The sequence below is a fragment of the Hyposmocoma kahamanoa genome, unplaced genomic scaffold (assembly GCF_003589595.1).
Source record: "Hyposmocoma kahamanoa isolate Upper Pololo Valley unplaced genomic scaffold, ASM358959v1 87, whole genome shotgun sequence".
Lineage (NCBI taxonomy): Eukaryota > Metazoa > Arthropoda > Insecta > Lepidoptera > Cosmopterigidae > Hyposmocoma > Hyposmocoma kahamanoa.
In genome coordinates, this window is record NW_020654422.1 from 1,419,797 (window position 1) to 1,491,885 (window position 72,089).

At 35.8% G+C, this 72,089-nt stretch overlaps 3 protein-coding genes across 3 annotated transcripts in view; 2 read left to right on the forward strand and 1 right to left on the reverse strand.

Annotated features, from left to right (window-relative positions):
* LOC113235414 (mucin-3A-like) overlaps window positions 1–13,782 on the reverse strand; it is a 241,241-nt gene extending 227,459 nt beyond the window's left edge. The window contains exons 1-2 of the mRNA XM_026471095.1: window positions 13,661–13,782; window positions 13,322–13,437 (exon numbers count right to left, since the gene is read on the reverse strand). The gene's annotated coding sequence lies outside the window, so the exon portion shown is untranslated. The remainder of the gene's footprint in view (window positions 1–13,321; window positions 13,438–13,660) is intronic.
* Window positions 13,783–19,541: 5,759 nt separating this feature from the next.
* Window positions 19,542–57,542, forward strand: LOC113235186 (phospholipase D2). The gene is made up of 20 exons (XM_026470799.1): window positions 19,542–19,641; window positions 23,526–23,735; window positions 30,552–30,705; window positions 31,717–31,983; window positions 32,686–32,806; window positions 34,526–34,677; window positions 35,504–35,635; window positions 41,511–41,659; window positions 42,283–42,518; window positions 43,620–43,724; window positions 45,889–46,028; window positions 46,740–46,904; window positions 47,421–47,950; window positions 49,345–49,477; window positions 49,555–49,663; window positions 50,010–50,180; window positions 52,077–52,243; window positions 54,007–54,247; window positions 54,996–55,211; window positions 56,700–57,542. Exons 2-20 carry the CDS (start codon window positions 23,558–23,560, stop codon window positions 56,928–56,930), a joined length of 3,597 nt encoding a protein of 1,198 aa, XP_026326584.1. The 5' UTR covers window positions 19,542–19,641; window positions 23,526–23,557; the 3' UTR covers window positions 56,931–57,542.
* A 3,600-nt stretch (window positions 57,543–61,142) lies between these two features.
* Window positions 61,143–72,089, forward strand: part of LOC113235319 (zinc finger protein jing homolog) — a 218,057-nt gene continuing 207,110 nt past the window's right edge. Inside the window, exon 1 of the mRNA XM_026470980.1 lies at window positions 61,143–61,454. Coding sequence (XP_026326765.1) covers window positions 61,177–61,454 — 278 coding nt within the window. The 5' untranslated portion in view covers window positions 61,143–61,176. The remainder of the gene's footprint in view (window positions 61,455–72,089) is intronic.

Consider the following 72,089-nt stretch of genomic DNA (forward strand, 5'->3'; position numbering starts at 1 on the left):
GTTTGAGCACTAGCTTGTAGATCGAATAATAATATTATATTTATCTAATTTGACTTACCTATGGTCTATGTAATCACTGTATTCTGCCAAATATACGTATAGTTTTACATAAAACTTTTAAAATCTTAAGTTCAAAAAGCTATTTACGTAATATCATTGTTAAGAATAAATGACATTACTATCTTAATTGCATAAACAAAATTCAGAGAGATATGTCATTGTCTGTCTGCTGTTTAAAAAAAATTAAAAGCATAGAAGATTAATTTTAATTACTTTTAACAACTATACTCATGGACTTATTTAGAGAAAGGCTAAAAAAGGTTGAATTATGGCAACAACGTCAAGAACCACTAACCGCATATATACCAACCTTAACAACACATTCAATCGAAATCAAAACACCGATTGGAGTCATTCTTTTTTCAAATTAAACGGTCTGGTATTCGTGCCCATTGGTTATTGGACAATTCAACTCTTACCGGCAAGTTTCGTATTAATTCATAACTACATTGAAGGAGCTAATTGATGTACATTGTTGTCAAGAGTGACGTGCATTGTTATGGATGTATAATTTTACGACGCAAGTCGGTATTTGTTTTTCGGAATTCGACATTTTTAAAAATGAAATCTAATACTATCGTCACTTGTAGGATCGCTGTTCAGCACAACTTCTATCTCCAGGAAACTCGCGTCAAAGTTCAATGCAAAACAAAGCAGCTTCGAATTGACGATATATTAAGTAAACATTTTTATTTTCGTTTTATTAAAACTTTTTAATGAGCTACCCCTTGTAATACTAGTTATAAATCTAAAAACTTATAAATGCGACTCTCATTTAATTATATTTTTTTCGATAATGAATTGAAATTTGACCTCACTATTGTAATCTGTTAAAACGGCCATCATAGCGTGCCGGTACTGTTATGCCTATAGTGTTGTCTACAATGAACTACAATAAATTTTAAAGTTACAATTATATAATTATATGTAACGATAAGCTTCTAAAATTCATAAAAAATACTTTAATATCATCTTGCCTAGTCACACTCACGATGTCGTATATATTGAGAAATAAGTAGGAAAGTTCTGACATAACAAAACAAAGATTTACCGCATTCTTATAAATTGCAAAATGAACCATTCAAATACGCCACGTCTATGCTATCATGTTATGTAACTTTCACCAATAAATACATCTTTAAAAAATGCAAATGGATTCAAACGCTCCCCTATCGATAAATCAGCTGTAATCGAGTAGATACCTAAAGAAAGCGGTGAAACCGGTGTGTCCTTGACTTGGATATTTGCTTTGGTAGCATTTTGCTTCGGTGTTTTGTTTGAGATTTGTTTCTGATAAAAAAATATTAGATATCAATGTACTTTATATCGATCGAACTTTATTATGTATATAAAGGTTGATAAGTTACACACTTGCTTAGCTGACGCAGTAGATAGTTTATATGCACAGCTCTGAGGTGTTCCGGTACCTCAAAAGTATGACGTACATATCTTACTATTTTTGCTTTTCCAAATAAATCTTTTTTTATATATATAATATCAAGTGACGAGACGAACAAGTCGTGCACCTGATGGTAAGGCTACACGCCTGTCTATAACAGTTGCTGTGCCGCTCGGAGCTTTAAATCGCGAAAACTTAAGGACCACTGCGCCTGTTACCCTGAGACATAAATTGACAAGTCCCATGTGCCTGTTATGTTACCAGTACCCTTATCCTTCGAAACCAGAACACAGTAATGCTGACATTACTGCTCAGCGGCAGAAACAAGTACTTCCCTGGAGGAACTCTTTCGCGAGCTCTACTGCTACTAATTAACTAATTAACGCAATGTCACATCAAAAAAAGTTGCATAAAATCATTGACTTACAATTATATGGACGTCAGATCCGCGCTAAAAAGTGTCCGAACTTATAGGGCGTTAAAATCGTATACAGAGCGTCATTCACGCTTTAGTCTTCGTTTGTTCGACTGACAGCGAAGCAAGCAAAATTAGACAGTACTGCGATGACATTACAATTTAAATTCAACGTTTTAGCTTTTTCATATTCCTTTACATGTCACTACGCTTAAATAGGTTGACTTGGGACATTTTTTTCGTGGTTTTTGTATTAGACCCGTCGTCCATTTATTTGTAAGTCAATGCATAAAATGAATGAAATTATTTTAATTTCATAAAGAAGAAGAACAAAGAATTGTAGCAACTGTAATTAAATCAGGAGCAGTAGATGTCCTTGTGAAAGAGTTCGTCTATGGAAGTACTGCCACATTACCTCTTTCTGCCTCTAATAGGTAATATGAGCATTACTGAGTTACGGTTTTGAACGGAAGAGGTGCTGGTAAAATTACAGGTGCATGGGACTTATCAACATATGTCTCGGGGTGACGGGTGGAGTAGCAGTGCCCTTCAGATCTTTACTATTTCAAGCTTTGAGTGCATGGTACTGCAAAAGCTGTGGACAGGCGTATCGCTATCATAAATAAAAAGAAAAAACTTTTTGCGGTAGCAATGAAGTGATAAGGAAATTAAGTAACCGTTATTTTACTACACCCTAAAATATATATTTTTCAATCAAGTGTTTATATTTTCGCGATCTCCATCCTTGGGAAATTGAACTATTTTATTCAAATTATTATTATTATTATGTAAATTTATAATCGGTTAATTTTTGTAACTACTGTTGAGAATAGTGTGGTTTGCATTAATATTAGACGTAACTGGTTAATGACTATTACCCAAGCCCGAGCCCAAAACGTTGGTTTTTTTTGAGAAAATATACATACATATACCTAAACGAAATTTAGATCCGAAAAATAGTTTCTGTATCAATCAATCAAATTATTTATTGTGTACGCACGCCTAACGTCTTGAACAACATGGTTTGTATAAGCCTTGCTAATTTTATGGCCTATAAATTAATATATTAATCGGAGTTATGTTATAGGTAGAAAATTTAAAAAATTACATAATGTGAAGTAAAGTTACAAATTACGTGTGACCAGACTAAGACTGCAAGATTTGGAATTGTGAAGTTTGGGTGTTATTGATATATAAATATTATTCCGCGTAACCTTTTACACCTTTTACATAACATAACTATGGGGAATTATATTTATAGAATGATTACGTAACCTATAGCATTAAACCCAAAAATGCCTCTATCTGACAACGCAGTTTGACATTTCCTGTGAGGTCGGCATAAACTTCTATGTTTTCTAATTTTTATTCTCAATCTTTATTAATTCTTTCGATATTCACGTTATTTAAGTTATCGCTGACTTTGTAATACGATTTTCTACTCAATAAATTAAATAAACAAATCTTAAAACTGGCCTTAATGTCAATACTAAGCTATCATTCTCAAAAGTAACATGTAAACATGGTGGAATTACACGATTTAATTCCAACTTCCCTTTTCCCTCACCTGGGTACTAGACGTAGGCTTGGATTCTTGGATTATGTTGTGAAATTTCTATAGATTTGCACAAGCGTTACGTTTCCACATTTATATATAGCGAACGGCTGTGGAGTGGAATTCCCTGCCTGCAGACTTGTTCCCTGAACGTTATAACTTGGACCTTTTCAATGCGAGAGTGAATAGGCATTATTTCGATCTTACAGCTGTCATCTACCGTTGTCCAGTCAACCTGTGACCATGGAGCGTGCAACCGTTCCGAAATATTGGGAAAATAAAAAAGGTCATACCGTGGTAAGAAGCCTGAAATTAATGATAATCATTTAGTGAATAACTACGCAACCCTTAAAATCTATATAGGTTTATCATGCATGGTTTACCGTTGACCTCATCGTCACTTTCCAATAGATGAGATGGAGGCCATATGCGCACTTACATTATTATTTTCAAAAAATCAGCCTATGACATACCATTGCTATGCTATAGGTCCTCTCGCAAATTCACGAAAAAGGCAACTTTCAAAAAGTATTCAATCTGTAATCTAATATATAACAAGCTAGTGACTATGGCGGGAACTATTAAAAATACGAAAACAAACAATATAACAATGAATCTACAATGGAATCATTTAATCTAAAGTGCAGCTTAGAGGCAGTATATTAATGATATTAAACAGCCCTTATCTGGCTGTAGAATGAAATCATGTTTTATTGCAATTTTAAATTATATAGTTTTTAAATGTAATCTAACCATAGAGGAAATAAAATACTAGCTATGTATAGAGTCGCAATATCAAACCGGTCGCCCAATAACGAAACTGTTAATTGTGATTTATCACTAATAAATGACAAGTATTATGCTCGATATTCGGTTCAGGAAATTCTGAATTTGGTATTTTTTAAAGTTATGTCATTTGAATCCGCCACAAGTGATCTCAGAGTATAGTAATATTTTGACAGGATTATTTTCAGAATAATCATGGCTTTTTTATTATAATAAAATAAACCAACTTGAAACGTTTGTGAAATTACATCGCCAAGTTTTATTGGAAACGGTTAACGGAAAGTCGTTGATATCCAATAACCTGATTTATTCCCTAATGTGCTATCCTTAGTGGTGGAAATTTTTCTTCAAATTGAAACGGGACCAATACTGAGATACAAAAAATAAATCATCAAAATCTGTTCACAAGTAATCGCGTAACTTACACACAAAATAAAATGCAGTCGAATTGAGAGAACCTCCTTCTTTTTTGAAGTCATTTGATAAATAAATAACATTTCTACTACACAATATTGAATTCGCCACCTATCTAACTTTATAACATAATACGACTACTATTTGACGCAAGAAGTAAAAGGAACCGGAGTTCGTTGATATCTTTTATATGACTAACGCAGTCAACTCTCGAGTTCACAGTTACGAATGACGCCAACTGGTGACTGTTAGACCATTTTTACGTAACAATACAAGAAAATTGAACTTTATGTAGTTTATTTAAATTAAATAACAAAAAGGTTGGACTTTATTTAAACCAACAATTGTACTTTTGATAACCATCCACTTTAAAAAAATACAATTTTTTTTCTTACGGAACGAACAAGACGTGCTCGTGATGGTAAGCGACACGCCTGTCCGCATTTTAGTGTCACTCAAAACTTTAAACATCTGAGGGGCACTGCTACTGCGCCTGTCACTCTGAGACATAAGTCTCAATGTGCCTATAATTTCACCAACACTATAAAATTTTAAAAAAATGTCACTAATTTACAAAAAATTTTTGTACCACGCATTTGTGACTTCCTTTTAAAGTTTTTAACCGATTTCAAAAAAAAAGGGGGATGTTCTTAGTTCAACTGTATTTTTTGTATGTATATTACGCGATTACGATTTGTAAATCGATTTCAATGATTTTTTTTTGTTGGAACAAGGGTACTTCAGCATTGGTCCCATTTAAATTTGAAAAAAATATTCCACCTCTAAGAGTGGCAAACTAGGGAATGAACCTTGTTTCGCGCACTTTCCGATATTAGATTTTATTTAAAACTTGACACATAAATGTAATTCCACCAAATTTTGAGGTCTGTAAAAAAATCACTACAATATATACGATAAATATACAAATTCATGACTCGTGTCTAATCGAGTATTTTGATTAAACACCATTCACCCGTATCGAAAACTCAACTGCATGTAGCTGACATAACCAAATTAGACTTGGACAACACAGAAGGCGCACAATATACAATAATACGTTTTTATAATTGTGGGCAATGCGGTCTTAAGGACTTTCACTCGAACATTAAAAAAATTCTTTCACCTTTATTTCGACCATTTCAAATGTAGCAAGACAAGAATGTTTTGTTAATACATTTATTGAGCTTTTGAAATATTATGCACAGATTTCTTTGTCATGGTAAGCGACCACATCATGCTAATTAGTTTTCGTATAACTATAGTTTAACTTGAATGACATTTAGAAGAGATATTGTTATAGAATTTTCGTGTAAACTTTTTCTTTCTTTGGAACGATCGGCTCAAAAAGGTAAAGCAAACAGAATCGTAAAAACTATTAAAAATAAATTAGAAACAGTTCTCATAAAAACCAAATCTTCAATAGGCTAGGTTAGTTAAAGTTAGATAAACAGGAAATAGAGCAAGCCGAGACGAAGAAGTATGTGTCGGTATGTACATAAGGATATATTTTTCTTGCACGTCATAGATAATAACGAAGCCATAGAACAGTTTTTATCCGACTTCAAAAAGGAGGAGGTTCTCAATTCGACTGTATTTTTATGCATGTTATGCGATTTATGTTCCGATTTTGATGATTATTTTTTTATTGTAAAGAGGGTAGGTACCTCAGTATTGGTCCCATTTAAATTTGAAGAAAATATACCACCTCTAAGGGTGGCAAACCAGGAGATAAATCCTATTTCGCGCACTTTCCTGTACCCGATCTCAATAAAACTTGGCAAATAAATGTAATTCCACGAACTTTTCAGGTCGGTTTTTTTAGTACCCTGTACTGAGATTGTTATTTAGAATTTATTAATATACAATAAGCGGCCTTATTTCTAATGGACTAACCTGCCACCTCTCAACCAAAGGCCGAACGAAATTTGATTTGACATTTATCTTGAACTTTTCGGTGAAGAAAAACCTCGTGATGAAACCTGCACGTCGAAGAAGGTCCACAACCCTTGGAAAACGTATGAAATCACCCACATTGGGCCAGTGTGGCGGACTATGGCCTAAACTCTCACCTGAGAGGAAACCCGTACCCGGCAATGGGACGCATAAATTGGTTGATAATCAATTTCTCATCTAAACAATCTTGCAGGTAATTTATTAAAAGAATTTAATAAGTACTTGGAATTTTACATCAGAGAGCAATTTTGACGGTCTCGGTAACCCTATTATATGCATTGTGGGCGCAGGATGAGGGTTCCCGATAGGATAACGAACTTTTCTTAATTGTTTCTATTATATTACAAGGAATTTGGGATCCATTGGTAAAGTTGTGTTGGCTTATTATTATTAATAATCATCATTTGTTCTACTCAGTTATCGATTTTATGAAATATGAAGACTAATTGATCGATGCATACATTTCTTAACAATTTCTTTGCAATTATTTATTTATCTAATCTAATTAAATTATGACATCCACCATTATGATTTATACAGTATTAATTAATTTAATTTGGTAATGCATTGTTTATTATTATTTTGCATGATTTTGTTTAATGCTGAATAGGATTAAGTTCTAAATAAATTTTACCATCCACATTTACCCTATTCAAAGCGAATAAATAAATTTTAATTTGAATAATAACAAAAAAACACGCTGGAAATAATTATCTACATATGTCATTTTACATCCTATTAGACAAAAAAACAACAAAAGTCATCTTCTTAGCTAAAACGGAAATTCCTTTTATGAAAGTATAATTTTGACGTGTTTGGCTAAATAAAAAAAGTTGACATTCGTATCGTGTTTATCGAATGAGATCGAAAGTGTTTTAAACCGCGGCGCCGCCGCCGCCAGCTACTGACTCCGGCGCATGCCATTTCACTGGCCACGCGAATAACTTACCGTGTTCTAATAGCGTAAAAATAGCTCAAATAATGTAATAGCTAACACGCAATTCAGTTTTGTATTAGTGTCAGAATTTTGTAATTTTATTTAGGTTTAACAATTTCGAATGATTTAATAATGATAATAATAATTAACTCCTTCAACAGTTTTTGTATTTTTTTTGTATATTTTTGTAATAAAATTTAATATAACTTTCAAAGCAGTAACTAAACGCTCGTTATGGGCACATTACGTAGGTCGGGGGAACCCCCGATCTATTGTGAACTAATCAACTAACACCCCATAAATGTTATTTCATCCCTACCACAATTTAACGAACTTTTTGTACAAACTAACAAAGGTAAAAAAGGACGTTCACGTTTGAATTTTACTTCTATAAAAAAATACCACTGTTTGGCGATTAATGGATACTCCTGTAAACCAGTAACCTAATGTCAATATATTACAGTCAACTTAAATCGTCTTTTATTTAACGAGCTCGTCGAGATCCTCGTACATCTTCAACGTTGGGTCTGGCGGCTACAGTATCAAATTTCCATTGGAATCAATTTATGTAATAAATTGAAACCTCTTGTTACCTGTTATTTGTTTCTCTATTTCCTGTGCTATACATAGGGTTGCCAGATACTGACTTATTATTTCCGGGACTATTGTACTAGGGTAAAAATGTGTAAAAGGCAAACGCGCCTTCGTAAAACGCGCGGCTGCATCGATACAAACAATCGCCTATAAACCTCGAGTGTAGCGTGGCAATCGAGAGTTTGTATCGATACAGTCGCTTGCATAGCTGCTTAAAATCGCGCGTGTGTAAAGGTAGACGATTAGCGACTGCATCGCTATTGCACTGCGTTTGCATCTCGTTTGCATCGCTTCTAAAAATCGCCATGTGTAACCGCTCTAAGGGAGACGGCCCATCTACTAGATCTAATTTATCAGACGGCCGTCTATCTAATTTGATGTATCTAACATGACCGTAATATTATTTTCTACCATCTTTTAGGAGTTTTTAATGCTGATAGAGTACAAAATTTTACGTCAATCGCAATCAATATTTCGACATTCCTTCACACGACTACAGCGCTGCGTATGGGGGACTTCTTTTATGAAAAGGACTCTAGTAAGTTTGTAAAAACAACTTCTAAGTGTTTGGAATCCGGAACAATGAAGTCTAATTACCGGACGCAGAACAAGACGAAATATTTCGGGACAATCTCGGATTTCCCTGCCATCTGGCAAGCCTGGTTATACATATATTTAGTAGCCGTATAGCTCCTTATAAAAGAGTTCGTCCAGGGGAGTACTGCTACCTTACCTATTTCTGCCGCCAAGCAGCAATGTGAAATTATAGGCCCATGGGCCTTGTCAACTTATGTCTCACGGTAACTGGCGCAGTGTCACTGTACCTCAGATCTTTGCGATTTACAGCTCTGAGTGGCATTACAACTGCTCTGTCAGTCACCACTGGACGCACGACTTATTGGTACCGTCACTTGGTGCTATAAAAAAATATATCTGTAGTAGAGAGGCAAAGGACCTTAATATTTTAGTATTTAAAAGTTTCTACAAAAATTGCTTTTTAATGCTAAAAATCACGCAATAGTAAAAGACGTTAAGCCCTGTCGTCGTTTGTTTTTTATTTAACATAATACATTTGCCCTTGATTTTTAAATACCTAATTACGAGCCCCATTCTCTTTAAAACGATCTGTAGTAAAAATTACTATTTGGGACTTAAGGTTATTTACCTCTCTTCTACAGATATAATAATCAATTTTAAGCACGTACCAAAACTTATTTATTAAATATTAACTTACTTATTAACTTGGAATCAGAATAATAAGAAAGATAAAGACGTTGCGAGTTTCTTTTACACTCAGACCGGGGACTCAAAACATACTTCACCTTTTTCGCTTCTATTACGTTGAGTAATAAAGTTTTTTCTGGCCAGCTTGACGAGTGACTCTTTTACAGGAGGATCCAGTAAATCAGTATAATATATTGCTGAAGCCCCATCCTTTTCTTTAGCAAGAATCTGCTATATATACCATATACGTTTTTTTTTTACTGTTTGTATACGTGCTTATAAATAAATACCTTAATTAATTTTTATTTATATTCTTACTATCTTTTGTCTCTCCTATATAATATGATGGGACGAACAAGTCGTGCGACTGATAGTAAGCCACACGCCTGTCCATAACAGTTGCAGTGCCACTTAGAGCTTTAAATCGCAAAGATCTGAGAGGCACTGCCAGTGCGCCTTTTACCCTGAGACATAAATTTACAAATCCCATGTGCCTGTAATTTCACCATTAATATTTTAGGTAGAAATTTATTTTTTATTCACGTCTGTTCCACGGCCTAAAAGATACAGAGATTCAGGTTCAAGTATCGGCGAAAGATAGTCGCCATTTCGAGCAGCACCATGCGATATGCCACAGAAATTCAACCGTCTCAAGGAATTAAGCCGTAAATTTATGACTACCATTAATTTTACAGTAATAGCATTTCAAACACAAAAACGGCTGTGATAAAAAACTTCGTTCTTCTATAACTATAACTTCATGATATAAAACCGAATTTAGGTATTAAATCAACAATTAACATAATAATCAAATTAACATCTTCGGCAATATTCTTCTGATTTTGTAACAATCGTGCTTCTTTAGCCAGTTAGTTTAAAAAAATTACACTATATGTGCTATTTTCTTCATCTTCATTCGAAATGAATAAGGCTGATTGCAAAAACATGTTTTACAGTTATATGTAGTATTTTATTGCCTCTAAGGCTTTAAATCCAGAAGTAGAGCGTGCATTAAGCCATTTCCTTTTTTCCCTTGATTACTATCGCATGAAAATCAAAATTTTCATTTTTTTTAACATATTATAATAAACGCATTTTTCAAATGTATTGAAGTAATAAAGGCATAATATAATAGGCCGATATTGTGGCGAAGTCTACACAATAATCTAGATACAGGCATAATTAAAAGTCCTAGATAGCTTGAATGAACTAGTCCATATCGCTTATTGACTACTTTGTAAAGTATCTGCTGTTGCTAAAGTTGGTTAATGCAATTGTTTGTAATTAGTTCTTTGCGTTATGCAACAGATTCTATTTTTTTTTTTGTTATTTTAGTCCTATACTATGTATATTAATGGTTCATACATAATACTGGCTATTTATTTTAATTTATTAATAATCAATTTAAAGTCTTTATGTCTATTAATACCGGTTACGTTACTTTATTATATTTCCAAAACAAGATGTGCATTTCGTGTTATTACAATAACCGTTTTGTCCATAAATAATACTGATTTAAAAATGAATCAAAAATATGTATAATTACGTCGGTGCTATGCTAATAGCATCAAGTTATATTATGAATCTACATAATATGACAAACACATACATACACATACATAAACACATACATATTGTGACAAATTTTAAGAATTTTATCAATATGTATTCTTCTATTGAAAGTAAAAAGACAGCTGCCTAAGAATTATATGGTAAAAAGTTTAATTTTAATTGAGTATATAAAAACCATCAAGGTTAGACAATAGAATGCCCCCGCAAATCTTCAGTCAGTTAGATTTTGCTTAAAGCTGTTTACATTTTATTTTATTTTGAAAGATATGTTACAAAATTTACATATACATATGTATTATTTTGAAAGCATAATTAAATATTTGTAAATGAATTGCTAAACAAATACATAACATTTTATGATTTTATAATATGGGTAGTAAACTAGAACATGTATATTTAATATTATCAGTGTCACAACATTGCATTTTGAAAAAAGAAAACCAAGGGATAATTATAAAACAAAACAGTCCGAACGAAAAAAAATACAAATACAAAATATTATCTACATTTTTAACAAAACAAATTTCTGTACACTGTAAAAACAATTATTAATAATATATAAATAAATAAGTTTCTATCGAGTATAAAACATTTTAACAATAAAATTAAATGAAGTTTATTTGCATTGAATAGGTTTCACACGATGGTAATTATTAGATTAGAGTTATTCAGTCAGTACATAGAAGTACGAATAAAACAAAATGTCTACACATTCATTCACACTGTAATAATTTGTTATTATAAATCTACATGCACGGAAAGCGGTTTTTACATTTTGTAAAACTGACGAAAACATCACCTTAATGTCTTAATATGTATAATTTGTTACTTATGTTATATTGCTAAAACTAGATTGCACTCAATTAAAATACATTGACCAACAGCTGAAACTTTGTCATAATTAAATATAAGTTTACAATCACAAGTACCTTTAACTTTTGTAGTCTATTAACTGTATACAAAAGAAGTTTATAAGTAAGTATAAATATAAATAAATACTTACCTTTTGTATAATTTCAAAAATTTTCAAACTCCGATTGAATTTGAGAGGGGTATATATGTATTTAATTTTGAAAAAAAGACACATTTTTTGACACCGATATTGTGTGCAGTTTTACATTGTTGGTTTAGCGTGTCGGCAATCTAGCTGCGTGTTAATAGACTCTACTAGAGTTAAAAGTGCTTGTATTTTTAAAGTTATTTAATTATTATCAAGTTTCAGCTATTGGTCAATGTATGTAATAGTTTTAACTGAGTGCAATCTAGTTTTAGCAATATGAAAAAAGTAATAAATATGTGCTAAAACCTTGGACATTAAGGTGACATTTTCGTAAGATAAATAACGTTAACACTTGAATGATAAAAATCCACGGGCAATCTTCATGTAAATCTTTAAATTAGCTTCTACATATGATATTTTGAAAAAAGGATAAATGTGAACAATGTGATATATTTACCAACACCTAGTTTCTTACTCGTTTTTATCATGTTTCGACAAATTTTCAAAAAGGATAATTTCTTCAATTTAATTGAGCAGCAAGTATATCGAAAAAGAGTACGTATACCCCTAAAACTTGCTTTTGTGGCTGTCACAGTGATATTTACTTTGCAACTTACATAGCCACATAGCGGAATTTACATAATCTCGCAAATTTACACATTACTAGGTTTTTCTGATCATTTTGTTGACTAAAAAATTTGGAGTACGTATATTTCAACTTTTCGTTGTCCTGACCACATTGCAAAGTTTTGACAGGAAAATAAAGTTTTTTAATGTTTTCCTGTTAGAACCAATTAGAAAATGATATTGATAACCCAGAAACAAAAATCTTATTATATGGTTGTGTACATTGATAAATGTAACGACTTGTACGGATGTGTAACGAAAGTGCAATTTGCTTATCTATTGAATAATTATTTTTTTAAGTTTGAAATTGCATTTGAGTCGAACAATCAAGACTACTATAAAATATTTAAGTTAATATGAATAATAAAATACATTGTTTTCATTTTATACAATTTGCCGCTCGTGTTCTTCTAGCTTTCTTCGCGTGGTTTGCAATTAAAGAAAAATTAACGTCTCATTACAAAATTAAGCGTACAATTACACGTAATTAAACTTTATATTTATATTACTTTCCTCTCGCGACAAATGAAGTGAAATGTTTCAACAGCCACTGTAATAAAGTAAAACTTTCAAACAAGTTTTAGTTAACAGACGCTAGACTTCTAAAAGGCTTTGCTGCGGAAATTAATAAGCTAGTTACACCTTATTCTTATTTCTTCCGCAGCAAATTTAAATCAGTGTGATCGTGACTGCGGCCACACTCATGGTCGAGTCTTTAGAAAGCGAAATTTCATTGAGTAACTTACAACCACCGTATAATTATGCAAGTATAAAAACGGTCTTACCTTTAATAATTACTTTCTTCGACTGCAACTGAATAATAAAACACTGATACAATTTATGTGGAATCCACCATCGTTCCAGCTGGCACTATCTATGCAAACACCTGCGTTCACCTTCACTTTTAGTTAAGAAAAATAAAGAAAACTTAATTTTAGCACTACACACACTGCCCGCCAAAATTCTACATATTCGAGAATTCTAATACTCCGATAAATCAATCGCTATCACAAAATCGATGTCAACGGCCGTAACGCAATCCGGACACTGGCAAGTGTCGCGGTTTTTGACTCGTAACGCGCCACTGAACTTGCAGCAATTAGAAAAATAAAATGGTTTCGAACGTAATAATTTGAAGTTTGAATTATGGCGGGAAGAGTGTGTAGAAGTACGTCGCGCGTGCGTCGGAGATTGCGCGAAGCGGTTGGTGCGCGAGTCGCGACTGCGGTCACCGCGGCAGCGACAGTCTCTGCCCACCGCTGCCCGTATGTGCTCAATGTTAATCCGTGATACTATTTCAGCAACTACCGCGTGCTGACCTCTTTAAACTGGACCAACCACCTTTCTTTCATGAACTACACGACTCTAGCTATCAAATCTTAAGGCTCACATACAACTGGCGGCTGTCATACATGTCTGAAGACTCAAGCGTGCACTAATAAACAATGGATGCTTCAGTTAGTAACATTCTTCAGTGGATTTCCAAACGAAAGCTTAAGTAGGTAATACACGGCTTACGTAAAATTGTGACTGAAACAGTGGAAATACACATAGTGCATGGTACATTTAAAACAATTTGTCAAAATTGTAATGTATTTCTACTTTCCGTGTTGTGAAAGAGAAGTGTGCTTGTAAGCTTAGAGTAAACCCTGACAATTTTTTTTTCTATTCAATTTTGCAAGAAGTTCTTTTGTGCTTTTGAATTCGAGACAGTTTACTTTTCTGAAGAGTTTCAATAAAATTACTCTAGCATTTACGCTAAAAAATAAATTTATCTGGGTTATATAATATATTTATTAACATTTGTCATATATTTAATGGATTAGATGTGCCTCTGTGGCCGAACGGTTACCATTCCGGACTGCCACGCAGAGGTCCTGGATTCGATTCCCGGGCCGGGCAAAATATTTGTATGGCCTTCATTTATTTATCTCGTAAGTTCGGGTGTAATTTGTGGTTGTCTATGTGTGTGTCCATGGCACTCGCGACACATGGTTTTCCATATTGCGGGGCTATGTTGAGTGTGTGCGTAGGTCCAAAAAAAATTACTCTAAAATCGATGTCGTAAATGATTACCATAAAGAAATAAATACAAATAAATGTGGAAACGCAGTTGCATGATTTCGTATCAACGACATTATGAATAGGTACGGTTAGATACAAAGCGTTGTACTGGCAAAAATAACAAGTCTGGTGATCAAAGTGACGCAACTCACGTAGAACAACGGGCGGCGTAGGTGTTAAAAATATGGGATTAGGTGGAAACGTTGCAGCTCATTACCATATTGTATCTCCATGAGATACGCCTGTACAGCGTACCCAGCCCAGTTTTGCCACGTCCGATATTACCTAATATATGATTCAATTAAAATTAGGAAGTATTTCTATATACAATCATTTGTTACTCACCTGAAAGCCGTAATATGAATTTACTGTAGGTACTTAAAACAAAAGATATTCATTCTAAAACTTTTGGAATATTAATAATAACTCTTTATTGCACAAAGAAAAGATACATGAAACACAAGTTATAAAGGACATATACAAGGGTGAGCTTATCTCTAGAAGAGATCTCTTCCAGCCAACCCTAGCCTAGGTGAAAAATGAAGTCTGCGGGACTAATTATTGTACAATAAAATTAAAATTTAAAAGTGAGTAAAAAAAGTAAATTAATTAAAATATATATATAAATATAAATAATATATATATATATATATATATACATATAAAATATGATAATATATACATATGACAGACATACACACCTACATGAACTTTATATACATAAATACAAACATAAGCAGAATATAAATTATAATCTAAACAAATTACTACTTTATAATATATGTTACCTATTAGCTATCTAACGCGTTCGACAGGTAGTGCTCTTTTAATTTATGTTTGAAAGATGCCACCGATGGACTGTCACGAATGCTAGCAGGAAATCTATTCCACATACGAGTTGCACTTACCGTGAAAGAGTTGTGGAAGAATTTCGAGTTGGATTGGGGATTTATTAGTGATCTAGTGTCACAGGTACGTTTTGGGCGGGAACTGGGGGATAAGGGAGAAAAACGGGAACACAGATAATGAGGAAGCTGGGGGTTATGTAGAATTTTTTAATTAATATTATTAATTCTTGTAGCTGTAGAGCTCATCGTGAGAGAGTTTGTCCAAGTACTGCCACTTTAACTATTTCTATCGCCAAGCAATAATGTGAGCATTACTGCAATGAGGTTTTGAAGGGTAAGGGTGCTGGTGAAATTACAGGCACGTGGATCATGTGAACCTATTGTCGCCTTAATTTCTCAAACAAGTTACTGACATGCAAAAAATGGATTATATATACAAATTTTGCGGGCTGATTTCGCATCATATTTCCTTCATATTTTACCAATTCTTAGGGTCGTGTTCTAGAACTCTACTCAATGCTCAAGTCAGGATCTGAGTATGGTTTAAAGCACTCGAAATCATACTCAAGTCCCTGCCATTAGGGTCGTATTTCCAGTGCTTGTGTTGCCAGTGCAATCCTGACTTGAGCATTGAATAGAGTTCTAGAATACGACCCTTAAAGTAACGCATCCAAATTAACACCCTTGATAAGAGATTTAATATAAATAGATAGTTTTGCCATTTCCTAAATACCTAATCACTCTTTATAAGATACGAGAAAATAAGGCATCGTTATGTCTCAAGGTGACAGGCGCAGCGGCATTGCCACTTATTCCTTTACGATTTAAAACCCTGAGTGTCACTTGAACTGTTATGGACAGACGTGTCGCTTATCACCGTGTATTATAAAAAAAATACTTCTCGTAAGTGTAAAACGATGAATAGCTTAAGCAGGTTTGTTTTGCCGAATATTTGCAGTCGTCAAACTAAAGTTGGTTTTCATAAAGTAACTAAGACGTTTATTTTATTGGTAAGTCCTAAAAATTTAAACGATTTTTTCAACCGCAAAACAAAAGTTTGTTTAATAAAATAAAGTACTGTTGAGCACGTGTCAGTATTTAAAAAAATTAATGAAAATTGTATTCTCGACGACTTGCTTGGTCGATTTAGCTCAAGAATAAAAGAATTTGTTTCACGTGAATTTGTCACACACAGTTTTAATATACATAATTTTCAAATAGTTGATCGTCAATAAATTTAAAAAGTTAACAAATAATAATAATACTTTAACAATGGGCAGTTACTTATATGCGCTTGTTTGTATGGGAGTGCATGGGATGTTTCTTTGGTGGATGCATTGTATTGGATTAATTCTCGAAAACAAATTAATTGTTGTAAGTGCTCTCAACGATTGGTATTGTTGTGTCTATTGGAGGGGCATCCTGTATATACCTTCATAATTACGTAGAATAACCAATAAGTACTTTTATAATTAAACTTAAACATTTAATTTGTAAATAGTCAATTACTTTTTTTTTTAATGCTCCTATGTATAAACGCATGCCGTGGCAACCCCAGACCAGCCCGTTTCACGGACTTCATCCGGTTCTCAAGAGGCTAGTGCTTTATACCTAAGTATTTTTTGTGTTGTTTATAATGTTGGAAGAACAAATTAATTTGATTTATATCCTTTAGTCGGTAGATGTATTAATTTAAATTAATGATGTTGGTTTTTAACTTACGTGCTTTGGCCCGCAGTCCCTATTTTTGTTCTGACCCAAATATCTAACAGACCTTTTGTGAACACCCTATCCCTTATCAACAATATTACATTATAATTATCTTGTCTAGCAAAATCCATTTTCTGTTAAAATTGTAGTTACTGATAACTTATAATATATTTATAAACCCACTACTTTCTTTTTTTTTTTTATACTTCCATATGCGTGTGATATGAATGTGTAATTGTTTTTGTGTTGTCACTTTTTAGACTCTCATCGTACTCAATGGATCTCCGGATAGCCAACTGTAACCGTAACGACACTTTTACGTGTCGTTTTCAACCCTGACATTGGCAAAATTAAGGTGAAAATAGATGAAGCCATTTTATAGAAATTGGAACTGGATCTTCGTTTCATTATTTTGAACAGATTTCTGATAGTTGAGTAGGTGCTCGTAATAATAAATTAACGAAACGAATTCAACCGTCCTTGGACTGTCCTTGGCTTTTCAATCCGTCATTGGCGCGCTGGAAAAGATTTCAAGACTTCCTTCGCTTTACATTGTCCTAAGCCTCCGCCTTCAGCTCGTCATACTACCAATCAATGACGTTTTCTTTATTTTTTATTTAGGACAGTCTTTTAAATTCATATAGGATTCAAATTAATAAATCTCTAAGACTATTTTTCCATCAATATCACGGTATCATTGTAGTTTGTTGTATGGGCGCCTAACAACTATAACGCATTTACATTTTATCATTACTTTAACTTTTATTGCTCTGAGTAAACGTGTAGGCTTTGGTAAACTTTTCGTTTTGCTTTAGGAGGTATGTAATTAAAACGTATAACATAATTAATATTCTAACTTGTTGTTAGTATTTGAGTTATACGATACTCTTATTTTGATATGAGAAATACCTCACAAGTTTTTTTTTAGGTGTCCTAATGATTTTATAAATTTCTGAACAAAAATTGCTAAACGAACATACAACTATCACCTTTGACATTCCTCGAATCGGCATTGATACTAAACCTTTTTGTATAACGTCGACTACGACTGACTGATAGTCTTCCATCTTCTATTCCTTGTCTCGTAAATTTCAAGTTTTTGTTGTTAGTCTTTACAAATCCTCTCTTAAAATTAATAACTCATTTTACTTGTATTAACAAACTTAAATTATAAACCTATCTAATTAAATATCTCTAACGGTGTTGGTAGGTATATCGTGATGTTTTGTATCGTTCTAGAAGCCGGAATAGACTTAATTAAGTACTTAAACATAAATAAAAAATTGTAACTCCTATGTCTGACTAGATATTTGCAGAATTCTTCAAGAGAAGCCAGAAACTTAAAAATAGATTACAATAGAACGTCGACAGACCGTTCTTGGGATTCCTTGATTGAGTAAAAATAATTTAAACAAAATCTCTCTGAATTGTTACAGAATGCTTTGTTTCTCTCCGTACTGCAGATGAGACAGACCACTAGCAGGTACTTGATCATCCATCTTTTTAAATTCGGTGTTAGACAGTCGGCGGCTTTATTGATTATTTTTTATACAAATTACGAGATATTTTTAAATTAATTGCTTGTTTCTGTTCTCATTAAGCTGACAAGACAGCACCTACTGGTTTAAGAAGAAACTGTTATAGCTTAATATGAGTAGTAACGATTTTTCTAAGTAAACCGGTCATCGTAACCATTAAAGTAGGTACCTTGTACTGACATTCAATATTTAAAATATTGTGAAGTTTGTATATATATGTAGTACACATACTTGAATTACGTTTTTAAGAAATATTGAACCTATCTAACATAACTATATTATTTTTTTAAATTTCATTTTAAAGGGTAGGGTATAAGATTGACCTATTCGTTTGGTAGGTCAATGGGGTATAACTATTTCTATTCAAAACAAAAATTTAAATTGAAAATTTATTTTAAGGATAGTTGGCAATCATAATACTATCAAATCAAAAAGGTAGGTATCAAATTCATTAATTTAATAATTTCCACCGTTCAAAACCTAATATATTTTATAGATACCTAATTGATAAATTATAAGTTGAGAATGTTAAAAGTAATGTAGCGTTTAATTTATTCATACATTGGATTTCTCGTTTTCGTTCTATGGAATGTAGTCGAATCCAAATCAATTCAAATTATAATAACTTTTGACATTTCATTTGACCAATTGGTGAAAAAATAAAATAAAAACTCATTGCCTCACTATGAATTAGTAACGCTTCTAACTAAATGTTGTCTACCACTGGCCTTTTCATCATGGCGATGACGTAGTGAGCCGTAGAACAAGTATTTTTTATACCGAAACATACCTTGCAACTTTGAACTAATCCATTAGGTACATACTGAATGAATCAACTAAGGTTTTCCCAGTCTATTAACACATCACAGCTTTGTTTAGAATTTTATTCTAAATTGTAACGGGCCGCAGTAAAGATGTGTACTGTTCAACTCATCTGAAAGTTTAGTAAGTACTGTTGATTTCACCAATTTAGTGTAGTCAGAAAAAAACCTTGAGATAAAACCTTGTTCATTGAACCATGGAGTCTCCGTAGCCTTCAGTGAATCTCGCCTTTTGTTACTTTACTAGCTGAAAAAGTGTTCTACCATGTCCAAAGTTAACTTGTTCTAAATTTAAAAAATTAAAAATAAAAGTCAGACGCCCTTTTCGTTAAAGTTTTGCGAAACGACTGGCTGTACATACGTTTATTATCTTATCAAAGAAGATTATATGCACAAGTGTTAGGATTTGTACTGTGTAATGCCCAACGTAGTATTTCGACACCCAAACGGGCTGTATGATAAAAGAGTTCAGTGAACACAGTGAAACACGCATGGAAAGGTCCGAGTTAACTTTGAGTTTCCATAACTTGATAAAGCGAGGTGTGTTTGTTTATGCTATTATGTATTTAAAAATTTATTTAATAAGGTGCTTAGTTGTGATTTAGCACCTGTGACAAGTGATACCAGTTGTATTTTCAATATTATGATTTTGTTTGGACACCATTTTCTTGTGGATATTATCAAATTTTTTTTGTTGCTCAAACTGTTTGAAGCTTTTATCCGTTTTTTGTGTTTGTTTTCAATACATTCTTGGAAAAATCTTGTTGATGATTGTTTGTGTTGTGGAATTTATGATTTAAAATTACTAAGGTAAGGACAATTGGATGCAATTGTTACAATGGAATGACCGTATCTGGCAGTCTTTTGTTTGGTGTGTTAACATACTCATAAATATAGGTGTTCCATATCAAAAGATTAAATGTATAATAATACGAGTAGAAATGAGTTGGTTGTATTTACTTTTTATGATGACTATATAGTGTGGTACACAGCAATTACATTCCATACCATGACCTAATTGGATTAACAGCTGCTTCTTTGCCAGGGTGGCTTCTTCATGGCCTGTACAGGCCTTAATGAATATGACTGATGATCAATTTTATTGTGATCATTAATTATAATTCGGAGCACATAAACAAAATTATAGAGCTTCAGTATTTGATTGCTTTTACGTTCTCTGTTTGAGACAAACGTGTTTGCGTCAGTGTGAGCTTATATGTGCTAATCATACAGCAACATTGAAATAAAATATTAATTTGTAATAAAATATTAGTGTTTGCGATATTAATAATAATGCACACACTCAACATAGCCCTGCACCAGGGAAACCTTGTGTCACGGGTGCCATGGATACAGACAGACAACCACAAACTACGCCCAAACTCACAAAAGAAATAAATATAGACCATACAAATATTTCTCCTGGACCGGGAACTGAACCTGGGACCTCTGCGTGGCAGATGGTAACCGTTCGGCCACGGAGGCAGTTAAAACAAAGATTGAACAAACTAACAAAAATTCCTTCATTCTGGTTGGATTTGAACCAGTGCCTTCAAGCAATCTGTGACAGTTGCTCTCCAAAGTGATCTACGAAATATTGTTAATGATAATCATCTTAAAAATTATTTGACTTAATTAATAAGAAAGTTGGATATGTTTGAGTGAGACCACTACCCGATGATAGGTTTTAGAGACGCTTGTATTAATGATCACCAGGCTTGCACTCTGCAGAAGAGCAATAAAGTTACGGCATAGTGATTGGAAAATAGAAGGATGGATAACCTGGTAAGGGGGGTGGGTAACCGGTGGATGCACTTCATGTCCGTCCAGCTAGTCTGGAAGTCTTTGGAGGAGGCCTATGTTCAGCAGTGGACGTCTTCCGGCTGATATGATGATAGTGATTGTATTACTAGAGAAAATTAAAACATAGAAAGGTAATATTGTTAAATGCAAATAGTACTGATATGCTTAATAATGAGAGTACCTCTTAAAATTAACTCATGTTGTGTTGTAAGTGAGGTGAATCGGTGTTTTTGGGTGTGTGTTTTTTATGAGACCTAGTGATGGGACGAACGCGTCACACCAGTCCATAACAATTGCAGTGCCACTCAGAGCTTTAAATCGCAGTGATCTGAGAAGCACTGCCACTGTACCTGTCGCCAGGAGACATAACTTGAAAAGTCCATGTGACTGTAATTTCACTTGCAACCTTACCCTTCTAAACCGAAACAAGTAATGTGAGCGTTACTGCTTGGTGGCAGAAATAAATATGGTGGCAGTACTTTCCTAGACGAACGCTTTCGAAAGGAACTCTTACTGCTACTACTGTCTGTGACTGAGTATGTGTTTAATAAGCGTGTGCATGGGTACATTAGCTAAAACGATACAGGGGCATCTTGTCCGCTTCATCATCGAAATTCTACTGTCACTTAGCATGAGGTTGGACATGTGCTTATTGTTTGCGCAGTGCAGTACCCCTTGAGAGCTGTAGTCTGCTTTCAAAGGCCATTCTTATCCAGAGCCTCTCTTGCCTCTTATAATAAGGTCTTCAGTTCAAGTCTACACTGAAAGACTTGCGTCAGTGTCTTCGAATCATGTGCAGTTTAGTGTACTTTTGCTAGTTGTGTTTATGTTATTGTTGACAGTGAAATGTATGGTATAGAAACATTCATGTTTATTATGTAACATCCTACATACCTAGTGTTATAAGAAAAAGGCATAATACAAATATATGTAACAAAAACTCATTTTCAATTTTCGAACTATAGTCCATTTGTTTAGGTACTTAACTAAAGGTAAACAATCTTGATACATCTTTTTATTGAAACATGCTTTACAAATCAATAGGTACAAAAATGAGCATGCAATTTCATATGAAGCTAAGCATTTGTATTTTGTATTTGAAGGTAAGTATAAATCATTTTATTAATATATATTTCATTAAAAAGACATCTCATCATTGTTTACATTTAGTTAAGTATGGTCTATAGGCTTCAGAACTTTTTTGTAATATACATGATTATTTATGTAGAAAACAAAATTAATGAGAATCAATGGGTACGTATAATAAAAAGTGGTGTTCAAGGAAAAAATCCTCAACTTAATGGTTTGGTAAAGACCTACAAAAATTCTATGACACATTAATGTGGTGATTAGCAAATACTAATACTTACCTGTAATGACTTTGACACCTTACTAGCATTTTGCTCTAAATATCTGTTTCCTTTTGTTTCTTCGTACAGTACATTATTACAGTACAGTAGAGTACAGTATTTTGTTTTCTTTATTTTTACAGTTGTTACTGTGAAATGTTTTAGCTGTCTATGAATTGACCTTTTGGTAGGTCAATGTATCTATGCATTGTTTGTAAATTATAACTCGGTAAGCGTTATATTTAAATTTTCCTGTATTCATATAATGCTTACCTATCATGTTTGTCATTATGATTTTCCTGTATGGATTAATTTCAGTAGGTTCTAAACAGTTGTTTGTGATTGATTTCATTTCATTTCAATGACCGCATTTATTACTGTGTAATTATTAGCCTGCTTCTGCTTTTGGTGTTTTTTTAAAATATGGATCAAAATTTTTTACTGAAAGAAGATTATTGCTCAAACAATAAAGGTAACCTGCACTCTGTATCTTTATGTAAATTATTATTAAACTATTATAAAAGATTTCTTACAAAAGTGGACAATTATTTAAAATAAATCAACTTCTCATTAGTGCAATTAATATTTGTGATTATGGATTATAATTCAAGATAGCAGTTGATGGGTCAGGTTTATTTGTATGTCACATTTGTCATCAGTTAATTACAGCCATCATAATCTTTGATATTTTGTAACTTTATCACAAATATAATTTTTTTTACATGACAAGCAATGTCTTGGGCCACCTGGGACCTTTTCCCAGCTGATCCAAGTGCAGTACGTTCTTCCAAACCGGCTATAATTAATGCTATACTAAAACTTCAGAAATCAATTTAATAAGAATACCATTTTACAGATGAGGAACTCTACGGGTACACAAATTACGGCATGGAGACGCCAACTCCATCAGGGGCACCAGGGGACTGCTTGCCCGGATTATTCCAAAGAATGGACTCGCTCAATCCAGGCATGGACACGGAGTTTGATGAGAGTTTGGCTGTCCCGGAGTCCTTATCAGTGATTGATGCAGATAAGGTTGACAATAAAGAAAATGATTCCTTAGTAGGTGTGTATCGTATTATTCTTACTATGCATATAGGTAGTTTGTAAGAACAGGAGCAAAATGGTGCAATTAGTAAATTTTTGACTATATTTTGTTGCAAAAAACCTGCAGTTTCCTTGATTTTCAAGGGAGTTACATATTTATAGATTTAAGTAGAAAATAGCTATATATTATTAATGCAACAAACACAACATAACATTTAACACATGGTCTGTGCATAATACTTTTATATCCATACATGGCTGACACACTTCACTGTCTAGTTTCTGCAACTTAGCAAGATACCAACCCACATCAACCTTTGGCAGGCTCAATGCCAAAATATTTAATTGGAAATGTAACTTTACGGCACTGTAATAGTGTTGTTTTTGCTATACTCGGTGTAAAAGTCGCTTTATCTAAATTGGTCGTAAATGTCAACTGTTCATACGAATAATCTATATGACCTTGGATTTTATTTATACCATTAAAAAAACTATCATGTGATCCTAAATTTCTTTTTATATACATTATTATAGTGTGTCTGTCCAAAGTTAAATCTATGTATCATGTACATAAATTACATGTTCATTTCCAGGTATGTGCGATAATTAAGTTAGGTACAATATAAATAAAGAATATTATTATTTAGTTTATGTACTGCATCTTGAACAGTATGCATGAACAGTACAGATAAAAGAAATCACACCTACATAAGTAAAAAAAATCTATGAATTGATAAAAAAACTATAAAATGATATTTTATCTCAAAAATTGCGTAATATGCATATCATTCGTATGCGATACGTTATTTCTCATGTTCGACATAGTAAATATCCATTTTACAATCGATACAATCAATAGTAGCAGTAGAGCCTTGTGAAAGAGTTCGTAGAGGAAGGTGGCTTACTTCTCTGGAGGAACTCTTTCACGAGAAGCTCTACTGCTGCTAATGATTATAAGTACAGCCATAGTAAAATAAAATCAGTAGCACAACTCCATGGTAACGTAGCAGCGCGGGTTGTATCGTAAATGCTCGCCACGCGCCGTTTATAGAGGCACACAATCTCAAAATTTTGCAGTGCACCCGAATTGCACAGCGCGGGTCCTCACACGCGACTTCACAATTTAAATCAAACGCTCGGCGTAAAAAAAATAAATAGTAGACGTGTTTATTATTGTGTTTATGGTTGTTTGAACAAGAGTGCCTCAAATTCAGAATTGTTAATAATTTCATTTGTATTACATAATCGTACATATATTAGATTATGGGAATAATCGAATTTAAATATATCAATATGTAAGTACTGCATTTGACAAAAGGTATTTCAATGTACCATGAGAATACTGTGATTAATAGGTATTCAAAAATTAAGGTTATTTTTTTCAAATTCACCAACTGAAATAATCATTTGACAACCCTATGCTCCGAACGACGCACTATGGGAAAAGTAAGAAAAAACATTGCCAAAATTACACTTGTAAAGTAACTGCGTTTTCGGTGACTTATTTTAAGTTTAGTGACTTGTTTCATTATTACGTTGTAAGAATAAGCAGAAGTCATAATTAATAATAATAATAATAATATATTTATTTTACAATACATAATTTCACGCTTTTTTGGCAAATGCGTAGAAAAAACATAATCCTTTGAGGACCATAGCACCCCTGACACACATCATTCGCATCTTCGATGTTCACATGGTAACTGAAAAAATTAAACCATAAAAAATGGAAAATCTTGTAAATAATTATACTGTTACTGTCCGCAAATTGCTCGGGATCCTACTCCTTTATATAAATGGATTCCACCCCTATGTTGTGGATATTCCAAAGATTCGCACGAAGCGTTACGCTTCCACATTTATTATGGCGAACGGCCATGGAGTCGAATTCCTGCCTGCAGACTTCCCTGAACGTTATAAGTTGGATCTTTTGAAGGCGAGAGTGAATAGGCATTATTCAGGTGTGCATGCTCCATCGTCGACGTCATCGTCATCGTCACTTTCCATCAGGTGAGATGGATGTCAAATACACACTTACATTTGAATAAAAAAATTACGTACAATTGAAACGAACGTGATTATTTTCTAATATGTTGCCGCAAACAATAGCACTTGTTGTAAACGTTAATATTAAGTCTATTAAATGCTCCTTCAGCAAATGAATCATTTTGATCCGGATATAAAATTTGTAAGTTTTAATTAATTAAGGCTTCTTGAATATGTGTCATGTTGTGGCAGTTAATCTATTACAATTTTATATTTATTGTTACATACCTGGGGCCCAATTCTACTGATTTTTGAAACCACTAGTCATTGTAATTCCTTTGAGATTATATTGCAATTATGATAATATTTGCTATTTCGTTAAAATTTTCTTGCAATTGCAGTCGAGTCTCAGTGGAATGGTAGTGATGGCATATTTATTCATTCGTTTAATAACGATGTTGCCTTACTAAAACTACCATGGAAATTACTATGCATAATTAATTTTTTTTCTCTTAGCATTTTAGTCTTCAAATTGAATATGTGTAATTTTAATACACTACGCCATCGACTCGCCATTGGAGAACAGAATACTGAAAAATTGCAACAGCAGTTGAATAGTAGCTCGATGGCCAGCTGGCAAGCCGCTACTCATTAACTTTCAGCAGAATACCTAACGTATAAAATCCTGCCATCGAAACACAACTGAGACGATTTACAACTAGCAGACTTGGGGCCCTGTAGTTGAGACGTAATTTTTGTGGAATTAGTAAAAATAAAAAGCAACACAAATGGAAAAACTTATAATTTTTTTCCCGCGAAAAATGGAATTTTTTCCCGAGAAAATTGAACTAAGATAATTGTACTATACGCTGTAATAAAATTAAGGCACATGGGACTTGTCAACTTATGTCTCAGGGTGACGGGCGCAGTGGTAGTGCCCCTCAGATCTTTGTAATTTAAAGCTCTTAGGGGCACTGCAACTGTTATGGACAGGCGTGTAGCTTACCATCAGACGCACGACTAGTTCGTCCTGTTACTGTATGTTATAAAAAAAAATTAATATGGCACTGGTTTTTGAAATGCAGTTTCAATGCAGAACATCATTATTTATCAATTCAGCTAACTAATGGCATCTGGTCTAAATTTGAAATTAAAAGTTTTTTATAATATATTATTGGCCAGGTTTTACTCATATTTTACTATAGTGCGACGTGTGGGTATTATTGACGCACCGAACAGACAGACAGGCATGTAATCATGTAATAGTTAAAACTTCAGTAAGTACTACGTCATATCCAATTTTAAATCTATCTATATCGAATTATGTATAATCGAAATTTGTAGTATATTATCCGCTAATCTCTTATTTTATTATTCACAATGACAACCCCATAAATTAACAAAAGTATAAAATGATCTTTATTACTAAAAAGAAGGGCATTGTTATCCATAGTCTTACGTGTTATGTGATAACCATAAGGTTAGTGTTGTGGGGTATTAACTCTTATCGTTTTACCACTTATGACATTATCGTTTATTGATTTCATATCAATGTTATTGTACATCATTTGTTTATAATAAGTATACAATGTCTATCATGCTTTGAAAGTTAAATAGGATTATACGTCTTCTTGATATACGGCAAATATGAGTCACACCTGCCTTCAAGAGGGCTAGACAGACACCACGATTCGCCACTCGCAACAACAGCCTAATACAATTTTAACCTTAACTTATAACTTTTTTTAATAGATGAATTACTGTTACCCACTAAAAGAATGATTGACAGTGGATGCATTTGTTAATTAAAAAGAATTAGTATAAAAACAAACAGAAAAAATAAACGAAATTAAATAATCATATAATAAATCATAAAATAAAAATGCTACGAGGAAAAAAAACAAAAAATAAAGAACATTAAAATTAAATAAATTGTTACATGAATAATTACATATACGTATGTATATAATTAAATTAATGCGCACGTACATATTAATAATTGATAATTATACATGTATGTATACCTACATAATATAATACATTACACATATTGCACATCACTATTATGTATTAAATTTTGTACAGGGTTATTAGTAAAATACTAACATCATAAACAACAACTTTTGTTCCATGAGTTTTTACAAATCATTTAAGTCAATCTTTTAAGTTCTTGTTTTTCTATACCACATTGTGTATTTTAGCAACGGCTCCCGCATGCTGTCATTCATAAAAATACTTTTGGTGGTGGGTGCGTTATTTTGATACCGCCGTTAAGAGTTAGGAATCTATTAAAATATGTTTATTTTAGTACGAAAGTAAAATCTAATGAATTATTAAAAGTCGTGGAACAAAAGTTGTTGTTTATAATAATGGTATTATAGTCCTGCGAGGTTGTTAGTATTTTACAAATAACCCTGTGTATAATGTTGTAACAAGCCTACATACTACCATTTTGTGAAACTGCGGGCTTTGAATATATTCTATGCAACTGACTGATGTTTGTTTTGAAGCAATGTTTAGATCTTGCAAACGGATTAAGAGGGAGCAGAGGAAAAATTCCTAATCTTCGATTTGATTTTAGCGGGGTATATCTACTTTAAAGTTAAATATAAAATATTGTATGAGTAACTACACGATATATTCAAGCATAGACACTAATCAGAAACATAAAACAATAATGTTTCCTCGATAGATAAAAATCACGAAATGACCTCTAATTTTCACATTTTTTCGATTCATCCTCGAAATGCTACAGGTTATTAGGACAAAACTTAGATAATTAATTATATTTATGCGTGATCGAGAACTGTCACTACGGATTTTTTAAAATCCCTTTAGTTTTAGAGTTATTCCGCTAAAACCAATTTGGTACTTTTAATGAGCAAAATTCAACATCTCCTGTCGCATGTCACGCGATAGGAGCCAAGACAAAATTTTTTTGGCATGCTCCCTCTTAATATTTGTTAACTGGTTGTTATACGTTCGAAGAATACGCATGAGAACTGGATTCTTACCGTGTGGAGTGGAAGGAGCAGTTTTCTTTTTAGTACAAATGACGGGACGAACAGGTCGTGCGCCTAGTGGTACGCTACACGCCCGTCCATAACAGTTAGGGCGCATGTATTCGACGGGAATTTCATCGCGCTCACGCCGCGCAGCGACAGCGCGCGTCTAACTTGCATGGCAAAAGACGCTCTATTCGTTTAGCTTTTACGTTTTAACTTAAATGAGCGTCTCGGGAGCGCGGGCGAGTTTGTATTATTCGAAGCGCGGTTGTATTATTCAGAGGAATTTAAATGTTGTTGCCTAGAAAATAGAATTCAGATGCGCCATTAATGTAAGTGAAAGGTGATGGTAACTGCCACTCACAGCTTTAAATTGCAAAGATCTGAGGAGCACTGCCACTGCGCCTGTCACCCTGAGACTTAAGTTGACAAGTCCCATGTAGCTGTAACTTCACCAGTACATTTACCCTTCAACCGGAACGCAGTAATGCTCACAATAATGCTCATAGGTAGTAGTACTACCCTGGGCGAACTCTCACAAGGAGTTCTTTCACTTCTTTCTTAATCATGAGTTCTTTTATTCAGACTTGTACGCATCCCGAACAGTGACAACAAGGCCTTTTACCGTCTAAGTGGTCCTTGGTTAAATAATAATCTGCCACACAATTGCACCAATTACCTAGTCGACAACTAGGAAACGCCTGCGGTTGGAATACCAGATTAACCAATTTAACTCCTTTCCTCGTGAGTTCCTTTAATTTAAGATACGTAAGTTACTTAAATAGAATTAATCCTTATAATTGACACTTTCGATCGGTATCATAAAATATAGGATGTTTTTTCTTCATATTTGATTGGTTTGAAACCCAGATGAGGCAGGAAACTTTTGAAAGTCTGACTGCCGTATTACTTTTAAAAATAAAATAATGTATTTGTTTAGGCAGTATTTAGATTTATGTGTTTGGATTCTGCTAAGTGTTTCTTTGATGTATTTTTTCCAATGGAGCTAACATATGCATTAATGTTCAAAACCCCTAAATAAGTGGAATGTCAGGCACATGAGACTTGTCAACTTATGTCTCAGGGCGACGCGTGCAGTGGCAGTGCCCCTCAGATCTTTGCGACTTAAAGCTCTGAGCGGCACTGCGACTGTTATGAACTGGCGTGTCGCTTATCACCAGGTGCACAACTTGTTCGTCCCACCACTTGGTATCATAACATGCTTATGACATATTTTTTAAACCGACATATTTTCTGTTATCACTTCATATTTTCAGCTGTAGTTCGTATCATACACATTGTATCAATGAGTCATATTTATAAAAGATATTGACATACGATGATTAGTGGAAAATGTTCGCTTTTGAGCGCTGAGTATGATCTTGCTTATTCAGTTATGATAAAAATATCAGATTATAATATTAATATAATGTGGCGTGTCGCTTCTATCACAAATACATAAAGCAGTCCTGATCGATACATTTTTCGCCGTTTCTTGAACATGAGTGCGTGACCCCGGCCGACTGTGTCATTCCCGGGGAATACCGCCTCTCCCATTTGAAAATAGAAAATTTCATTTAATAACGCACACACTCATGCCATGGACACACACATAGACCACCAACCACAAATTACACCCAAACTCGCGAGAGAAATAAATGTAGGCCATACAAATATTTTTCTCGGCCCGGTCCTGCTCGATACGGCACTTATTGTTCATCGGTTCTTTGAAATTGAAATTGATTAAATATAAAATTGAAATTCCCGTATTCATCAATTTTTTTTTATATGACAGGTGGACTGTTATGCTGCTTGTTTAACGCCTATTGTATTTCTTTTTTCAGTTCCAGAAACATCAGTTCGCTTCAGAACAATCCACGACCCACCTGTAAAGTTTAACTCAGTGCACAGAAAAGTATTCATTCCGGGCGTAGAAATAAAAGTCAGATTCATCGAAAACGAAAGGAGCGTCACTACTCATCTGCTCAATCCTAATTTGTAAGTTTTGCTTTGAATCTAATTACTACACTCATACTACGATAACATAAAATAATAGATCACATTTAATTAAATTAAAAACAAATTTACATAAAACATGCTTTAATTATGTACATACTTACGTACTATATAGCCCAAGGGATATTTAATAGGTATATGTATATATATGTAATATGTAATAACTCGTATCTTAAAGCATAAAGTTACTGAAATGCAAAAAATAGATTATATATACGAATTTTGCAGGATGATGTCACATCATATTTCCTTCATATTTTCACACTAGCTTTTACCTATTCTTAAAGTAATGCATCCAAATTTACACCCTTGATAATAAATTTAAAGTAAATAGAAATTTGCTGTCTCCTGAATTATCACACTTTATAAGATACGAGTTTGAGAAAGTGAGTCATCGAAAACTCCTATTGTATTAACTAATGATACGTAACAATGATGATATGTAACAACTAATGACGTGAGCTCAAACTCGAAGATTCCCTGTACTATGAGTACCAGAGAAACAGAATTCATTCCCACACCCAGACTAAAACCAATTCAATAAAGTTCATAGTCAAAAGTTGTTTATGATGTTAGCAATATAGTCTTGCAAGGTTTTTAGTATTTTACAAATAATCCTGTATTGGTGGGGACCTCGGAAGCAATTGGGGTACGTATCTAGTGCTACGGCACAAAAGTTGTTAAAAACCAAAAACAAATCGAGTTCTTAGGTTTTCGCGATTGTTACACATAGGAAATGAAACTATTTTTCCGGATTTAAATCGCGTATATTTGTTTTTTCAAACAAACCGACGTTTCGGGCCCTTTACAGGTCCCATGGTCACGGTCACGGTACATGGTCATGGTCACAGCCAACCGTGACCATGGGACCTGTAAAGGGCCCGAAACGTCGGTTTGTTTGAAAAAACAAATATACGCGATTTAAATCCGGAAAAATACCAAAAACAAAGTTACAATTATTTTTAACAAATGATTGTGGTTCTCAATTTTCAGATACACGATACGTCTGCAACATGGCGATTTCACATGGACAATCAAGAAACGTTACAAACACATCCTCTACTTACATCAACAACTCAGCATTTACCGGACATCACTTAACATTCCCTTCCCAACCAAAACGCATAAGTCCCGGAGAGCGAGTTTCAAGAACACCGTTGACACCGAAGCTAGAGCTGAGAGGGTGGCGTTGGATGCTTTACCTAGATCGGAGTCAAAAAGAGGAGTGAGACCGAGGAAAAGAAAGGGTGCTTTACCTAGGTAGGTTGAATTTCTAACTATCTCAAAAAAAGCTGGGTAAACACCAAGTTTTTGACCTAGGTATATACCAAATTGCACAACCAAATAATGAACTGTCTGAAACAGCAAATTTTATCGCTATATGAATTCTAGCTGTGGGCCACTGCATATTTTTATTTTTTCATTATTTAGATATTATATACCGTCACATTTGTAGTCGAGTGAGCTAGACAAACAACATACAAAGCTATTCTGACCAACCTGTTAACAGCGTTAGGCGCTTTAGGCATTATTTGAATAAAAATAGGTGTAATTCCAATTAAAAGCCGATAACAAAATTATTGAGGAAGGTTTTTTTTTAATAAAAAAGTAATTATTAATATGGATTTCGGCAAAGTAATGTCTGAATCTGTTAATTGGAAAATATTCATTTATTAGGTTATCTATACGAGAAAGTATATATCAGAGACCATAGAATCCCTCACTGTCCAAACTGTTAACGTCGCATCGTAAGGAGAAAGTCAGACGGCGTGTAGGAAGTGTATTACTTGTTATTTTTTGGACAAATTGTAGCAACTGTTTAAAAACGGTAACGATGAGTTGGAAAGTCAGAATTATTTTTTCACAGAGTTAGATACTCGTGAAAAAATAATTTGAAGCCATTATATATCGAACTTTGTTTTAAGGTATATAACTACAACATATTTTTCGTAATATTTACAGGTTTCCAAGCAAGCCAGAAGTGATGGTCTCGTACGAAGGTATCCAGCTGCGAATGAAACAACTCGAAGAATATTTGTTCAATTTGTTTAACATCTCCATTTACCGTAATCATCATGAAACGGTAAGGATCTATGCTGTTATATATTATTAATTTTGATATATTTGGTGTTGGTTTTGAATTTTTAACCGACTTCAAAAAACGAGGAGGTTCTCAATTCGATTGTATGTTCTTTTTTGCTTTTTTTTTTGTATGTATGTTACGCGATAACTCCGGTATTTGTGAACCGATTTTTATGATTCTTTTTTTGTTGGAAAGGGGGTACTTCCATAGTGATCCCATTTCATTTTGAAGAAAATCATCTACCTCGAAGGGTGGCTGTTCGCGTATGAATATTCATTTTCATAAATAGCGCCTAACATTAATTTAGGAGCAATTACTTTAATGGTTGATTTTGCTATTTCTCCAATTCAAGGCGTTTTTCGCTCAATATACTTTGAGTAGTGAGAACCAATTTTTATTATCTCCAGTGTCAAGTCCTGTATAGTGGCGAACTAGGGAATATTTCAATAAAACAGCAAATAGACGTAATTCCACGTAGTTTTAAGGTCGGTTTTTTTAGTACTCTGTTCTGAGATTATTAAATAGAAGAGTGATATTCGCCGGTAAAATGATATAGACGAGCGGGGTCAAGAGCCGGCGAACGATACGCGCCGTACTATGTATTATTGTGTAATATTATGATGTAATGATTTTATCGAGCCTTTTTTGGGTTTACGGAGCTCATCGACATTCTATTGCTGGTATTTAGTCGGAAAAAATGGGACAATTTGAAACCCATGTTAGTAAGCAGTACTCTCTGCAGGAAGACGATCTAAAAAATCGTGGAACGGCATACCGACTTTTTATACGATTGTCGGTGAAAAGGCCAAGCGACGAGCAATCGACAGCTCCTGAAGATGTCTCATAGAGAGGCGGAACACGGGTCAAGCATATTTTTGGTGGTGGTGTTGGCGATTGTAGTTGCTCTTGTGTTTTTCATTTTATGACGAGGGAGGGTAGGAAATTTACTTAGCGTGGAAAAATATTGAACACAAGCGCATCTATTCTCTACGATTTAGTAGGACACGAGTTGCAAAATATTTTTTTTTAATTTTTACTGAATGAGTCGTCACGGTGATGGCAACCGTTAGCACAACTAATTAGGGAGGGTACTGTACGTGCACCCGGGGCGGCACGAGCCTCTTGAGAACCTGATGAATTCAGTGGCAACCCTGTACACTTGCTGATCTGAAGTCAAAAACCTTAATTTAGAAGGTTTCTGTGTATATAATAAAGACTTAAAAACGTGATACAAAAATTGTCAATGATGGATGATAAGTGAAACAATTACAAATGGTGGATTTAAGAATGTCTTTGCAAGGATCGTAACGTGTAACTAACTTCGTTGTGATACTGTTACAAATGGCGGCTCTATAGAATGTATTTGCAAAGCGTAAGGCGTGTTAAGAAGTTCACTCAAGAATGGCTTTTGCTCTTCAAAAATTACGCTTTTTAATATGTTTTAATGCTCTCCTGTCACAATTTTTGTATAATTTCACTTATTGTCCACTATTCTCGTCGCCACTGAGATTTGAATAAGAAAACACTGTTTCACTATTTAAATTAGGATTTTACGCGATACGTACAAGACGCGATCGAGTCCGATGACAGAGAGAGAGCGAGAGGGAGTGAACGAGCGAGACATCAACCTCATTTTAGGGCGCGTTCCCACACTTACTAAAAGTCTGAAGTATTTCCTTACTTGAGAAGTTATTTAATAATTATTGTCTGATATTGCAGGTAAAGTTCTTAGAAGTGTCACATCTATCGTTCATAGCGGAGCTAGGCTCGAAGGGCAAGGAGGGCATGATTATGAAACGGACTGGGTCCACGCAGCCTGGCCAGGCCGGGTGTAACTGTTTTGGACTGCTAAGCTCTATGGTCTGTGTTAGGTGAGCACTTAAACTAGATTTTTCTGGCTATCTACTATACAATATCTATATCTCGACATGAACGGAAATCATTGAGTTTTAACGAAAGTTGTAAAATTTCTATGCCACTCCACGGCTGCTGGTACTTAGAGCATGTACCTTTTTATACCTGTTTGCGTTGTAATGTCACTGAAAGAAAAAAGCTGAATTGAATTTAAATTAAATTGCAGTTGCAAAAGTAGCGCTTTTTTCTGCTGGTAGCACATTTTGCACCTACGACGATGAAACAGACTTGCAAAATTATTTAACAACGTATAAACGCAAAAACAGAGACATCATGCATTTCTTCATTTTTCCATAGCGGGCGCAATGCTTCTTACAGGATAACATTTAAGAGCTAATAAGCGACATCTTTAGTCAGCTGCTCGTAGCTGCCAAGATACCTGGCTAAGTGAAGAAAAGCTATCATAGATTTCTCACAGATGGCGTTACGGCAAAAAAGTTGTTAAAAACAAAAAACAAAGATCTGCAACAAGCACATAGAAAAATTCGTAAGGTCCACTGGTTAGTTCCGTGGCTTTGTTGATATATGGCATCTGCCACTGTTTGCTGGAAGACGATGGTTCGAATCCAGCCGGATCGAAGGAATTTTTATAATATAATAATATTTTTTATTTCTTACATACAAACAGGTAACCATGAGTTACAAAAAATTGGAATGTGTCGTAGAAAACATTAAAAGCGTCATTGTAGTTACTATAGGACTTTTTAACCCCCACACTTTACCTAACAAACGTGTATCTTAGGTGCGGTTTATGGAGCATATAAAAAAGGTTCAATATTTCAGATGTAACTACTTCTGCACGGGACTGGTCTGCGCGAAATGGCAAGAACGGTGGCTGTTTGTGAAGGACACATTCTTCGGGTACATACGCCCCAGAGACGGCATTATCAAAGCAATCATGTTGTTCGATCAGGGGTAATATTATTTTGTGTACATTTTGTAGTAATATAAGGAATATACTTTCGACAACCTCAGTGGTGCAACGGTTTATACTTCGGACGCTGGGCGAGGGTCCGGTTCCCGGTTGGAGCAATTTGGGAAATTAACTTTTATCATTGAGTCTGGTCTGGGTATTCCGGTTAATGATCTGGACTTTCGTTGCTCTGATAGTCAAATTCCTTAGCTTGAGACTAGTAGTGCGATTCACGTAAGTTCAAGCTATCAAAATATCGATGAAGTTACGTAGTCATTCGATCGAAGACCTATCCTAAATGGGTATTCACGTATCACTTGAACGAACGTTGATATTAGTAGAATCAAAACGTAACGACTAATGAACGACATCTTGGATTGTGAAATTTTACATTTAGTAGTCGAAAGTCTATTGAAAGAACTGTTAAAATTTTAACAGAGTACGTATGACTTGTCGTTTAGAGTCGATTCAAGTTCGATTTATGTACTATCTTCTTCTTTTAAATGTTATGGCTCCATCGAAATAATCAATGATTTTTGCCAATGTCAAGTAAAAATAACTATGTACGGTAGTTTAATATTATTATAAAAATTATACAAAAAAAATGGCGATTTCGCCAATGTCCTGTGAGAATTTTACATACTACAATTTTATGTACTATAGTCCATTTCAATAGGGATGATTCCAGTGACATTTGGAATTTGAAGTTTCTAGGAATGTAGTGATGTAAATCACATGAAAAAAAAAATCGATTTAAATGTCTTATCGAAATAATTTGTAACGAAGAGGGAATCGATTTAAAGAAAATAATTTAAGAACAACTAATGACAAAGTAATGGTGTAAATATATCTGTGGATAAGTTTTTCATTTTACACATTAAGTAATTAGGGTAATTTATGTTGTGTCTATCCCTAAAAACTACACAACCAAACGAAAAATCAATAATAAAGCATAAAATCAACACACACGAATACAAAAGCCGATTCGATTTATCGATTCTATGGTATAAATCTTTATGGATAACGTTTTACGCATGAAGCAGTCGAGGTAACTTATTTTATATTTATTATTTCATTTTCTATGTACATAACATACCACAAATTTGACTTAAAATTACATCTACAACAAATATTGTTTTTTTTTGTACATTATTTATTTATTTATTTGGAAAACCAACAACTTACACATAAATACATTCAAAATTTAAAAATAACAATTATGTTAGGTACAGTTCTTATGTGCAAGCCAATTAGAGGTGTTCACATAATTCTTAAGGTATTTTAAAATAAAGAAAGAAACAATAACAATACAATTTCAAACACACAAAACAAAAAAGCTACCAAAAACCATAAACTACATACAAATACACAATATTACATAAAGTCAACATATTACATTATAACGAATGTAATATTTGTTTTTGTAACCTGGTTGACAGATTAGTTATAAATAGTATGCGTCCAATGTAAAAATTAAAAGTGTCACAGAAGTCATCCCTATTGAAATGGACTATAAAATACGCTTTAACGACATTTAGATCGAACGACTTTTAAATTGGACTCGTTGACGTTCACTGTCACACGTGAATACGAAAAAGCAGTTCAACGACTAAATCGCTACGATGTCGCAACGGTTTGATTACGTGAATCACACCCCTGGGAATCTACTCTCCTTCTCCGTCCAACATCCGCCCGAAACAATTACTGTCAAATAGGTAATACCGACCAAATTAAAAGACAATTTCAAGTATGAATAGTGTTGGGTCTTTGAAATTTCCATTATGAAAAAAATAAAATACTTTTCCGAAAAATAAATATTTTTCCGGATATTTAGATATACAGGGTGGCCCATAAGTCCTTAGAAAAGTAAAATTTGAATTAAACGAAAACGGCGCGCGTGAGCGGTGCAGGGGAAGCGGGGGCAGTAACTTCGGTTTCTGGGAATTTAGTCGCGATGGAGCGTTTCACCGGAGCGGACCGTGCGTTTTGTGTGCGCGAGTTTTATCAAAACAACAATTCGGCAACCGTTGCGAGGCGAAAATTTCGAGAACACAAAGGTTTACACAACTTTGATGACACCCCAGCTCTCCAAACGATTAAGAATTGGGTTGCTAAGTTCGAGGAGACCGGTTCGACGTTAGATAAAACCGCGGTTGGGTCGCCCAAGAACATCACGTACGGAACAAAACATCGACACAGTGGCACAATCTATTCGTGAAAATCCAACACAGTCAACTCGTAAGCGTTCCAGTGCATTAAACGTATCCAGGACATCGTTACAACGGATTTTGAAAAAAGATTTACTTATGCACCCTTACAAAATTCAGTTGGTGCAAGAATTAAAAGAAACTGATGCTATTCAGAGAGTGAATTATGCTAATGAAATGTTTAATCGGTTTACTTCGTTCAATAACATAATGTTCTCTGATGAGGCACACTTCCACATTAACGGACACGTTAGTAAACAAAATTGCCGCTATTGGAGTCCGATTAATCCAAAACTTAAGCACCAGAAGCCCTTACATAGCCCTAAAGTTACAGTTTGGGCCGCTATGTCAGCCCATGGCATCATAGGGCCTTACTTTTTTGAGGACGGCAGAGGGCGTGCTGTTACTGTTACTTCGGAACGATATGTGGCCATGATCGAGGAGTTTTTCACACAAAAATTGCAAAACTTTCCAGGCTTTAATGCCCGAACATGGTTTCAACAGGATGGAGCAACTTCCCACACCTCCAATACTGCTATGCCCGTTATCCGTCAACTTTTTCCAAACAAAGTTATCTCTAAGAGAGGAGACATTTCGTGGCCACCACGTAGCCCGGATCTGACTCCAATGGATTTTTTTTTGTGGGGCTACCTTAAGGCTAAAGTGTACGACTCTAACCCGCGGTCAATTAATGACCTAAAAGAAAACATCCGCAGAGAAATGGCAAGCATTTCAGCACTGACGTGCCGCGCAGTCATCGACAATTTCAGAAGGCGTTTGCAAGAGTGTCGTGACTGTAACGGATTACATTTGGACGACGTTATTTACAAAAAATAATTCCCGTTTTTCTAGCTATATTTACAAATAATAATATTATTCATAATGTAATTAGTTTTATTTTAATTAATTTTTTTCATTACTAAGGACTTATGGGCCACCCTGTATATGCCTGTGGGGGCAATGTATGCACTTCTATTAATAAGATTCCGGTTGATATTAAATTTGCCATTCACGAGGTTTAAAACTATAGTGAAACAAAAACTTTATACTAAATATTATAAAGCTTCTGAGTACTTGGATGACAAAAGTCCCCTAGTAGTGACCCGTTTAGCTCTTACAAGTTAGGAAATGAAACTATTTTTCCGGATTTAAATCGCGTATATTTGATTTTTCAAACACAGCCACGATTGACTGAGGCGGTACAGTCATCGTGACCATGGGACTTGTAAAGGGCCCGAAACGTTGGTTTGTTTGAAAAAACAAATATAAAACAACCTAAGAACTCTTACAAGTTATTTCTTTACAATTTCGCAAAAATGCTACTTAATAATTGATATTTCCAAATATGTCATTTTAACATATAATTGTTTGTTCCACGCAACCGAAGGAGATGTAAGTAAAATAATAATTAGGCAAATAATTGTGCTAAAAATTTAACCGTACTGACCTGTGACGGAATTTCTATGTGTCGTTGGACATGGACTAATTTTTATAGATCCGTTCATTGATTTATAATAATAGTAATATATGTTAATTTAAATTGTATTGGAAATGTAACTATTTTTCCAGTTCAGATGAAATCGCGTATATTTTGACCCTTCCTACGTAAATAGTGTTGAATGTCGAAATTGCCAAGTTTATAGGGGAGCGTTTTAAAGTTCTGAATTCACTGAAAGAGCGATCATCTAATAGATCATCTAACCGATATCTAGGATTTATAATACTCTGTGAGTAACGAGCTTGGCCGAATAAAACTGAGAAATGCTAAAGTCACGTGTTATGCTCATCTCGCAAACTCTTCTCTGTAAAGTTGGCAATTTCGACATACGATACTTTACGTAGGAGGGGGCGATTTGTAAAGCGGCAGACAGCAAGGCAGTGGACATTAAATTTATCAGTGTACATTTTATGCTATTGCAATTGAAATAAGGTATTAATTGTAATGCTCTGAGACGCAGAGAGAAATGCCCCGCGATGCTCCGAAGTCTGTCTCGAAGGAATATACGCAATTTACATTCGAAAAAAATTGTCTCTTTTCCAATGCATAACAATCGCGCAAACCTAAGAACTTAAACTTGTTACAATAACTAACAATATAAATTGCCCGGTAACGGTGGATCACTAGAATTTTAAACATACACATCAAAATATACTTCATTACCTACTGCTACGTATGTTCTGACAACCATTAAGGATGAATGTAGCTGAAAATACGCGGCCGAATTAAGCGCGATCACGATCTCCAAGGGATGCACATTACAATTCAATTTTTATAAAGATCGATTCAAGTGCATACGACATTGCGATTCATTGTATCGATTAATTGCAGTGCGATTTTTAAGTGAATCGATTTAAAATTAAGGCACATCGAATCGTATTCATAATTTAAACAAAACAGTCTCTTTCGGAACACCTATTTTATATTTTATATTGGTCTGCGAGAAAAGCAGTTTGGCAACATCTAAGTACAATAAGGCTGTCTTTTCACCTGAGACTGAGACGTAGCGAAGCAGTGTGCGAGGAAAAAATCCACCAATGGGATTACTTCATTTTCCAAGCCTCGCTTAACGCAGCTCTGGTGGAAAAGGGTTGGCGGAGCTAAGTATTTCTACATACAAAATAGCGAGAAATATGTGCGAGGGATGCGGGCAAGGAATGTGTGCAAAACGGTATACGAAACTAGAGCTACTGAAAGTATGACAGTAACTGACACTGACATATCGCCACCGCTCACCTCACCCCACCACACCGTACCCCGCCCGCGCAAAGCTGAAAAGTGTTCATAACGCATCCTCGCACAGATTTGGTGGAAAACATCACACCGTTTCACAGCGCCGCTACACATCCTCGCACCGCCTCGCTACCTCGCGTATCTCTGGTGGAACGGCAGCCTAAGTCTACTAAATTTGTCCATTGTCCCTACTTTAGAGTAGTACTGTCACCTTACCTTTTTCTGCCGCCAAGCAGTAATATCTGCATTACGTGTTCCGACTTTGAAGGGTAAGGGTGCTGGTGAAATTACAGGCACGTGGGACTTGTCAACTAATGTCTGTAACGGGCACAGTGGTTGTGCTCCCCATCTTTGCAATTTAAAGCTCTGAGTGACACTGTAACTGTTATGGACAGGCGTATAGATTACCATCAGGCGCACGACTTGTTCGTCACTTGATGTTATAACAAAGACAAAAAGTACTTGTGTGCCATTTGAACGTCTTTTCTCACTGGCTAGTATCACTCCAAATGTACGTCGTAACCGACTGAAGCCAAAAGCTATCAATATTTTCTTATCGAAATTACTTTTGAAACGGATTTTGTGAGATCAATTCAAGAGCATACGATCCGATCTGTGGATCGATTCAGAGGCATATTATGGTCCATTACGATCCAAAAAATTGACTCAGAGCAAAACATCGTGCATCCCAATCTGTCCGTAATAATTCCAGTGTTGTTTTTTCCATGCATGTTCACTAGTGACTACCATAAAAAGTTACGCGCGCGCAGCGTTTCTTCACTACCTTTGTCCCTTGCTTAGTTTTCACACTACGGATATGGGTGGAGTCCCCCCCTTCCGTAAATAATCGTTGACACAAGTAAACAAGTTAGTTTTACTTAGCCGAGTGTTGCTTATAGTGATTAATCTATAACACAAAATAAAAATTACGAATTACAGTTTTGAAGTATCAAGCGGAATGTACTCGACGGGATTGAACCATGGACTTCAAATCCTGAACCAGAGCAGACAGATGGTGATCAAATGCTGGACTAAGAGAAAAAGCAAAGAATGGATGCATCATTTGAAAGCTGTGGCTAATCAAACTGGTAAATCACATTATATGCCACGTTTTCATTACGTTCATAAATGTATACAGTGTGTTTTTTTTAAGGAAACGCGAATCTATTGGAAATACAGAGAAACCGCCTTAGGGCTTTTTTAAAATAATTTTGGGCACAGTAAATTTTTTGATCAAGCGTAATTTCTCTATTTCATTTTATTATATATCTTCTGTCCCGATTCTTCCGATGCAATCAAATCAATACCTCCAAAGAACACTACTTATTGTATTTTGTCATCTTCCGTTTTCAATGTAATCAGTCTCATTTTATTTACTAATATTACGCTCCCCGAAATAAAGAAACAAAATAACAAAATCAAGAAAGGAATTTTGTGAAAAAGTAAACAAAACGCAGAGATGATCTAAAAATTGGAGGTATCGAAATGATTCTTACAAAATACCGAGTCGATCAGCATTAGAAAAAAAATTAAAAATGTGATTCAGTTTTGTCGCTTGACCAAAACATTTACCATCCCAAACAAGCTTTCACTAAAAAAGACCTAATGGTTCCTATGACAGTTTTCTTGTAGGTCCTATGGTTTCGGATTTCCGCATACCGTCCCAGTTAAAAAAAGCACAATGTATGTACATGAGGTACCTTTGTTACAGCTCGAGACTTTACATACCCCAACGTGCACCACTCATTCGCACCCCCCCGGCCTGCGACTCCCGTGGGCTCCCTCGTGGACGGCTCCGCGTACCTGTCCGCCGTGGCCGACGCCATGGAGCTAGCCACTGAAGAGATCTTCATCGCTGACTGGTGGCTCAGCCCGGAGATCTATATGAAACGACCAGCGCTCAATGGCAACTATTGGAGACTTGATACTATACTTAAGAGGAAGGCTGTAAGTATTATAATTGCTGGTTTACGCGTATTAAGTGACGACGTAATTAATTTTTAACTTAATTTTAAGTAATGTACATGTTTAATGTTTAGTGAATCCAAAAGTACTTTAATATTTTGCAAATAAAACGTTAACCCACCATGTGCTTCAAACTAGGCGTAGTTTACCATTACCTACTGCATACCTACTGCACTATAATCAAACCTATTTTGTAACGTCTACTTCGTCACAAAATAAGTTTGATTATAGTCTACTTATCCATCCATTATTACTTAACCCATACTCGGGAGCATACTCCCGACCGTCCGTACATCGTGACTACTGTTGGGTAATTTTCCGAAAAATTCCAAATTGGAAAAATATAATTTCGAAGGCTCATATTATGTTCTACGTTTAGAAATATCCTTTGAAGTTTTATTTAGCGTGAATTATAAAATAAACTTGTATAGCTAAAAGCCATGTAAAAGAAAAACTAGATTCGAAATTATTTCACAACAGCGAAAAAACCTCCAACAACCGTACCACCACCACCTGTTGTTGGCTCTATCATTTTCGTTCAGAACCTTCAACTTTTGACAGGTGTCAACGTCAAATGTGGAAAAATATCCGGATAAATATTTATTTTTCTGAAAAATATGATTTTTTTCAAAATGGAAATTTTTTCATGACCCCAACACTAATCGTGAAGAACATTGCCATATCAACAACTAAACGTCATCGGATCTGCGCTTAAAAGTGTCCGATTTATTTTTGCTTGACATTGGCAAAATCATTGATTATGTCGATGGAGCCATAACATTTAAAAGAAGAAGAAGAAGCAAAACAGAAACAGAAAGCTACTCCATTACTCATGTATCCAAGTAGTTTTTAGTAGAAACTACATACGGTGAATTTTGCAAGCAAAGTTAAACAATAATATTACAATTGATATTAAAATGTTTTAGTTTATTTATAGTTCTATGCATGTAATTACGTTTATATTTTATAGATTAATTCAGAAAACCTTTTTCGTGGTTTTCATCCCGCTGCCCTTTTGTTGATAAGTCAATGGTGATTAATTAATAAATAAAAGCTTCTTCACGTCAGTTTTTCTCATTCCAGGCTCAAGGTGTAAAAGTGTTCGTTATGTTGTACAAAGAAGTGGAAATGGCGCTCGGTATTAACAGTTATTACAGCAAAAGTCGGCTGGTTAGCGAAAATATCAAGGTGAGATATTGTTCCCATATTATCATAAAGTTTATTTATACTATAGAGTTTGCGCACTACTGCGTCCGATTCTTTTCCGAAGTGTCGTTTTATCGAAGTGTACAAGCGATATACGTATTATTCAGATTTGAATCGAACTTAGTACACAAACGACAACCGAGGAGGGTCCTAGATTTCTAGACTTGTGTAGTCCCGGATTCAATCGGAAGCAGTGCGTAATCGCGCTTACAGCGAAAGCCGTGGTAGCCTAATTCAATTGAAATCTTTATTTCGGACAAAATATCCATATAGTATAAAAGTAACGGGACTTACTCGCGTAGTATTTTAGTCGGAAGCGGTCCGACTAGTTTCGACCATAATCGATGGTCTTCTTCAGGGGTTGAGTGCAAAGTTCGCGACCGCGTCACGTCTAGCACTGCGCGCTGCGTCTCTCTGCGCGTGTGTTATGTAAGTTCTAGCTAGTTCTTAGTAAGCCTGGCCTGCATCAATGCCTCGACGTCATAGAGTCCAGACATGAGGTTGCATTTCCTGTCCGATAACGCGCTCTGCGCCGGAGAATTGATGCATCCTGACAATTAGTATTAAGATAGATTTAAGACAGTAATAACATGTACTAAAATTGTGAATTAAAATGAACTTTTCTAAAAAAAAAAAATATTTTTTTATGAAAGCTCTCCGAAAGAGCTTAACTCGCGCGCCGTTAACGCAGTGGGGAACTCGGGGGGCTGATAAGTTGCGTCAGGGCGTCCTGGAACTCTTCTTGGCTACTGCTTTCCTTAGGATTGTTGTCGGGAACAGTCCAGCACACAGAGCTCACCACGTCGTTACTACTAACATTTGGTTAGTTACTTAGTTAGATGTTAGGAGTAGTAAGTGCACTCAACCCCTGAAGAAGACCATCGAGTATGGTCGAAACTAGTTGGACCGCTTCCGACTAAAATACTACGCGAGTAAGTCCTGTTACTTTTATATTATAATGTGTGATAACCGCGTTAGTTTTCATAATAAAATATCCAAATAGTGTTAGTAACAAAATACTTACAAACTATGTTAATATAAATGCTCTAAACATTGACGTGTACCCGTACCCATCGATATAATATGGGCCCGTCGCTCCTATTGTTATAGAGTGGAATCTCCTCACAGGCATTTTAAGGAGACTATTATTACTATTACAATAAAAAGGAAATTGTTTTAGAAGTAAACTTTTATAGCAGGAAGAAAGAAAAATAAAATATTTCTTCAAGTAATTAATAGATTCAGGCGTTACTTTGCGGAAGTCCATGTTAATAAAAATGGAACTAAATTAATTTGCTACCCCGCGAACCCAGTGAAGGTTAGGGAAGTGGAAGGAGTGTCGAGCAGTCAACAGCCCCTGAGGATGCCTCGTGGAGAGGCGAAACACGTGTCGGGTATATTTTTGGTGATGGTATGTGACTGCAGTTGCGCTTGTGTTATTTATTTTATTAACTTTATGCGGAGGGAGGGTGGGACAATTAACTGCACGAAAGAATATTCAATACAAACGCAGCTATTTTGCACGTTTAACCTTCACTGGGTTCCCGGAGTAGCAAATTAATTTACCTCCATTTTTTTTTAAATATTTCTTGCCTTAGTTTTGTTTACATATTATGACAAAATGATAACAAAAATAAAATAATGAAATTGTTAGGTTTCAGCGATGGTTACACGTTGGAAATAAGACTATTTTTACGGATATGAATCACGTATATTTGTTTTTTCAAACAAAACAACGCTTCCGGTCCTTTAAAAGTCCCTTAGTCAAGCCTGACGTGGGACCTACACTGACGATACTGACGACCTCTGTGGTCGAATGACTTTGTCTTCATAGTAATACTGTTTATTACATTAAATGGTACAGAAAAGAAATAAATCTCATCATAAATAACTTAAATGTTTTAATTAACGTTGTTATTATAGCAATAAACACTTAAAAGAGACTCGTGACAAGCAGTGATTACTTGCTGAAACTAAAAGTCCCCTCAATGTTTAAACCTTACAATCGATTACAATCATATTATACATTTTCATAAACCAATCCCTGGATTTCAAAACACTTTTAGACCCCGTATAATATCATTGCTTTGTTACAGAATGCCTTTATATTATAATAAATTTGCGTAACAAAATTATACTTACCTAGGTTTTCCGTCACCCAGACCATGCGCGCGCAGGGGTGTTATTCTGGGCTCATCACGAGAAAATTGTCTGCATCGATCAAACCGTTGCTTTCGTGGGCGGAATCGACCTCTGTTATGGCAGATGGGATGATCATAGACACAGGTAAGCGCGATTGTCTGTGTTCACAATTCCAAACAATTTTATAAATATGCCAAATATTCGAATGAATAATGCGAGGCGGCGGCGGTTGCAGAGCCGACAGAGGGCTCATACACATAAACACGATACGACGTCGCATCGTGCACGACGCGGCATCGTATCACGATGCGACGCACGGCACTACGTCGTATCGTAGAAACACACGGTGTGTTCCCCAGCTCGGCATTCATTTGTTATTCAATATTCAAAGGTGACAGACTACATTGAGGTTAATTATTTAATAACCCTAGTCGAGGTGCGTCCAGTACTATGGGACGAAACGAATACAAAGTCATCTTTGAATATTGAAGAACAAATGAATGCAGCACTGGGGAGCGTACCATGAGTTTCTACGATACGACGTCGTGCCGTGCGTCCTGGCAAGTGGCGATGTCGTGTCGTAAATTTTCACGTTGTTCGTCGTAGATTTCCATGATACGACGTCGCATCGTGAAACAATGCCGCGTCGTAGCACGACACGACATCGTATCGTGTTTATGTGTAAGAGCCCAGAGCCCCCGCGCTTATTAATTCTATTCTCTAATTAATTCTTTCTACATGACCAAAGGATCGAAGCATCCCCCTCTCTATCCTGGTCGCGGCATCATCTTTCATACCACAACGCTCTCTTACTACACTGTTCGGTAATTTAATGTAATGATATGTTAATTCCAGGCTGACAGATCTGGGTAACATAGCTCAACCGACATCTTCAATCAAATCGAAGAAGAAGACGTCCAGCTCGCCTGGCGGTGGTATCTGCCTACCCAATTCGAATGGCCTAGAAGCTGCTATTATGCTAGCTAAGACTTCCAAAGACATTGTTATTGGTTTGAACGAGTAAGTGTTTATAAAGCTTATGTGCACGTTATGCTAATTATCAAATTTATAAAGCACCCTGTAAACGATCAAACAAATTGACCAATTTCACATGTTTTTCCAAACTTTATGGCCATTTGCAATTTTAGTGTGTTTGTCAAATAATTTACGTGTTTATATGTTTGATGTAAATCTAGTTTAACAGTGTGTTTAACAAACAAAGAATTTGGAATAGTCTTCTGGTTCTGTGCGCAATATTTCTTTTAACAAATTTTCGTGGGTGTATTTTTTTCTTAATTTCGACCATTCTCTAGATAAACGTATAATCCTTTTTTAATACATAGTAATAAATAAAAACGTATTTATTTCTCAAATTTTATAATATCGTAGATGAAGTTTTCCCATTAAGCAAATTTATGCGTGTGTTGGGAAAGCCTCGCAACTTCCCTGAGCTTACATTGAGAACAAATAGCGAATCATTACACAGGTTTTTGGCACAAATCTTTAGCACATTCCTTATTTCTATCCGACTTACAGGGGACCAGTCATAGAGACAGACAGAGTCGAAACCGAAGAATCGCAAGAACAAACACCTGAAACTTCGGGCACACAACAAGACCCAACCGATAAGATCCTAATTGCATCAACAGACCAAAGCGACATGGCTAAAAGCGACACACCGGAACTACAACGACGAAATATGTTAAACAAACTCTCAGATAGAGGCAAAGACATAGGCAAAGACTTAATAAGCAAAATCTACCCTCCGTTTGAAGAGGAACGCAATGAGCAGAAATTCGACGTAACGGAAAGAAAGAAAGCCGAAAAATACGCCATTTCTACAGACCAAGTGTTACTCACTGAAGTTTTGGGCATAAAACCGGAGAATGTTAGTAAAATTGTTAGTAAACCTACGCCGTTGGCGCAAGTAGTTGAAGGAAGGGTGATAACGGACAGCACGAAGGATGTTTTGGAAGATATTGAAGGAAATTCCAAGTTATGGATCGGAAAGGATTACACCAACTTCATTGTGAAGGATTTTAATAATTTAGATCTGCCGTTTATAGGTTAGTTCATATATTTTTTGTGAATACCCTTTTTTATGATACCAAGTGCCGGGAATAAGTTGTGCGCCTGTTGGTAAGCGACATGCCTGTCCATAGTAGTTGCAGTGCCACTCAGAGCATTAACCCGCAAATATCTTATGGACACTGCCACTGCGCCCGTCACTCTGAAACATAAGTTGACAAATCCCATGTGTCAGTATTTTCACCAGCAGCCCTAACCTTCAAAACAACGCAATAATGCTCACATGTAGTTTTCTGGATGAACCCTTTTCACAAGGAGCTCTGTTCCATTATTATTGGCGCAAAGATCATGAGGCGCCGACGACAAAACAGCCGTTTAAACCCAACACAAAAATCTGTATCAAACACATAGAGAAATTCGTAAAATCCGCTGACTCGGTCTGTAGCTCAGTTGTAGTTGATAAGAACGGTGGCCCAGAGAGAGTCAGATCGAATGAATTATCTTTGTAACATTCAATCTTTGTATGAATAATAATACTTATGTTCAATGTAAAGCACAGTGTAATTTTGCATGTACTGAACACATATAATAATTATATATAAAAAATTATATATAAATAAATAATAAGTAAAAAATTACTATTTTGATATGGACCACTATAAGAGATGTAACGATCAAATAAAATCTGCTGTGGCCGATCTTTTGCACGACTGCACCAGATAATCCACCAACAGAGAGAGATGGCGAGATTTTACTAGCAGGATAGTTCCGTGTGAAAAAGTTCGTCCAGGGAAGTATTGCCACCTTACCTACTTCTGCCGCCAAGCAGTAATGTCAGCATTACTGTGTTCCGGTTTTGAAGGGTAAGGGTGCTGGTGAAATTACAGGCACATGAGACTTGTCAACTTATGTCTTAGGGTGACGGGCGCAGTGGCAGTGCCCCTCCGATCTTTTCGTTTTAAAGCTCTGAGTGGCACTGCAACTGTCATAGGCAGGCGTGTCGCTCACCACCAGGCCTACGACTTGTTCGTCCCGTTAATTGGCATTATAAAAAAATTGACGTGAGGCGAGCCACTTCAGCCCCTGACAAACATTCTTCATGATGACCGTGACCACTCCATCAAGAGTGCTGCTACTTAGAAGAGATTTGAAAAAAAAAATACGTTTTTTTCCTGTGCCTGCATCTACCAGCTAATTACAGTTTATTAAGATATAAAGAATAAAGTTAAAGATCGCTTATCTTCCAAGTTGATTCGAAGGCGCTACAGTAACAATATTGTCAGGGACACCGGGTGCCTCTAGGACGCGTGATGATTAACTATTATTCACTTCCACTCTATAAGCCACTTTCAATTGATGACATTCCAATTACCTAACCGAATTCTAACAGGGAGGAATAATACACCGTTTTATTTTTGTTTTTTAATTCCAGACTTAGTGGACAGAAACTCTACTCCGCGGATGCCCTGGCATGACGTAGGCGTGATCCTACAAGGTGCTGCAGCAAGAGACGTAGCCAGGCACTTCATTCAGCGCTGGAACGCTATTAAGCTGGAGAAGGCCAGGTATATTCACAGGCTTTTGAACCTCACCATATTATTGGACTTAATTTATATTATCTTATATATTTATGTTGTTTCAGACAAAATACAAACTACCCCTACTTACTGCCAAAATCGTACAATGACATCAAACCATTGCAATATCTCGAAAAATACCTCATAAATGACATCCATAATGTGTCATGTCAGGTAATTTACATTCAAATTAAGTTTTAAACTTTTTTACTTACTCTGATCACGCTACGTCTAATTCTATAATGGACTGTTTGGCTTAGGAATTCCGTTACTCAACTCTAGATTGCACAAATATTCAATAATTCTTATGTAACTGCCATAAGGCTAGGAATCCTAGAAATGTGTGTGTGGTCTCGGTCTATCGGATCATGAAAGTATGTTGGACTTTAATATCAACGCAATATAGGTCCTTTTGTTATTATAACACACAATGGTCAAATATTAGAAAATGTCAAATTTAAAATTTTGTGGAAACTGGTAACCCTACAAATGTCTATAAATAATTCTTAACACGTTCCAGGTTTTGCGCAGTGTATCAAGCTGGTCTTGTGGATTCTTAGACCCGGACACAGTAGAGCAAAGCATACACGAGGCCTACGTAGACACAATCACAAGAGCACAGCACTATGTCTACATTGAGAATCAGTTCTTCATCACATTGTCACGGTCTAATCCAATTGTTAGGAATCAGGTAAGGCTATTCTCCAATGCCATTTTCCAATAGAGTTGCAATCTGGGTCTTTCTGTTTTGATAATGTCAAGAGATGTATTTATTGGAATTTATTCTCTGAATTTACTCCATTGGGATATAATTGTCACGAAGGAGTCTTGCGTAATAATGAGAGTAACGCTCAGTTCACATGAATTTTATTGTATAAAGTATAAATAACAAAGTAGGGAAATTGTGAAGGAAAAGGCTGTAACAAAAACTATGGGTATAAAAACAGGTACAATAATATAAAAGACACCCCCTAACTTAAATTACGTACGGATATGTTTATTTGGATTAGAGATACCTGGTTGATGACTTTACTATCTCACTCAGCCGTGACCATGGGACATGTAAAGGGCCCGAAACATCAGTTTGTTTGAAAAAGAATACACACGATTGAGATCCAAAAAAATAGTTTCAAACAATCATTTTATTCACAGTTCATTGAGCAATATGTTGTACCAAATCTAATCGAGTTAAAGCAACTTTTAGCAGCGATGCAAACGTGACGCAAACGCGATACAAATGCGATGCAAACGCGATATAAATGCGATGCAGACGCGGTACACGTTTATAACTAATTAACTAATTTTATTATTTTAATGTATTTATTAATTTCGCTTTCAAATTTACAATTAACAAAACAATGTGCATAAACCTGTAAAATTTTTAGTACATAATAATCTCGTTCACTCTACAGCCGAGAGACGAGCAGTCAACAGCCTCTCAGGGTGCCTCTAGAAGAGGCGAAACACGTGTCGAGTACATTTTCGAATGTGATTTGTGACTGTAGTTGCGCTTGTGTTATTTATTTTATTCATTTTATGCGGAGGGAGGGTGGGATAATTAATTGCATGAAAAAAATTTAACACAAGCGCGGCTATTTTGCACGATTTAACCTTCACTGGGTTCTCGGAGTAGCAGATTAATTTACTTCCATTTTTATCAACATAGTAATTTAACATAAGCGACCGTATCGATGCAGTCGTGCGTTTGTATCGATGCAATCGCCTATAAATCGCAAGTGTAGCGATGTAATTGCAAATTTCACGAGCGCGCGTTTGTATCGCTACTAAAAGTCGTCGTGTGTAACCACTCGTAAACTATTTCTCAATTTCCCTTGCTTTATAAAAACTTTACTTTACCAGGGAAGTACTGCCACCTTACCTATTTCTGCCGCCAAGCAGTAATGTCAGAAATAGAATGACTGTGTTCCGGTTTTGAAGGGTGCTGGTGAAATTAGAGGCACATGGGACTTGTCAACTTATGTCTCAGAGTGACGGGTACATGGCAGTGCGCCTCATGTCGTTGCGATTTAAAGCTCTGATTGGCACTGCAACTGTTATGGACATGCTTAACGCTTACAACCGCTTACAACCAACATAGCCCCGCACTAGGGAAACCCTGTGTCGCGGGTGCCATGGACACACACATAGACAACCACAAATTACACCCAAACTCACGAGAGAAATAAATGTAGGCCATACAAATATTTCTCCCGGCCCGGGAATCGAACCTGGGACCTCTGCGTGGCAGTCCGGCGTGGTAACCGATCGGCCACGGAGGCAGTTAAAGCGTGTAGCTTACCACCAGGCGCACGACTTGTTCGTCCCGTCACTTGATATTATACTATACATATATTGGCGAAAAAGTTTCACTTATTCTGCTCGTCAGTGTGTCCTTAATTCAAAATCTTAATATTCAGCAATTTATTAATACTGCGTTATAGTATGAAGGCAGCGATATTTCCCGCATCAATTCTCCAATCACCTATATCCCTAAATTGAAACTTGTATTATATGAGCTATTGGTTCTTAGCAAGTTGAGACTGAATGTAGAAGTAGTTTAATTACAACAGGCTCCTTTATGTGTCAGGTGGGTGAAGCCCTGTACAACAGGATAATGCGGGCGTACCGCGCGAAGGAAACGTTCAGAGTGTACGTAGTGATGCCGCTGCTGCCTGGCTTTGAAGGCGAGGTGGGCGCGCCCTCCGGCACGTCGCTGCACGCCATCACCCATTGGAACTATCAGAGTATATGCAGGTTTGTATTAAAGTTGATTTACTTACAGTGTCCGGTAATACTGTATTATTTGGCTTGAAAAGAGTGATGGTACACATGCTTTGTGTCCTCGCAATGATATGATGCCACCGTGTGGCATGTCGTTCTCATTTATATGTAGTATAATGCAGCGTCACAACGCAACGTCTACGCAACGCGTCGTGTGGCATGGCTCTAGGTGCTTTATTGCATTTTATTTCATAACCGATGGTTTTATAGATTGGTAACCTACATCACCAGAAAAAAGGGTTAAAACAAAAAACTGATGCCCAATGTTGTCAAGTAATCATTTAAACCAATGAAAAGCTTGGTGTCTAAATTTTGCACATTCTTTATACTTGCGTAACGAAGTAAAAAATGAACTATTTCGGTTTGAGTCACTATTCCTACGAGGCAGCGAATTGTGTTGTGTCTTCTGTATGTACTACGCCCTTGAAATTAAGTATTTACTAAAAAAAAAAAAAGTGCAATCAAACTTGCCACTGAAATTTGGAACCTTTTTATTTCAAGCGGCATAGAGATACATAGAGACAAAGACAGCTGTCTGTTTTAAGTCGACAACTCTTCCAGTTCACTCGTGAACTAACGCTGTAACTGGTAATGATTATTTAACATCACAGTTTAGTCGTCAAAGTATCCTTAAAGAGAGTAACTAACTTCAATAGCCATCTTCAAAGTCTGACTGGTTTCATTTTAACATTCACTATTTTGCAGAATAGTACCGAACTTTATATAGAGTCTGTTCTTTTTGAAGATGGAATAACACGACAATTCAATGCGCGAAAGTCTTGCCCGCTTACTAGCAGCTTTATATGATTGCAGTCGATAAATCGACTCATCCGTAGAACAAAGACTTATGTGCAAGATTTCTTATTCTTAGGACAGTGCACAATTCATTAGTTGTCCTCGCTGTTGATACCAGATCAACCGTTGTTCGATTTTATATTTCCGAAACGAAATATGATACAAAAATTCTGGAAACATCTATAGGTATACGTCTTAGTTTGAATATCGAGATTATGTGTTTATCCTATTTTCACTGTATAATCACATCGGACTTTGTTCTTCGGATGAGTCGAAATATTCTATCGACTATCGACTGAATGTTGATTACGTTTATGCAATAAATAGCCGAATTTGTTTCATTTCCAACTGCTGGGCACAGGTTCGTTTGAATTGTCAATCTTTGTAAGTTTACATACACTGCATTTCGAAGTATGTCTATTAAAAATACAAAGAGGAGACATATTTTAAAGTTTTATCATTTTATTTCAATACAAATAATCAAATTTGCCTGTTCTTCAATTAGTAATCATTAGAACGTCGTCGTAACATTCATAATTCATAGATTTTTGGCAATTTTGGCGATTTTTGGAAAATTTTACCTTCTTTCACAATCTATCGATAAAACTGTCGAGAACAACTGCATGACTATTTAAAATTTCATGAAAACATGACAAACAAATGTCATTTTACTCCGTCTTCGTAAAAGACAGAGTATAATTTCTTTACAATACAATAAATTTTAATTTATTAACACTAACATTGAATTTTCAATTCAATTTATTTTTTCTACTACTACGCTGTTGCTATCACTTTTTATGTTACTTTACTATGTTTACTATCTGTAATATTTCAACTGAAAAACATTACAGATTTGAATCCATGGTCATGAATTTTTTTTTTAAATGTAGGACTTTAATTTTACTCTTTACCAAATATTTCATATTATATTCCAATTCCAGGAGCCGTGAAGCGATTCTCACCCGTCTCTACGAATCAGGAGTACCAGATCCGTCGGAGTATATCACCTTCCACAGTCTTCGCACGCACTCGATCCTCGAAGGAGAACCAATAACTGAGCTCATCTATGTCCATTCAAAACTTCTCATCGCTGACGACAAAACTGTCATCTGTGGAAGCGCTAATATCAATGATCGCTCCATGGTAGGAAAAAGGGATTCTGAGATCGCTGTACTTTTACAAGTAAGTATTATAAACATAAACGCACACAGTCATAGCCCCACAATAGGGAAACCCTGTATCGCGGGTGCCATGGACACACACATAGAAACCACAAATTACACTCAAACTCACGAGAGAAATAAATGTAAGCCACACACATATTTCTCCCGGCCCGGGAATCGTACCCGAAACCTCTGCATGGCAGTCCAGCATGCTAACCTTCGGCCACAGAGGCAATGAATACTGTTCTGTCTCAATAATGAAATGCTAAACAAAAACTCTTGCAAAAATAAAGTTACAGTGTGGGAGCTAAGTTATGATGAGACTGAAAAGTTACTGACTGCTCCAGTTTAGTTTAGTTACATGTATACATATATTTAATTTCACTTTCAATAACACAAATATTCACACACACGCACAAACACACACAAACAGTAAAACTAACCCTACTAATACTAGATTCTAACACTTTTCTTTTTCCTTTAAAATGAATTAAACTTGATTAATTAATTCTTTATCTCACTGTTACCCCATTGGAGAGTTCTAGTAATATAATAAATATTATTGGAAATGTTATTCTCACGGGGTGGAGACCTGGTGTTCTGAAACACAGGCCTTGAGCCTTGCTTAGGCATCAGTCTCCCACAATATCTATACAATAGTTCATAACTTTTATTTTATTACATTTCTTGCCTTGTATTGTGATGAGAAATAAATAAATTATTATTATTTGATATTCCCAATGCGTAATATTATGAAATCTTTTCAGGACGAGCAATTCGACGATGGCGTAATGAACGGTCAGTCATACCCGCACGGGAGACTCGCAGGTGCCTTGCGCAAGCTGCTGTTCAGGGAACACCTCGGTCTCATAGACGTTGACTTGAAAAGTCACGGTGTTAACATCGATGATCCTTGCGACGAACAGTTCTATAGAAATGTATGGAAGGCTACGTCACGGACAAATACCGAAGTTTATGAAGAGGTATCTGTATGGATTTATTAGTGTATGGCCTAGACATGTGCGCTGATTGTTAAACTAACGACCTCGATAATCTAATAGTTTGCACTATGGGCGCTTGGTGAGGGGGTCCCGGGTTCGATTCTCAGTAGGATCAATTTGCTTTGGTGATTATTACAAAAAAATCCGTGGGAAACCATTATATTTTGTAATGCTAAATTTCATATTTTTTGCACAAAACTACACGTTACGCTAGTCATCGTACCAGAAGAAGCCTCACAATATTGCTATGATATAAAATTACTTTTAATTTGAGAGCCATGTAACAATCTCTGATGCTTTGGCAGTTCTGTTCTACGTAATGTGAAGCACTTTTCCAAGATTTCCGAGGCATCGGAAATTTAGTAAGAGTAGTAATAATAAAAGTCGTCATATGTAAGAGTAGTAACGTTAAATATAGAAAAAAAATGGTGTTCCTGCTGCCAACAGTGTATCGTTGAAGTAACAATTGCTATATTCTAACCGCATTTTCTTGTCATTCATTTATGCAAACAGCGTATTTATTATGCGTAGACGCCTGAAGAGCAGATAAACGTGCGTACGTTTGTATCGATGCAAAGACAATAATAAAAGCAATACAAAGCTATACTAAAGTGCGTGATAAGCGAGTTCAAATCTCGTTCATATCGCGTTTTACGCGCGTTTAAATCAATTCTACTACTCCATTATGTCGTAATTGACTTTCAGAAAAATAATTATAGCCAATGTGTTTTCGATTTAGCACTTCGCATATTAAGCTCGTTATAGTGAGTTGTATTCATATACAAAAAATAACATACTTTGATTAGTAGAAGAAATATTATAGGGTTTTTTTTAAATACTAACAACCTCACAGGACTATATTACAACATCATAAACAACAACTTTTGTTCCACGTCCATCAGATTTTGCTTGCGTACAAAATAGATCCCGCAATGCAATTGTAATAATATTCGAAAAGGCCGATGCTTAATGTTTTAAAGCATAGTTTCCCTAAGTGGTCCCTAACCCAATGTGGGCGCTAAAGATTCCTAGGGCGATTTGGGCCTCTGAAGCAATTGGGGGGCGTTGATACTGTCCAAGGAATTCTACCGCATTTGAAAAAAAACCTGTAGTATCTAGTTCTTTCCTTGTGAATTTTTATGTCAAGTTAATATAAAAAAACGTGTTTTCAATTGTTATTTGTGTTTGTAGGCATTGAAATTTTTTTATCTTGCCTAAGTGGGCGGTGAGCCACAAAGTTTGGGAACCTATTCTCTTAACGATGATAACTCTGTGCAGTAACAAAAGAAAGCGCTAGCGTAAATACCAGTCCGTTGTAAAACGCAGGAGCGGTGATGGGGATCGTCAAGGAGGACGTTTGCACGTTTAAACTTACTATCTAAAAAGTGTCATATGGTACAACAAAAGCTTAAAACTTTATTTTTGGGACTTTCACTGGTTTGTCATTCTACTAAAATTGTTTCATTTCAGGTTTTCCACTGCCTGCCGACAGACAAAGTTCACAACTTTGCAGAATTAAAACGATACCAAGAAGAGAACAACACCACCCTTTGGCACAAAGACAGAGCTCTCGCCAACAGAAAAATAGATCTAATAAGTGGATATTTAGTCGATATGCCTTTAGATTTCCTGTGCAATGAAACGTTAACGCCTGGGAAAACTTCTATGGAAGGAATGCTGCCCACTGCTCTATGGACTTAATGTAGTCATTTTAACGGGTATTTTGCAGTTCCAAACTAAAGAACACCCATTCAAATAGGTTCTTTATGGCTGATAGCTTTGGAAAAGTTTTCCACCTCAGCATAAGTAACGTACCTTATAGAATTCTACTTAATAAATTGTATTTCTTAGGACTTTGACAAACCTTTTCGTTATACGATAAAGTGTAGCCTACGCAAATATTTCTCAGTTTTAATATCAAAATTACTAGAACTGTTGGTTCTACAGCTCCGAAATTAAATATTAAACAAAAAAAATAGTACCTTATCATTCGGAACACAAAAACATACATTTTTCTTGCATCAATACCTTATTCTGATTGGACTATAAATATGCTACACTAATTACTGGAGGTCCTGTACCTTTCGCTTTGTCAAATTGCAACGTGTTCACGCCAAGTTGTTACTAGGACTGTAACCCGGAGCGTACAAGCACAAGACTGTGACGTCACTAAAGTCTCAAATTGGTTAAATAAGAATTTCTAAACATCATTATTTTATAGGTAAATTACACTTGAAATCGTCAAATTAATTACACTCTTGACCCAAGTCCTTGACTTGTGAAAATGTTCAAGATATTGTATTGTAAACACACTATAATTTTAATTTAAATCTATGTATAAATATCTATATAAAGAAAAAATTTATTAATTATTTATATAACTATTAGAAAATTATACACATACGTTCACTATACAAGATGCCAAATCGCCATAGGTGTACACAGCACTAACAATTTAGAATTAATGAATTACAAAGTTTCAATATTACTGATGGGATGTCAGATCAAAAAAAAAAATTATATAACATATAACATACTTATTTAAATGTTTTTTATTCGAAATTAATATGTACGTAATGTCTCCGGTCGCAATCATGACTACTTGAGTTAGTTTTTCGATCATTCTCGGACCAGTGTTCACTACCTAATTTCCGTGGCAATGTTTATTATTTAAATAATATCGTGTAATTATTAAATAATATCATAATTGATAAAATACTCGATTATTAAATAATATTGCACGCTAAAAAATCGTATACTTAATAATAATTGCCACGGAAATCAGGTAGTGAACACTAATTCGAGAATGACCGTTTTATAGCATGTGGCTTTTAATCAATTACTTATGCGTTTGATTGCAGATTTTTTATAAATTTTATGTAAAAATATTGTTATGATTTATTAGTTATTACAGTAGTTAGATCACATTGTCGCTATTGTTATGTTTATTCTGTGGCTAAGATTGAAGGTGTTCTAATATAACATGGTGGCTAGTTAGATTTAAATTCTGTTATCCGAGAAGCCACGCTTCTCTATTATTCAGAACTGGCCAACTTTTTCACATGCTTTTGATGGAATATTAAAAACGTTACCGCTAGATTAGGTAAAGTGTGCAATGCTTTATATCTACTTACAACGATAGGTTTAATTTCTTTAAATACATTACGTTTACCTACCTCTATGTGTTACATAAATTTTTATATAAATTATATGAACAAAATGATGAGCTAGGTATGTAAGGTTATTCTAATTTATTTTTATTTATTATGCATGTATTTGCAGAATAGATCTTTAGATTAAATGTGTTTTTTTTAAACTGCTAAAGGGTACTATACAGAACCATGCTTTAAGTTCACTTTTGAATGATTCATTTTCCGTCGGATATATTAGTGAAGACTTGTTATAATTGAGCATTTAATTATATCATTCCATATTTTACTCCATAGCTTTCTGTAGCTGAGCCGCTGTGTATTCGGTGTTATTATCAAACCAAATATTGAATTTGCTTAGACAAAGAGTAGTAATAAAAAAGAGAGCCTATATTCCGTTCAAAAAGCTATAGTGAAGTTTTAAATAGTGACGTAAGAATAGAATGGAAATGGCATCACGAGGTCCCGTGATAGGTAAATACAGCCCATATAGACGCCATGATTTCTTACATCTCTTATAATGAATGTAACGTATATTTTCGCTCACAACCAAAATCAGTGGATATTAAAATACGACGAGCTTTGATAATGTTGCCATGAACTAAATATTCTTGTTATGTCAGTGATTTTAATAAACCAATTCAAATTTTGTAATCAATGGTCACACAGTTTAGTTTATTGCCTGTAATTGTAAGATGAAAATTTATTGCATTGAGATTTTTTATTATCTGATTTAATTTAACTTAACTATTTATTGATTTAAATTTATTTTTCTCTATTTACAATCAGTATTTAATTAGATATTTTGTATTTTTATTTGTTTGTGCCGTTACAGATATATTGTGTACCTTTAAAAAACTATATATATTTTTCTATTAACTTTTGTCGTTTCATTTGATAATAATTAAACTATAGAGGTCCGTACTAACGCGTGCCCGAATCAGAAAAGTTTATAAACATTTAAAAGTCACTATCATCAGTGTAAGTTCCAAGCAGTAGTAAATCGTTAACAGTATGTAAATGTCGGTTAACCCCTTTTACCACAGAATCGTTTATATATTTTGAAATGTTAGTAATATTTTTCGTGAAATTCATTTAAGAATCCGTGTAAGCCGTGTTAGCCTAAGCCGCCTCTCAAGTAAAAGCCGCGAGTTCGAATCCGGACTTGAAATTTATCAGCTTTTCGGTGAAAGAAAACATCGTCGTGATGAAACCTACACTTCGAAGACGGTTCACAGCCCCCAGAAAGCGTGTACAGTCCCCAACACTCGTTGGGCCAAAGTGGCCCTCGCCTGAGAAGAGACCCGTGCCCCAGCAGTGGGGCGTATGATGGGCGTTTTTCGGTTGTTGACGTTTAAGAATCGTTTTATTATTAATGAATGATGAAATTATAATTTATTTTTTGGAAAATCGCAAACGTTTCTTACATCAATCAGTGTTCTAATTGCTAATATTGCTGAGGAGTGCCATTGGCCTACCAAATAAAGATCAATGAGGAGTGCGATTCAATTTTCATATTTTAAAGCGCCATCTATTTTTTCATCAAGAACCACTTTCGCTCTTAACTTTAAAGTGAAATTCAATGCGCCTACCTGACTACGTAGTTTTAATAATAATCACTAGATGTCGTTTATAGTTCTTTACGAAAAGTTTTTTGAACTTGTTGACTGAGGTGGTCGGTAGCGCTATTATAGCTACAGCAAGGCTACAGCTAGTTATCGTGTAGGTACTAAGTTTGCAGCGGGCAAGATGAAAATCGCTATTTCGATCGATTTGAAAAATAGAGTCGCTATATGTAATGTTTTTTAATTCGTTTTAAGGAACGTAGGAAAATTGTTATCGGAAATATATACATATATACTTAGTTTATTAGTGGTACATACTTATATTCCAAAAATAAACACCCTACAACTACCTTATAATGGTCTTATTAAATTGTGGATTGTTAAAATTTCGTAGGTAATTATAACTTTGGTGCACAGACATTGTACATACACAGATGTTTAAAACGGTTTCGACAACTTATTTATGTTTTGGAATGAAAAGTATTAGTCTCTCGTACAAAACAACCAAAAATTCAAAAGTCACAGCGTTCTACCTATCTAAGTATTATGGTGTAAGTACCTAGGTACTCATTATGTTGGTAGGTACCTATCTACTTCTATCGATTTGATAATGCAAACACGGTGCTTGCTTGTAAAAAATTGATGTTAGTCAATAAAAACTATGAAAAAAATAATTCATATCGAAAAGGATACCTATCGGCGTCTATATAGGAGAAAAGTGACGAAAGTGTTAAGATTGTTCTAATGGCGATACTTTGCTACAATAGAATAATATTTCGTAACCTAGATTCTCGTGGAGTTTTCATTTGTAAGCCGATAAGGTCTACATTGCTATAGCTTGACACTTGTTATTTCCAAATAATATACGTGTGTGCGTGAAGTGGGTGTAGTGTGCAGTAGGGCATTATACTGCACTACCGTAGGACTGGGACGGACGGCTTATAGGGCCAGGCAAGTCCTACGCTCCCTTGGCTGTTTGAATAGGCTCGCATTGCGTAACCCGCGGCCAATGACAGAGCCCCTGCACATGCAAGGGGCGGAGCCGTTACGTCACGTGCCTGCCCCCGCGGCCGCGCAGCCGCCGTGACGTCACGACTCCCCTCTACCCTCCCGTGCCGCACGCGACTTCAGCGCCACCGCTGAGCGTGGCGCCGCATGGAAACGTGCGACAAAACACTCGTGCGCTCAAAGATGGCGGATGGGTCGCCCGAAGACCGCACCGACCCGAGACAAATGAACGAATTAACTTTTTCCGCGTCCAAGACAGGGCATAGTGACACAAAAAAGTGCAGTGATGAACCATTTGAACGCGATAGAATGAAGTTATCGTTCTACACCGAACTTGCGAGTGAATCGTGTGAGAAAAGTGATTCTCGCGGCGTGGCCGCTAATCGTTCCGCCGCGGCCGCTTCGGCGGGCTCCCGAAAATCGTGCGAGGCGGGCATCAAGGACGGTGAAGAAAGGAAGAAGCGATGCTTCGACAGATACGACAGCTCCGAGTCTTCTGACAGGTTAGTTGAGGAAGATTTCTGTTATGAATCTTGACTGAATTCCATTTCACTATTTTCGATTTTTTTACTCCGTGGTGTCAGTGCTCCAGTGACCGAAGTGGAGGCGGTCGTGTTGATTTCGATGTCATGGTCATTGTGAGGAGCAGCAGCTTCGCGCTGCGCCGCCGTCCGCGAGGTTGAATGCCCTCGGCGTAGTCTGCTAGGCCGCGACACGACGCGAATCATTTGACTTGTTAACTATTCATCGTGCTCGTTATTACGAGCACGATACGTAATGAATTGCGACTAGCTTGTTGCCAAAACGATTCGCCATTGCTACTGCGGACAGGTTGTAAATGACGTTTGCTTTCTGTTTGTTTATTTATAATTTTTTACTTCCTAAAATAAATTGCAGGTAGAGTAAGACAGTACTGACATGCCTGCTGTATCTGTTGTTCTCAAACCGGTAGATTTTCAGTCATTCACACGCTATTTGCCCTTGATGAATGAAAAACAGTTGTTTACCTATCACCTCGTGTCATGCCAGATCGCCTGAGGCCTTGACAATGTATAGGTTTATTTTTACGAATTTACCGCTTGTTGCTTAGTTATGTAACGCACTACATTCCCAACTTATGCTGCCCGTTATAATATTCTTTAAAACGTGTAATTATTCCGAGTTTTGAAATATTCTACTTTCATACATTGGTACTGGTTGGTATACGCTAATTTTTCTATTTTATATTCAGTTTTATGCCACTGTCATAAGTAGGTATTTATAAATAGGTAGTACTTACTTGCCAAAACGGAACGTTAGGATAAAATATGGCAGAATTTTTAAAAGTAGAATTTTGCATTTCTGTTTTTAATTGGAATTTTTGGCTCTCGGTACATTGCTATTTTAAACTAAACACTGTTTTCCTTCAAGTAACAAATTGTTTAGTATGTAATTATTACTATGTATTGCCATATATAAAATTTTTGAAATATTTAATTAACCATTTTCGAAACTTGGCTTTCGTTATTCAATATTCTTTTGCCATTGAACTTGACTTCGTTTCTTGCGAACAAGTCACCGTTTTTTATCATTATTAAATGGATGACGTTATAATTTGATTTGATAAAAATGTTATCTATGCTTTACGGACTAATTTTAAGATTATTTTAATACAAATGAAATTTGAGCTTCATAGATAAGATAAGTTTTCGTATTCCTTAAGAAAGAAACGTAAGTCATCACGTGGAACCTTCTTAATACCTAATTGTATTGGTAATTAAATATTAAAATGGAATTTAATCAAATAACATTGAATGGAATCGCTGCGTCGCGTCGCCCTGATAGGTGGTCATCCATCTGCTTAGTACCTACGTTTAAAGATTAATTAAACATACGTAGCGAAGAATTCGTAACAAATATTAATATTGTCATAATATTAGGACAAAACTTGAGTTTCAATCGTGACAGCTCGTGAGCTAGAAGACAAGATGGAAGATAAATGTAAATACCAAGTAAGAAAGTACCTACCTAGAAACAATACCATGTCGTACAATATTATTTCACCAGGCCACACCCTGTGTAGATGGACAAGTGGAGGCCTGATATGGAGCAATAATGGGTGACCTACATAGGCCACTTTAGTGGTATTATCTGAATGATATCAGCTCGGAACGTTTGTCGTCGTTCTCATTGCAGTTTGTTTTTGTTTTCGATAGTAGGTATACTGAAATAAAGTAAATTAATAAATCCAGTTTTTAGGTTTTCGCGATTGGTAATAAAACTATTTCTTCTGATCTAAATCATGCAATATGCGTATGAAGAAATTATTGAACATAATAATTATATTAAACCCGTAAGTCGTGTAATTTGTGAGAGATAGAATTAATGCGATCGTATAATGAGACTTTATACACGTTCATATTTTGTTACAATATTATTAAACAGAGATCGATTACTTAGAAAAAACTCATGAATTTTTCTAGTATTCGATTTTTGTTTGATAATATTACAACAAACTAGTGGAGTAATTTAAAAAAAAATTGATATCATGTGGTATAACATCCTGACATTCAATCAAATTTAATTTCGTTCATATTTACAAATTATTGGAAATGAAACGTATTTTTACAAACATCACGTGACACTGAGGTAGGCAGAGACTATGGACCTCCACGTGCTACGCTCCTGACAAACATCCTTCTCCTCCTCCACTCACGTAAGTCTCTTCATACATGCCCATTTATTCCTGGTGTACTTTTAACTCTGTTTTAAGGACATCCCCAATCGGATAGAGATTTGTACGACGAGGCCTACCTCGCCTCCATCCACACTCGGTCATTCCGGCATTCCGTCTTTAAGGCTAATACGGCACATAGTAATATTGCGCAAAGCTCTCGCTTCTGCAGCATTCACCATACTTCATGCAAACTATTTTTTTTATACGGTCTACATTATTTTTCTCATGAGTTTGAATGCAATTTGTGGTTGTCTATGGTTGAGTCCATGGCACCCGCGACATTGAGTTTCTCTAGGGCAGGACTATGTGTGTGTGCGTTATTATATCTCCCGGCCCGGGAATCGAAAACCGGACCTCTGCGTGTCAGTCCAGGATGGCAGGATGGTAACCGTTTGGCCAAGGATGCAGTCAATAATAAAATAAAACATAGTAATGAATACTACTGCAGTTTTAGGCCTGCTTGAGATTATAGAGGAAATTGGATCCAATAAACCGCTCATGACTTTGTACGTATAGCACAAAATATTCACACTAGTACCACAGGGCGTCTCTATCCTTTTTATTCTCTTTACTCTTTACATTAGCTCTCTTTATAACAAGTGTCATTGCGATGTTTTATCTCACAAGTGATGTTTAGGAAACTTTACTCTATTTGAAAACTATTAACGTGAATAAATACATACCTACGCAAATAGATAACCTCTATATGCGATATTTATGTTATTTAGTAGCAGTAAAGCTCCTTGTGAAAGAGTTCGTCCATAGAAGTACTGCTACTTACATAGTTCTGCCGCCAAACAGTAATGTGAGCATTACTGCGTTACGGATTTGAAGGATAAAGGTGCTTGTGCATCACCAGGGGCACGACTTGTTCGTCCCGTCACTTGCTACCATTAGCAAGGTAGCTACTACCTTGTTGTTTTCCACTGGCATCAATCATCGTAATAGTAGATGTATGGTTAAAAAAACAGTTACAATAACACATTGTTATCTTTAGTTAATAAAGTATCCAATATCAAAGGTTAGGTCAAGGAAGTAGGCATGTATTCATGTATTATGTACTGTGATACCTATATATTTCATAATTACGTTACAATTGTTGACATAACACTATCACAGGTCATTGAACTGAGATGCTTTTGAATATTATGTAGATTATTTTAGATTTTTTAATTGAAGTTTTAGCTCAGGTGTGTTTTTCAATTTTTATTATGTTCTTCATTACGGGCTTTGGTAGAATATCAGCGATGGCTACTTTCAATAGAGTTACTAAACGATGTTCTTGTTTTTTCAAAGTTATAGGTAAGTACCTATAGTTATAGTGAATAAGTATTCAGAAACTTTCGCCATTTAGGGCATTTCCCGAAAATTGCCTTTTTCGTATTGTGACGTGCGACCCCTATAAGTATACTTACTTACTTACTCCTACGTAGTCCTCCGTAGCTGAGTTATACTGTGTTCTTTTCAAACGGAACAGTATGGGGAAATCCGAAACCATAGGAGATATGAGGTACAGTCTTAGGTACCATTAAGTGTTTTTTTGTGAAAACGATTTTGTCAGTCAATTTTTTTGGCCAAGCGTAAGTTTGTCGAATTCTTAGGTTTTCGCGATTGTTACACATAGGAAATGAAACTATTTTTCCGGATTTACAGGTCCCATGGTCACGGTTGACCATGGGACCCGATCCGATGGCCCGAAACGTCGGTTTGTTTGAAAAAACAAATATACGCGATTTAAATCCGGAAAAATAGTTTCATTCAAAAACGAATAAAATTGATAAATTTTTTGTAGTACACGGACTCAGTTTTATGTAAGGATCATTGGTCAAATTTGATTTAAAAAAATTATTTCATACGAAATGAATAACATTTTATTATTTATATATACTTTTCACGGAAAAAACGATAAGAAAATAAAATATAAGTTCAGGAAATAAATTTAGGGATAGCGGAGAACAGACGAAACTTATGAATCCAGGAAGTAATCCTTGATACGTTGTTCGTAGGAATCAAGAGAACCAATTTTCAAAAGCTCGTTTCCCAAGTTTGTGCTACCGGGAATCAAACCCGGAATCTCCACATCCAGCGACCTCAGTGTAAATCATTCGTATTGGGTGGTCGTCAAATCATTGTTACTAAAGTGTATGTAAGAGCTTATAACATAGAGTTCTTTTGAATACCGGAAACTTGTTATCGTAACACAAAAAATCCCATCAATAACAACGTCTTTATTGTTCTAATTGATATAAAGATCGAACAAACAAAAATAAAAGTTCCTTCCATCCAGTTGGACTTGAACCAGCGTCATTTCCGCCATACCGGGTCTATCGCTCTCCCAATTGAGCTACGTACGGAACGACTCAGCAGACCTTACGAACTTCTCCATATGCTTGCTGCAGATATTTGTTTTTGATTTTAACGGCTTTTTGCCGTGGCTCCATCTGTGAAAGCTTTTCTTCACTCGGCGGAATTTTTCTCTCTTTGTATTTTTTTTTGTGTTATCAAGTAACGGGACGAACAAGTCGTGGATCTCTCAGAGCTTTAAAACCGTTGACTTACAAATAAATGGACGACGGGTCTAATACAAAAACCACGAAAAAAATGTCCCAAGTCAACCTATTCGAAATTTAAATTGTAATGTCATCGCAGTATCGCGCTGTCAGTCGAACAAATGAAAACTAAAGCGAAGTTTGGCGCTCTGTATACGATTTTAGCGCCTTACAAGTGCGGACACTTTTTAGCGCGGACCCGACGTCCATATAATTGTAAGTGAATGTTTAAAACGCTAAGATCTGAGGGGCACTGCCACTGCTCCCGTCACCTTGAGACATAAGTTGACAAGTCACATTAAAAACCGGAACGCAATAATAATGCTTTGACGGCAGAAATCGGAACGGTGGAAGTACTTCCCTAACAAACTTTTTCACAAGAAGCTCTACTGTTATTGAAAACAATTATAACAACGAGCTGGTGGAGTATGTTCGCAGAATAGGTATTATAAATAAATATAACTATTTCTTTATTTACTTACTCAAAAATGTCTTGTTCGGATAAGAGCCCAAATATCCCCATACTTAAGGGCAAAACCACCAAGACGACAATACCAAACTAATAACGCATCCAAGATAGTTTATTTCATTCCTATAAATCAACTTTTTTACATTACTTTCTATGTTTATTAAGTTTATGGACTATGTTTCTCATATTTCGACTGAATTGAAAAGAAATTTAAAAAACATGCTATCTGCGGCATTCAGCAGCCTTATCTTTCGAAAATAAACAAGTGTCCCATTTAAACATAATGAAGGGACTGTGTGTGGGGAGTTGCGAAACAACTAAAATTGACGCATGGTATAGTGATGGTATGAGTCTTAAAGGTAGAATGCAGAACAGTTTACTAAGAGAGCGTTGTGGTATCAAAGAGGATGTAGTGCGACCAGGAAAAAAAAGGAAGTCGTGTAAAAAAAGTAATGTTGGTAGATCGATGGAAGCGTGAAAAATGGAAGTATCTCGCTTAGATTGGGGATGTCCTTAAAAACATCGCAACATAGACCATTAAATTCAGAATTGAACGACACTCCCGGACACGTAATTCGAGCCACATTGCATTTTATTCTTAAAGGGCTAGTAGTGTATAAAAATATTGTTATCAGCTAAGAAAAAGTTTTCGGCGATGTCACAAATTCAAATTTTCACAAGGTCAACGGAAATGACGGTTAGTATTTCCAATTTTAAATTACATCAATACTTTTTGATCGATCAAACTTTTTTCTTCTTAATAATAGTAATAACGTATCCCAGTATCGCTGGTGCGTATGTACACACACATAGACAACCACAAATTACACCCAAACTCACGAGTGAAATAAATGTAGGCCACACAAATATTTCTCCCGGCCCGAGAATCGAACCTGGGACCTCTGCGTGGCAGTCCGCATGGTAACCGTTCGGTCACGGAGTTAGTTATATATAGGCAACTTAGGGCATTTGTTGGTGGCTATAGGCGTGTATGTTAATTACATTTTTAGGCAAAATTGAAAGTAACGTCCATTATAGAGGGCAATAAATGCTACTTGAAAACCAGGTACATATTGAGTTAACTTTGAGTTAATTTTGAGTTAACTTGTTACAAAATAAACAAAATCAATTTGGTATACTTTAAAATTCACATTACTTCAGTTAAAAATTAACATTTCCCCTAGCTAATGATTATCCTTCAAATTGTACTGATACGCAGTTACACGTTATATCTATAGTTCAATTTCATAATTGATAACGTTATACACTTGAGTTTTGCTAATATGTCGTGTTAGTAACATGTCTTATCGTTACATGTTTAATCAAAGTATGCAAATAATCGTACCAAACAATGTTATCAACCCTAGACATAATAAATTAAGCTATTCATTGTCGCGACGTCAAAAATAGTTAAAACTTTTTTGGTGTTTTTCTAAGGAAAAAGTGGCGCGAGAAAGCGATATAGCAAGTGAATAGCACGAAACAAAACGTGGATGTGTAGGCAGGGCGCTCGCGCGAACCTAAACCACAAAAGGGTGAGCAGTGAAATAAAAAAGTTAGGAGTTCTAACCGGGCGCACCGGGGGACAGCGAACGGGTTCCCGGCCGCCCTGTGGTATTCTACTGCCTCGAGTTTTTAACTAAGACTGTTGCCACACGGGCTCTGCCAGTGCCTTGCATTGTCGCATTGTCAGCAACGATTTCAACGCACCAAGTTGGGATGCACGAATGGAGCCTCCCCATATGAAGTACCGTATTCTCTTCCTGCACGTAGCATACGCCGATTGGCCAATCCTTTCACCACGATAGCAAGCATGCCTTCGGCACAATAAGAAGAAGAAAGCACCAAGTGCCACACGAGCAATGCGGTGTCGCAACTTAATGCCGCTTACTTACGCACCGCATCACCCCTCCCCGCTTCGTATCCTGATCCCTTGTCCGATGTGCACAGTACGTACATGAGGTCTACCACGAATACAAAGCAACGACCATCGTTAAAGGCTTCGTATCGAAGCGGAGGCTACCACGAAACGCGCACGAAGATCGTTTGATATAAGTCCTTAGTTCCTTACTCCGAAACGTCAAATGACAGATTTCGTATCGAATTTTGACATTACTTTCATCGTAAAACTGACATAATGTAGTACGTATGAGCTTCGCACGCAGTCACATAGTATCGCATAGTATCGTGGTGGACTTCCAGGGTTATGTTTGTGGTTAAGGAATTGCAATTTTATTATATTTTGTAAGAAATAAATCCACCAGAATCAATCCTTTGCCACTCATTTGTAACACACCTAGCGTTGTTTGACGAGTAACAGATTACGTTTTGGGAATGTGGAAATATTTTCTCAGATAAAAAATCACTAACAATCAGCTGACCCCAAAAATTCCAATCGGCTACATACCTCCGGACGTCGCGACCGGTCGCCCCTCGCCTCACCCCGCACTCTTCGCCCCTGTCATTAGAAGCATGCGCCCGCGCGGCACATTGGCCCTCGGCCTTCGTGCGCGCTCGGGAAAACTCGGCCCGTGATTTTGGATTTGGAAATTTGACAAGGTCTTAACCTACAAAAGCGACATTCCACATTCCAAACTCTTCTTCCTGTTAGACTATTTTATGATCCCAAAGATGTGGCCAGACCCTAACTAAGGTTTCTTTATAAACTGAATATGCCTACGTTTTTTTATGTTCAGTGAATTGTTTTGTCACCGGTTTACTTTCGCTGCTACGAAATATTGTAATTGATTACGGCCATACAACGACTTAATGAGGGTAGGGACACACATGTAATAATAATTCGTATTTATTGCGTTCTTAAGTTTTCGCGATTGTTACACATAGAAATGAATCTATTTTTCCGGATGTAAATCGCGTATTTGTTTTTCAAACAAACCAACGTTTCGGGCCCTATACAGGTCCCATCAACCGTGACCGTGGTCACGTATTATTTATTTTACTACAACATATAGGTTCGCAATTGAGAGGTTAACGCTTCGAATCCCTCTGTTGGCATGTATCTATTACTTTAATATCTAAGTTAAGTATTGAATATGCGAATGGTTTAGTGCAGATCTCTTGCTATTATAATGGCGAAGGAAAATTATGTTTTCCTTCGCCATTATAATATCATTGATTTCATAGTAGCAGTAGAGCTCCTTGTGCAAGAGTTCGTCCAGGGTGGTAGCTATTTCTGTCTATTTTATCTATTTTCTATATCTTTCCTATTTCTACGCCAAGCAGTAGGTAATGTGAGCATTATTGCGTTCCGTTTTGATGGCACATAGGACTTTTCAACTTTAGTCTCAAGGTGACAGATGTAGTGGCAGTGCCAGATCTTTGCGATTTATAGCTCTGAGTAGCACAGCAACTGCTATGGACAGGCGTGTCGCTTACCACCAGCCATGACATGTTCGTTCTGTCACTTGGTATCATAGAAACAAAAAAATGTGGGAAATGTTTCAAACCCCGTGTGGTTAACTAAGGCTCATCCTCTCTCCTTAGGGGAGACCAGTACCCAGCAGTGGGATGTACAATGGGTTGATAATGAATGTTTTATGGTTCCTGTTTAGATATACTGTGTAGGGATGTTATTAATTATAAAATAGCGACTCATCGTTATTGCCTAGATGTTGATTTAAGATTATGCCACATAGTACCTAAGTTTAAAAAAAAACATGTGCGCATTTGACCTCGACGATGTAGTATGCACACCTAAATAATGCCTATTCACTCTCGCCTTGAAAAGGTCCAAGTTATAGCGTTCGGGGTTGGAACGTTCGTCCGCAGGCAGGGAATTCCACTGTCCAGCCGCTCGCCATATAAATGTGTAAGCGAAACGCTGCGTGCGAATCTTGCGAATATCCACAACAGGGTTGGAATCCCAGCCCACATCCAGTCCCCCGATCATGAAAACGGGAAAGCGGAATCAAATTATGCAATTCCATCGCACACTCTCCGTGATATATTCTGTAGAATACCGATAAGCAGGCAACTTTACGGCGGTGTTCAAGGCTCTGCAGCTTTGCCTCAACTAATTCCGAATCACCTATTAGCATGTTTTGGCATGTTTGTCGATTGAATCCAAGGTGGCCAGTTGGTATTTAGCAGAGCCATCCCATAAGTGACAGCAGTACTTCAAACACGACCGGACTTGCGCTGTGAAGCAACTGTCCCGGTGGTACATAAAGCTCTCAAGAAACTTTTTTGGCTCTGCTTTATATTACTCTAGATTAGTAAAGTAATAAACCGTAATTTAAAAGAAGTTGTGACATTGAAGTTATCGCCGTTCCTCATCGGGGGTTTAGACAGTGCTTCTTTGTCAAACTAACCCAGTTCGTTGTATACCTACCATACTCCCACATCAAGTGTTTTACTTAGATAAGATAGTGAAGGTGTACTTTGCATTGAGAAGAAATATAACACTACACGTCTGTCTTTGTAAATACGTAATCTACCTATTCAGAGAAAGATAGGGCCTATTCGATACTACAACCGTAACTGCTCTAAAGTCGGACAGCTATACTAATTTCAGTTCGTAAAATAATGATGTCGTGTTTATTAATGATGAGTTTGATTCAGTTCTCGTTAGGCTCACTGAAATAGAATCAGTGAAAAAGAAACATTAGAGATTATAAAATATGTCCCTACATTCTTCTTTTTTTATGATGTTTTTAAACTGACGAACAAGTCGTGCGCCTGGTGGCAAGCGCCACGCCTATCGATAACAGTTGTAGTGCCACTCCGAGCTTCACATCGCAAAGATTTGGGGGGCACTGCCACTGCGCCCGTCACCCTGAGACATAAGTTGACACCAGCACCCATAATACCCTCCAAAACCGGAACGCAGTAATGCTTTAACGGCAGAAATAGGTATGGTGGAAGTACTTCGCTGGACGAACTATTTCACAAGGAACTCTACTGCCTCTGAAGATTCTATCACTTGTCTAATATCTACAAATTGTTAAGAAGAGATTATAATTTACCTTGATGTTATTCAGAGTGAGTTAGTAGTCGATCCTTTAAAACAGCACTAATTTTGTTAACCGACATAAAAATAATAATTTTTGTGTGTGATTTTGATCATCCTTTTTTGTTGGAAAGAAGGTACCTCAATATTGGTCCCATTAAAATTTGGTAAATAGATGTAATTCCACAAAATATGAGGTCGTTTTTTTTATAAAAAAGTTATTTCACCTAAAATTGGCGACCCGCTGAAGGTCTTTCTGTATCTAATTTTCTTTTACTTTTTATAATAGTATTTTTTTATAGTGTCTAGTCACAGGACGAACAAGTCGTGCGCCTGATGGTAAGCTACACTACACGCCTGTCCATAACAGTTGCAGTGCCACTTAGAGCTTTAAATTGCAAAGATCTGAGGGGCACTACCGAGGCGTCTGTCATC

Coding starts and splice junctions, on each gene's coding strand:
- LOC113235186 (XM_026470799.1), top strand. CDS start 23,558: ATGGAGACGCCAACTCCATCAGGGGCACCAGGGGACTGCTTGCCCGGA. Junction 32,807..34,525: donor ACCGTAATCATCATGAAACG/GTAAGGATCTAT, acceptor CTGATATTGCAG/GTAAAGTTCTTAGAAGTGTC. Junction 46,029..46,739: donor TGGGATGATCATAGACACAG/GTAAGCGCGATT, acceptor TGTTAATTCCAG/GCTGACAGATCTGGGTAACA.